Below are 72,089 nucleotides of genomic sequence, written 5' to 3'. Positions count from 1 at the left end.
TGCTCAGTTGGAATAAACTTGGGCAACATTCTCAAATGCAGAGGATCAATTTTTCAAGAACGATGGGCTGGCCTAGGTTCACCTGTGTTACTTCCAAATCTTTTGCTGGTTGTGGAGGTATCCACTAGCCCAGGGCTTTTCAACCTTTTCACCCATTGTACCACTTTTAGGATATGGCAATATCTGAGTACCACCAGTCGCCTAGCAAGGTGTCAAAAACGTGACGACCAAAAGAAAAGAAAAAGAAAAAAAGTGATGAGGTACAGGTAGTCCTCAACTTACAACAGTTCGCTTAGTGACTGTTCAAAGTTACAATGGCACTGAAAAAAGTGCCCCCACCCCGAGCCACAGCCGAGCAAGACACCTGCCTGCCTACCTAGCGGTGCTCTTCCTCCTGTTCCGAGGTTTTCATTGTTGTGAGCATTTCTGTTGAGGATTGGCAGCAAGGGTGGAGTGGGGGGGTGTTTGGTTCTTATTTGCCCCCCTCTGCTGGGTGGTTGCAGCAGGTTTTGGTCACTTCACATGACCCTGGGACACTGTGACCGTCATAAATATGAATCAGTTGCCAAGCATCTGAATGTAAATCACAAGACCCTGGAGATGCTGCAACATTCCAGCTGATCGGCGCTTCTTCTGGGCTCAGAAGCGCCAGGATCAGCACCGAGCTCCAGCTGGAGCCTGGTGCTGATCCTGGCGCTTCCACTGATCCCTGACAGCCCCGAAGAAGCGTCGATGAGCTGGAAAGCAGCACTGATCCTGGCGCTTCCGCTGAGCCCTGACAGCCTTGCAGCTCCACCCATCTCTCACTCAAGACTTGTGCGGTGCTGCCACCGGTTCAGCTCATTCCCCTCCCCTGCTACCCCTTTTCTAGGATGGTCGCGTACCACCTGCCAGGTGCCAATGTATCACAGGTGGCACCCATATCACTGGTTGAAAAGCTCTGCCCTAGACCATTTCAGACAGGTGTCTGTCCATTCTTTTCTTAAAAACTTCCATTGATGACCCACCCATAACATCCGGAGGCAACCTGTCCGCTGGTTGATTGTTCTCACCATTAGGAAGTTTCTCCTTAGTTCCAGGTTGCTTCTCTCCTTGATTAGTTTCCATCCGTTGCTTTTTGTCTTGCCTTTTGGTGCTTTGAAAAATAGGTTGGCCCTCTCTTCTTTGTGACAACTCCTAAAATACTGGCATACTGCTATCATGTCCCCCCCTAATCCTTCTTCAAAGGACCCCTGGGCATCTTAGATCGTGGCAGTAAAGATAAATAGTTGGGGTCCTTTTCACTTCTCCTTTGTAAGGTAAAGGTAAAGGTTCCCCCGCACATGCGTGCTAGTCGTTTCCGACTCTAGGGGCCGGTGCTCATCTCCGTTTCATAGCCGAAGAGCCAGCGCTTGTCCGAGGACGTCTCCGTGGTCATGTGGCCGGCATGACTAGACGCCAAAGGCGCACGGAACGCTGTTACCTTCCCACCGTTGTGGTCCCTATTTTTCTACTTTCATTTTTACGTGCTTTCGAACTGCTAGGTTGGCAGAAGCTGGGACAAGTAACAGGCGCTCACTCTGTTACGCGGCACTCGGGATTCGACCCGCCAAACTGCCGACCTTCCGATCAACAAGTTCAGCGTCCTAACCCACTGAGCCACCGCGTCCCTTCTCCTTTGTAGAAAATGGCAAAAAACAATTCCAAGAGAAAAACAACCATCTGCTAACTCACTGGTTTGCTGGAGGTATCATTTTTGAACCACAGGATGGCGTGTTTCTACATTTTTTTAGACCTCTTAACCCCCTTTTTCAACCCAACATTGACCTGATACTTTACAGGTAGTCCTTGACTTACAACCATTCATTTAGTGACCATTTGAACACTGGAAAAAAATGACCTATATCCATTTTTCCCACTTACAACTCTTGCATCATCCCCCCCGATCATGTGATCAAAATTTGAATGCTTAGCCATGGAAATTTTGTTCAAGGACTACCTACTATATATCGTTCATTTCAGATTTCCTTTCCTCCCTAAAATACAATATTAGATGAGTCTCAAAGTTCTGGATCCGTTTTGAACCTGCCCCAAACCTTGTGTCGTTACAAGTTACTCACCACTCAGAACCCTGCCCTCCGGAGGATCACCTTCGGAATGAAAGATCTGATTCAGAAGATCTCCTTTTGGGTGCAACTTCTGTTTTGTGCCTACTAGTGGTCTGTGGACATCAGCAGTGCTCCTCCAAAGGGTGTAGCTGTCTCCGTTTGATGGGCTGATGATTGGAAATGGGCAAGAGTTATTGTTTCAGGCATAAAAGTCAGCAGGAACAGAATGAAGAGTGTTTAACGATTCAAGCAATCTCTCTCTTTTTTTTGGTACCAGAGATATTATCCTCCCAGTATGATCCAGTGCTTGCTTGGTAAGAAGCCAGTTTGGTTTAGTGGTTAAGGCCACAGTTAGAAACCAAGAGAAGGTGAGTTCTAGTCCTGCCTTAGGCATGAAAAGCAGCTGGATGACTTTGGGCCAATCACCAGGAGGTGGTGAGTTCCAATTTCATTTTAGGCATGAAAGTCGGCTGGTGACTTGGGGCCAGTCAGTCCTTCTCTCAACTCACCCCATCTCACAGGGTTGTCCTTATGGTTAAAATAGGAGGAGGAAGGAGTCTTATGTTTGTTTTCTGCCTTGAATGATTTATGAAAAGAATAAAGGCAGAATAAAAACAAATGAATAAAATCCCATGCTTGCTGGCGTCAGGAGGAAGATAGGGCCATGAGCTTCAATAGATTGGAAATAAGTTTAGAAAGGAAATTACATTTACCAATAGAGGGCAGAAGATACCAGAGTATGCTACTCTTTAAAAAAACATGAAAGGGTCAAAACCTCTAGGCTGAAGGATTATTTCAATCAAAAACATCTTGTTCTAGAATTGATATAACACAGCCGTTCTCCAGTTAACTGTCCTCAGAAGATCTTACTCATCCTCTGACTGGCTCTCTGTGCTGTACCTGTTGAATATCACCTGCAGCGATGGTGAGAGTTGGAGATTCATAGTTAATTGTTATGGCATCATTTTTGTAAATCTGGACTGAACTAGTATTATCCCCCTCAGGCCCTGATGCTGGCAGAACTGTGTCCTATAAAGCTTAATATCTTTGCCTTCAAGAGTTTTACAGCCACAGAGACAAAATTATTGCCTCTAAAAGGTAAAGGTAAAGGTTCCCCCCGCACAGGCGTGCTAGTCGTTTCCGACTCTAGGGGCCGGTGCTCATCTCCGTTTCAAAGCCAAAGAGCCAGCGCTTGTCCGAGGACGTCTCCGTGGTCATGTGGCCTGAGACAAAATTATTGCCTCTACAAGCTGGCAAATTGGCCTGGGTGCCCTTTGGGCAGGGGCACTAATACATCTGTTAAGGAAGATTCCCCCCCTTCCCCTCAATTATGTCCATTTCTCATAGACTGGCTAGACAAGTCCCTTTTCCCAAAATGGTTTACCACTGTGTGCTTCCCCGGACTGAAAGATATTCTCTGCCCAAGATCCCCCAGTTTGCATCATGCCTAAAGCGGGACTGCAGCTCAGAATCTCCTGATGGGCTAACCATTAGAACAGGGATTTCCAAACTTGGCAACTTTTAGACTTCAACTCCTAGAATTCCTCAGCCAGCCGGTCAGTCTTACAGTTTGGAGACCCCTGCATTAAAACTTAAGTGGCTCTTGCTAAGGAAGTTTAAAAATCCAATAAAAATATTTAAAAGACTTCACTTGCTCACTGTCTACATTACTGATCTTCCGATCATGAATGCCACTGTTGTGTGTCTCTTGTAAAAATGAACTTAACAATTGTCGATGAAATTGATGTTTAACTTTGCATTGCTACAGCTCCTTGCTAAGGCTTGCAGATCCCACCTTTGGCCCCTCCGAGGCGAAGCAGGAAAGCTGCCCACTCAGCGCCTGGAAGGAGTGACGTAGGCTCAGATGCCAGCACAGGTGGACGGAACGCATTTTGGGGGCCGGCATAGCGGGGTTGATATAAATAAATACAAATAATTAAATAACAGGGAACAGGTGGTCCTCGACTATTTGACAATTGAACCCAAAACCTCCATTGCTAAGCCAAGGGATTAAGCGAGTTGAGCCGAATTCTACGACTTTCCTTGCTACGCTTGTTAATTGAATCGCAGCAGTTGTTAAGATTAGCAAACCGGTTGTTACGTGACCCTGGCTTTCCCATTGATTTTGCTTGTCGGGGGGGTGGCAAAAGGTGATCACGTGACCCCGGGACACTGCGACCGTCATAAATGTGAGTCAGTTGCCAAGTGTCTGAATTTTGATCACACCACCCACGGGGATGCTGCAACGGCGGTAAGCGTGAACCAATGGCCCTGTCACTTTTTTGGGTGCTGCTGCGTCTCTGAATGTTGAGAATGTTGTAAGTCGAGGGCTCGCTGCACACTACATGGCGCAATATACTTTGGAATATTTGCGGTGGTTGCTCTAGAAAAACAAAACAATGTCCTTTGGCTACGACTTTTTCCAAAGTGAACATCTGGGGCAGAAAATGCCCCACAATTCCTTTTTTATGTTCTTCCCTTAATCCCGAGGAATTCGTGAGCACCAGGTTGCTTTGATCCTGCTTTTCCGCTGAAAGCTTCCATCCTTGAAGCCTTGACCAAACGGCGCTTGTGGGTTTTTGAACAGGAAGTTCCTCGAGGCCTCCTTCCAAAACAGGCTGGAGCTGCAGAGATACCACGTAGCAGACCCCCTTCTCTCACGAGCCTCTTTCGAAGGCACAAACATGCTCTCTCTCTCTCTCTCACACACACACACACACACACGCACACACACACCCCACTCCACAGCCTTGCAAAGAATGCCAGCTTCCACCACCCCCCACCCCCACTGTTTGAAGATCTGGAGGGCTGGCGAGCAGGCCCAGCCCCAGGAAACACCAAGCAGGCTCCAAGTCCACCCCTCGACTGATAGCATCCCTTTGCCACATCAAAAGACTTCAGACCTGTTTGATATTCGCGTCTCCCCCAGAATTGGGAACATGTAAACAGAGGGCAGCCTCCAGCCTCAGGAATGGCGGGTAAAGGAAGGGTGGGAAAAGGGGGTCTCCCCTCAAGCTGCTCTCAAAGTGGGAGGCCTATCTTGACCACAGGAGATCAAACAGATGCAGACATTTGAAAATCACCAGGATAAGCATCGGGGAACTGACTGGCGTGCCATGGAGAAGCGGGTTTGTATGGGTCAGTGGGTGGGTGGGGGTATCTGGGTGCATGTCCATGCACACCTACGGAGCTCTGTGGTATGCCAAGTTGCCTTTTTCTTACTGCCAAATGTTATCCAGTCCATTGTAGCTTATGCTGAAGATTTCACTGCGCAGAATCTCCTGAGCGAAAAAGGACAAAAAATATCAAAGACGTTACGGATGCTATTAATAACCCAAAAGCCAGAATGTGCACTTTAGATGTTTGCAATAATTAGTTTTATTCTAATGAGGTGCTGAAAGAAGGGAAGTGTTTTTATTTGCTCCCCTGAATATATATTTTCAAAAGTGTTTCATTCTTGAAAAATCTCTAATTGTGGCTCTTCTTCAGATGACACCTTAATAAGGTAGTCCTTGACGTCAAACATTTGTTTCGTGATTGTCCAAAGTTACAACACTAAAAAAAGTGACTTAAGACAGTTTTTCACTCTTATGACTGTTGCAGCATCCCCCCCATGGGTCACGTGATCAAAATTCAGACGCTGGGCCATTGACTCGTATTTATGACGGTTGCACTGTCCCAGGGTCACTTGATCGCCTTTTGCAATGTTCTGAAAATCAAGGTCACGTTATCAGATTAACAACTGCAGGGATTCATTTATCAACTGTGATGAGAAACGTCATAAAATGGAACAAAACCCACTTAACAATTGTCCAGCTTAACAATGGTCATACGTTGAGGACTGCCTGAACTGCAGTGATTCACTTAAAAAGCATGGCAAAAAAAAAGTCATAAAATCAGGTACAACATAAACTAACAGCCATCTTGCTTAGCAACAGAAATTTTGGTCCGAATTGTGTTTGTAAGTCGAGGACTTACCTCTATGCCAATATTACCTTAGGAAGTAATGTGTTCAAAAAACTGCTGAGAAAACCAACTGCAGATGGTTCCCGACTTACGACAGTTCATTTAGTGACTGAAGTTACAACAGTATTGAAAAATGTGACTTACGACCGTTTTTCACACCACCTTTGCAGCATCCCCATGGTCACATGATAAAAATTCAGACGCTTGGCAACTGGCATGTATTCATGACGGTTGGTGTGTTCCGGGGTCACGTGATCCCCTTTTGTGACCTTCTGACAAGCAGATTCGATAGGGAAGCCAGATTCACTTAACAACCGTGTTACTAAGTTAACAAACTGCAGTGATCCACTTAGCAACTGTAGCAAGGAAGGTCGTAAAATGGGGCAAAACTCACTTAACAAATGTTTCACTTAGCCACAGAAATTTTGGGCTCAGTTATGATCATAAGTCGAGGATGACCTGGACAACGCTTCTAAAATAGGGTCAATGTGCCTTCTACTATTGTTATTGGTACGTTGTTTGTAGTTATGTTAAAGGGGAGTTAAAGCACATTATGAATTTGGTTAATTGTATATTATGCATAATTTTTATTTAGAATATGATTATTGTAACTATAATCCTGTATTTAGCTCTGGGAAGTGGGGGGGGGAAGTGGGTGGGTTTGGGGTGGGAGGGATTTGGGGATATATTGTAAAATTTTGTTTTTGTAAAACTCTTTAATAAAAAAAAGAAGGCCCAGCCCAAGGCAACAACCTCTTGGGCGCCATGTTGTTTTCCCTGGCACCCCATAAAACATTAAGTTGCAGAGGCTGTGATCGTCCATCAGGGGGCGCCTAAGCTCTCCACTTCTGCTCTTCTTCACCCTGGAGTTTCTGCCTGGTACTCTTAGCAGAAATATCCAGTGGGACGGGCGTCTCCAACTTGGGAACTTTAAGACTTCAAGTGGACTCCCTCTGAAGCAGATATTCAGTATATTAAATGACTTTTTTTATTAAACCAAGAGGATGGAGGCATTCCTTAAGCCCCGGGAAGCGAGATGGTAGTAAGGACAGACTTGGAATGACTCTTCCCTGTTGGGGATGCCTCCCTTTAAGAGGGAGTGGGGGAGTCTGTCTGGGGAACAGGAACATTGTTTAGAAAATGAGAATATTTGTGAGACTGCGTGAAAGTGGCACGGAGCTTTGGAGGGTGAAATCGGTGGTTATTTGGAGTTGACCTAACTGAGAGTACAGCTACTCCTTGACTTAACAAATGTTCCTTTAGTGACTGTTCAAAGTTACAACGGCACTGAAAACAGTGACCTATGACCGTCTCCCATACTTACAACCGTTGCAGCGTCCCCAGGGTCACGTGATCATAGTCCTGTTTTGCGACCTTCTGACAAGCAAAGTCAAGGGGGAAGTTACCTAAGTTAAGAACTGCCGTGATTCACTTAACAACTGTGGCAAGAAAGGATGTAAAATGAGGCAAATTCACTTAAGGACAGAAATTTGGGGCTCCATCGTGGTCATATGTTGAGGCATTTTACATTGCAGTTGTAAAACGAATGCTACAGTCATAAAGCAAACACAGTGTCACTAGGGCAGGGCTTTTCAACCAGTGGTACGGGCACCACCTGTGGTACATTGGCACCTGGCAGGTGGTACGCGACCATCCTAGAAAAGGGGTAGCGGGGGAGGGGAATGAGCTGAACCGGTGGCAGCACCGCACAAGCCTGAGCGAGAGACGGCTGGAGCTGCAGGGCTGTCGGGGCTCAGCGGAAGTGCCAGGATCAGCGCTAGGCTCCAGCTGGAGCTCAGTGCTGATCCTGGTGCTTCTGCTGAGCCCAGAAGAAGCGCCGATCAGCTGGAATGTTGCAGCATCTCCAGGGTCTTCTGATTTACATTCAGATGCTTGGCAACTGATTCATATTTATGACGGTCACAGTGTCCCAGGGTCATGTGAAGTGACCAAAACCTGCTGCAACCACCCAGCAGAGGGGGCATATTTTTCAGTGCCATTGTAACTTCGAACAGTCACTAAACGAACTGTTGTAAGTCGAGGACTACCTGTACTTCATCATTTTTTTCCTTTTTTTGTCATCACGTTTTTGACACCTTGCTAGGCGACTGGTGGTACTTGGATGTTGCCATATCCTAAAAGTGGCCCAATGGGTGAAAAGGTTGAAAAGCCCTGCACTAGGGGCCATTTTTGCCAAAACCTGGAAGTAAATGCCAAAACACTGTAAAATGGAGTCACCGGACTGCAGGACATTGCAAAAGGCCAGTAATGTAGGCTAATTGCTGAGCACCTGACATGCAGTCACGTGACCGGAGGGTGGGGGAAACAACCATAATCACATGAAGAGTTAATACCACTTTACAAAGCCTTGCTAAGGCCACACTTGCAATACTGCATCCAGTTTTGGTCACCACGATGTAAAAAAGATGTTGAGATTCTAGAAAGAGTGCAGAGAAGAGCAACAAAGATGATTGGAGGTCTGGAGGCTAAAACATATAAGGTCGCAAAAGGGGATCACATGATTCCTCTGGACACTGCAACCGTCATAAATGTGAGTCAGCCGTCAAGCATCCAAATGTAAATCGCATGACCATGAGGATGCTGCAAACGGTCATAAGTCTAAAAAATGGTCGTAATTCACTTTTTCCAGTGCCATTGTAACTTCAGACGGTGACTAAATGAACTGTTGTAAGCCAAGGACTTGCCTGTATTGCCTTCTAGACTTTGTGCCAGGAATCCAACTTCTACAATTCCTGGTCATTCCTGCCCAAAGATCACCTTGGTTGGAATACCGCAGTGCCAACATACCTGCAGAAGGAAACGGCTGCAGGAAGCAGTTATTAAAAGCCTGGTAAAGGTAAAGGTTCCCCTGCACATGCGTGCTAGTCGCTTCCAACTCTAGGGGCCGGTGCTCATCTCCGTTTCAAAGCCGAAGAGCCAGTGCTTGTCCGAGGACGTCTCTGTGGTCATGTGGCCGGCATGACTAGACGCCAAAGGCGCACGGAACGCTGTTTCCTTCCCACCATAGTGGTCCCTATTTTTCTACTTGCATTTTTACGTGCTTTTGAACTGCTAGGTTGGCAGAAGCTGGGACGAGTAACAGGCGCTCACTCTGCTACGCGGCACTCGGGATTCGACCTGCCCAACTGCTGAACTTCTGATCGACAAGCTTAGCGTCCTAACCCACTGAGCCACCGCGTCCCTTTATTAAAAGCCTACTTCTCTTTGATTGCATTACTTCTCCAAGGACTGAATTTAGCTACCCTCCCGTTTCACTAAGTCATCCTTCCTGCTTTTTTGTGTAAAACAAGAGATGGCTTTGAAGAGACGGTGAGTTCGCATTCTGAAGATGAATGTCCCAAGACTAAAACTTTCGGTATGTTTTCATTACAATCACCCCTCGTGAGGAATACCTCGTAAATTCATTTTGCTCCTCCTAGCAGTACTTTTCAAAACCACAGAGCAATTATGTTTGTCTCTGCCCTCCAGATTTGATCAAAGTTAAGAGGGAAGGCATTTAGCAGTAGACCCTTTGAAGGCTGTAATGATAGGCTTTCTACCAGATGTTTAGCAGCAGAGATGATTTCTTCCCTCAATTATACACAGGAAATAGCAGGTCTCCAGCCATAAAAGAGTAGCTACAAACTGGAATATCTTTGTGTTGAAGGAACCTTGGATCAGATATTATGTGGCAGTTCTAGTTGACAGATTTATCCACCCTCCTGGAGAGGAAATTATGTATTTAGTTAAAACAAACAAACAAACATGGTTAAAGTACTTGGTTAAAGTTATTTCAGAACAAAAAATGAACTGCACTGTAGTTTCTTTTCAAAGCAGCTGTCATTGCGATGTGGCAACACCCACAGCAAATAAAACACTTCCTATCTTCCCTTCCGACAGATTGCCTGAAACTCTGGAATTCAAAATAGTGTCCTGGGGAAGCTCTCCCAACTTTTTATCCCGGAATCTGATACAGGAAGTCCTCGACTTAACAAGTGTTCATTGAGTGACTGTTCAGTTACAACGGCACTGAACAATGTGACCTGTGACCGTTTTTCACAATGGCAACCGTTGCAGCATTCCCCCCCCGGTCACATTGTCAAAATTCAGACGCTTGACAACTGACTCACATTTATGACGGTCGCAGTGTCCCGGGGTCACAGGATCCCCTTCTGTGACCTTCTGACACCAGATTCACTTTAACAACCTGTAGTGGTTGCCTTAACAACTGTAGCTTAACAACTGTAGTGGTTGCCTTAACAACTGTGGCAAGAAAAGTCATAAAACAGGGCAAAACCCCCTTAACAGATGTCTCACTTAACAACAGAAGTTTTGGGGTCAATTATAGTCGTAAGTTGAGGACTACGTGTCTTGACGAGGTTGGGTAATCTTTGCCAAACGCCTGTAGAATGTCCTAATGTGTGTATCGTTGCAACCTACTCAGCAAGAGGCTCCTAGCTTGGCACGGACCATCATAATTAGGTAAACCTGCCGTAGATCAAGATTGCGCAACCTGAGGCTCCAGGCCTCTGACAGCACGGAGTGCAATTCCCAGAAAAAGATGCTATTAAATAGTAATTGGATGTGACAGAAGGAAATAATTATCAGATAAACGAAAACCAAGCACGTTACCTTGAATTATTACTTCGTTGATTGCAGTTTATTCACTTCTTGTCTCCTTCGTTTTAAACCAGCATTACCACTGCAAGGCCTCTCTTACGTTCCTTCTCTATTGATACCTATCAAAACGCACCTCGAGGATCAGTTAAAAGCGACCTAAGGTACAGAAGACCATATGCAGGTAGTCCTCGACTTACGACTACATTGGAGCCCAAAATTCTGGTTGCTAAGTGAGACTGTTGTTAAGGGAGGTTTGCCCCATTTTACGACCTTTCCTGCCACAGTTGTTAAATGGATCACTACAATTGTTAATAACAGGGTTGCTGGGTGAATCTGGCCTCCCCATTGACTTTGCTCGACGGAGGCTCGCAAGAGGGGATCACGTGACCCCAGGACAGTGCAACCGTCTTAAGTACATGCCAGTTGCCAAGTGGCCGAATTCTGATCACGTGACCATGGGGATGCTGCAGCAGTCATAAAGTGTCTTTTTTTCTGTGCTGTTGTAACTCTGAACAGTCACTAAACAAATGGTTGCAAGTTGAGAATTGCCCGTACATGTATCCAAAATTTTCCCATAGGGCCAGTAGCCAGCCTATTCGTGCTGCCAATCATATGAATACAGTGGGAGAAAAATTATTTGATCCCCTGCTGATTTTGTACATTTGCCCACTGACAAAGAAATGATCGGTCTATAATTTTAATAGTAGGTTTATTTTAACAGTGAGAGATAGAATAACAACAACACAAAAATTCAGAAAAACGCATTTCAAAAAAGTTATAAATTGGTTTGCATTTAAATGAGTGAAAGAAGTATTTGATCCCTTCCCAAAACACGATTTAGTACTTGGTGGCAAAGCCCTCGCTGGCAATCCCAGAGGTCAGACATTTCCTGTAGTTGGCCACCAGGTTTGCACACATCTCAGGAGGGATTCTGTCCCACTCCTCCTCTTTGCAGATCCTCTTCAAGTCATTAAGATTTCGAGGCTGGCGTTTGACAGCTCGAACCTTCAGCTCCCTCCACCAATTTTCTATGGGATTAAGGTCTGGAGACTGGCTAGGCCACTCCAGGACCTTAATGTGCTTCTTCTTGAGCCACTCCTTTGTTGCCTTGGTTGTGTGTTTTGAGTCATTGCCATTCTGGAATACCCATCCACGACCCATTTTCAATGCCCTGGCTGAGGGAAGGAGGTTCTCACCCAAGATTTGAGGGTACATAGTCCCGTCCATTGTCCCTTTGATATGGTGAGGTTGTCCTGTCCCCTTAGCAGAAAAACACCCTCAAAGCATAACGTTTCCACCTCCATGTTTGATGGTGGGGATGGTGTTCCTGGGGTCATGGGCAGCATTCCTCCTCCTCCAAACACGGGCAAGTTGAGCCGATGTCAAAGAGCTTGGTTTTGGTCTTATCTAATCACAACACTTTCAGCCAGTTCTCCTCTGAATCATCCAGATGTTCATTGGCAAACTTCAGACGGGCCTGTGCATGTGCTTTCTTGAGCAGGGGGACCTTGCGGGCGCTGCAGGATTTCAGTCCTTTATGGTGTAGTGTGTTACCAATTGTTTTCTTGGTGACTATGGTCCCAGCTGCCTTGAGACCATTGACAAGATCCTCCTGTGTAGTTCTGGGCTGCTTCCTCGCTGTTCTCAGGATCATTGAAACTCCACGAGGTGAGATCTTCCATGGAGCCCCAGACCCAGGGAGACGGAGTTATTTTGTGTTTCTTCCATTTGCGAATAATCGCACCAACTGTTGTCACCTTCTCACCGAGCTGCTTGGGGATAGTCTTATAGCCCATTCCAGCCTTGTGTAGGTCTACAATCTTGTCCCTGACATCCTTGGACAGCTCTTTCGTCTTGGCCATGGTGGAGAGTTTGGACTCTGATTGATTGATTGCTTCTGTGGACAGATTATCTTCTTTACAGGTAACAAGCTTAGATTAAGAGTACTCCCTTTATGAGAGTTCTCCTAATCTCAGTTTGGTACCTGTATAAAAGACACCTGGGAGCCAAAAATCTTGCTGATTGATAGGGGATCAAATACTTATTTCACTCATTAAAATGCAAATCCATTTGTAACTTTTTTGAAATGTGTTTTTCTGGATTTTCTTTTTGTGATTCTGTCTCTCACTGTTAAAATAAACCTACCATTAAAATTATAGAATGATCATTTCTTTGTCAGCAGGCAAACGGACAAAATCAGCAGGGGATCAAATAATTTTTCCCTCCACTGTATAATTCTTATGCATGTTTAGTACAAACATGATAGTACATTATTGCCTTAAAAAATGTACTACGTAAGCAGTAATCGCAGAGGCCCAAACAGCAGGGCCTCTGCGATTACTGCTTACGTAGTACATTTTATATAATGCAGACAAAATTTCTATTCTGTTTAAGGAGATGGTTTCCACTTGAACCCATAGCACTGAGTCAGGCTAGCCTTGACACAGTTTCATAGACAACCCTGAATGAGTAACTTGATTCATTGACAGCTGGAAAGGAATTCCTGTGTTCCTGACCACTATATTCCACCTCCGTTGCTGAGACCAAGCTTTGAAAATGGTCCTCCTCTTTTACTTGAGGGGTGGAACCTCTCCCAGAGAGAAGAAGGGGTTGAACTATTCTCCAAAGCCCCTGAGGACAGGACAAGAAGTAACAGGTGGAAGCTTATCAGAGGGAGATCCAACCTAGAACTAAGGAGAAATTTCCTGACTGTGAGAACAACATTGTTAATTGGCTAATTAGAATAGCTTGCCTCTAGAAATTGTAGTTCTCCATCATTAGAGGCTTTAAAGAAGAGACTGGACAGCCACTTGTCTGGAATGATATAGGGCACGGGTGTCAAACCCGTGATGTCACGTGACGTGTCATGACTTTTTCCCCATTGCCGGCGTTGGGCATGGGCGCAGTTTTGGCGTGATGCATCCGGCCTGTGGGCTGGCAGTTTGACACCCCTGGTAGAGGGTCTCCTGCTTGAACAGTGGGCTGGACTAGATGACCTCCAAGGTCCCTTCCAATCCTGTTATTCCATGTTCTATGTTCTACTTTGCATCCTTTGCAACACTGGGCAAGGAACGGTGGTTTCTTGATTCTCATGGAGATATTATTCTTAGAAGAGATTTTTTTTTTCATTTAGGAAAATATAAATGCCAGCATAAAGTTAATGTATAGCATTTTCATCTGTGACGGTGGGATCACAGCTACCTATCAGAAGACAGCCCAATTTATTTTCAAGTTATTATTTGACCAAAAGGTTATTAATTAATTAGACTAGTTGGGTTGGACGATAATCAAGTACTTCTAGGGAGTAGTTTAGGAGCCAGATTCAGTTCAGCCCTTCCCAAGATAAGATTATAATTGTAGTTATTATCTCTGTGGTAGAAAATAATGTGAGGTCACCAAGAAGTCCATTGGACTATTCCTTTCTTATTTAAATGAATAAACATCATTTTCTTCGAGACAAAATTGTTTGTAAGAAGAAATCAATTACCTCTCACAATCCTCTGTGCCCCATCTCAGTAAGCTAGAATAATTTGCGCTCCTGTTCATCCTTTCAAAATGTTTGCTTCTTTCCAACCAGCCAGATAAAACGAGCAGGCTTTGTTGGTCCAAAGAACACAATTCTTTATTTGAATACCTGATACAGTACGTACAAACTGAAAGTGCCTCAAAATAGCTTGCTGGCACACCTGAATGACTCAGAACGAGGTGTGGCAAAAAGCAGGAACTTTAAAACATTTGAGCAACGAGTCTGAGAAATGGATTTATATTTTATAAATAGAAAATGCTTACAAAATCCGTCTGGATTCAGCCCTTTTCAAGTTTCCACGCTGTTACAGCACACACATGCTTATTTCACATAAATATGTACCCCGTCCGTACTTAAGATTGATATTGGCCATCATACAGTGAGGAACTGAGGTAAAAATCTGCTAATGCTGTCTCCAAGTTTCCAAGTTATTAATAGTACCACAGTTAGTCCTCAACTTATAACTACAATTGAGCCCAACATTTTTGTTGCTAAGTGAAACATTAATGAATTTGCCCCATTTTATGACCTTTCTTGCCACAGTTGTTAAGTGAATCTGGTTTCCCCATCGATTTTGCTTATAAGAGGATTGCCAAAGGGGATCACATGACCCCGGGACACGGTGACTGTCATAAATGTGAGTCAGTTGTCAAGCGTCTGAATTTTGATCACATACCACGTGGATGCTGCAAAGGTTGAAAGTGTGAAAAATGGTCATAAGTCACTTTTTTCAGTGTCGTTACTAAGTGAACTGTCGTAAGACGAGGACCACCTGTACCTCATTTCTTAAGGGGCGCCTTAAGGGGCGCCTGTATTGTCCAGATAATTCATTTTATGGATTACTTAAAAATGATCCAATACTGATACTAACTAAAGATTAGACAGAAAACATATAAACACATCTGTCCCTGATTTATTTATTTTTAATCCCATTTATATCCCGCCCTTCTCCGAAGACTCAGGGCAGCTTTTCCCTGCCAGCTCTAGTTAAAATCAATCCAGGATATCCGATAATGGTGTGCATGTGACACCCTTGTATACGTGCGTACATATCTATGTGGCATGCTCCATTTGTGGCTGTGTTCCATCGGTCACGGGCTGCTATAAAGGCAGGAGATGGCACTGCTATTGTGAGCACTTGAAGTGCTGTTAACCAGTGGGGGAGCTGAGGTAAAGGTAAGCCATTTCCAAGAAACAAAGCCTGTACTTTGGACTCTCAGTTTGCCTCAGCCATGAGGCAAAATAAAAGTTTTATCCGGAAGAAAGGCTTAAGGGAGGAGGGATTTAGAACACCTCTTTTGGGGCCAGTTATTGACAACGGTGTCATAATAATAATAATAATTTACTAAACTTATATGCTGACTGACTTTCAGCAATTCTGGGTAGTTTTTGCAATTGATAAAAAAAGAACTCAGAATAAAAACCACCACACAAAAAACCCCCGTACAAAGCAAAAGCCGATGCCGTTCTAGGTTGCATCAACAGAGGGAGAGAATCAAGATCACATGAAGTGTTAACTCCACTTTAGAAGGCCTTGCTAAGACCACAGTTGGAATACTGCACCCAGTTTTGGTCCCCACGACGCAAAAAAGCTGTTGAGATTCTAGAAAGAGTGCAGAGAAGAGCAACAAAGCTGATTAGGGGACTGAGGCTAAAACATGGTTACAGGAACTGGGCATGTCTAGTCTAATGAAAAGAAGAATGAGGGGAGACATGATAGCAGTCTTCCAATATCCAAGAAGCAACGGATGGAAACTAATCAAGGAGAGAAGCAACCTAGAAATAAGGAGAAATTTCCTAACGGTGAGAACAATTAACCAGTGGAACGACTTGCCTTCAGAAGTTGTGGGTGCTCCATCATTCCAAGGCTTTTAAGAAGAGACTGGACAGCCACTTGTCTGGAATGGTACAGTGTCTTGGGACCAGAGGACCTCCAAGGTGCCTTCCATCTCTGTCATCCTGTTGTTCGAACGGCACAGAAAACAAAGCTGAAGGGGAACAAAAATGAAGACAGGGTCTCCATCATCCTCACCAAAGGTTCGGTTGTCAGTTCCCCAATTGTAATTTACAGTCAGCTTTTGTCTCAAGAGAAGGGCCAGGAGAGATGGCTTCCTCGTGGTCCCAAGTGGTCCTTCTGCAGAGGAGGGGAAGGGGTCTTTTCAGTACCAGGGAAAGTGGCACTGGTGGGCAATTCCTCTGTTTACTCTGCCTACCACCCTTTTACTCCCAGGGGATGTGAAGAGAAGAGGGAGCAAAGCAGCTGCTTGGTCACCTTTCCTTGGATTTCTGTTGGAGAACCGACTGCAGAAGATCTTGCTTTCAAACGTGGGTTGGCAAGCAGAGGTGGGTTTTTAGCACAGTGGGTGAGCCCCAACTATTTCAGCCAGAAGGTGAAAGCCCTCCAAGTCAACGGCCAAGGATTGGAATGGGGGGGGGCACGAATGTGTCTGCCGTAACATCGGGGGCCAAAAGAGCAGGGCGGATGTCCACCTGCTTCTCAGGGCTTATTCTGGCAGGTGGCATGCAAGGGGGGAGGCCTCCTTTATCAAGGGCCAGCGATGAGCACCAGACCATGTCATGATCAGCCAGAGGCCCCTCTGGGCAAGTAGAACCAGTGGGTGAGCCCTGCAACAGAGGAATCTAGAAAAATAGGTGGAATATGTTGATGGATTCCATGCGTTTTTCTAGAGGAGAGCCTCAGATATTCTCTTGATGTATCTAGTCCTATTTCTTGCATTCCTTATAATTGGGGCCTCTGTCCTTTCTTCTACTCTCCCACGTCTGCATTTGTGCAGAATGACCCTTTCCTTTAAAGATAAGTACTGGTAGTCCTTGACTGAGGACAGGGGTCTTCAAACTTGGCCCTTTTATGACTTGTGGACTTCAAGTCCCAGAATTCCTCACCCAACGTGCCTGGCTGAGGAATTCTGGGGGTTGAAGTCCACAAGTCATAAAAGGGCCAAGTTTGAAGATCCCCGACTTAGGACAACTTGGACCAGCAGTTCATTTAGTGACCGTTCAAGGTTACAACAGCAGTGAAAAAAAGTGCCTTATGACCATTTTTCACCCTTTTCCCCATTGTCACAGGATCAAAGTTCGGATGCTTGGCTCATATTTATGACGGTTCCAGTGTCCCGGGGCGACACAATCCCCTTTTGCGAACTTCTGACCAGCAAAGTCAATGGGAAAGCCAGATTCATTTAACAACCATGTTACTAACAGAAGAGAAGTGTGGCAAGAAAGGTTGCAATATGGGGCAATAATCACTTAACAACTGTCTTGCTTAGAAATATTACTGGGGTGCCTCATATGGACCCCCTCCCCCCTGCTGAAACACTTTTGTGGTAAAATTCTATAAATTCTTCTACTGCTAAAATGTTACTGTGCGTTCCTGCATATTCTGTACATCATAGCCATTTATTTCATATGTAATAGGACAAATGGGCTACCATGGAACAAGAATTAAGAGAAGGCAAACTTATTTCATAGACTTATAGGTATCCCTGTATGATATTCTGATTATTAAATGGGATCTTTTTCTGAATTTTCATAGTACATTGAATCATATCCTAACGCAACGGGTCAAAAGTCAACAAATATGGAAAGACATAGAGAGGGGTATAACGGTTGTTAGTAGGAGAACTGCTTGCCAGCCAGATAGGTGGCATATAAATAAATACAACAGTATTTCAGCTAGGAAATGGGGCCTGTGAGATGCTGAAGAGTGTGGAGTTCTTATACAACAAGTGTTTTAAAAATATTTCAGGAAAAGGAAAGAAAGAGAAGAGAGAAGGAAGAAATGGGAGAAGGAAAAGGAAAGAAAGAGGGAAGGAAGAAATAGGAGAAGGAAGGAAGGAAAAAGAATGAAAAAAGGGAATGAAAAACAGGAGAAGGAAGGAAAAGGAAAGAAAGAGAAGAGGGAAGGAAGAAATAGAAGAAAGGAAGGAAAAGAAAGAGGGGAGGAAAAACAGGAGAAGAAAGGAAAAGGAAAGGAAGGAAGGAAGGAAAAGGAAAGAAAGAGAGAAGGAAGAAATAAGAGAAGACAGGAAAAGGAAAGGAAGAGAAGAGGGAAGGAAGAAATAGGAGAAGGAAGGAAAAGGAAAGAAAGGAAGGAAGGAAAAGGAAAGAAAGAGAAGAGGGAAGGAAGAAATGGGAGAAGGAAGGAAAAGGAAAGAAAGAAAGGAGGGAAGGAAGAAATAGAAGAAAGGAAGGAAAAGAAAGAGGGAAGGAAAAACAGGAGAAGAAAGGAAAAGGAAAGGAAAGGAAGGAAGGAAGGAAAAGGAAAGAAAGAGAAGAGGGAAGAAAGAAATAGGAGAAGGAAAGAAAAAGAAAGAAAGGGAAGGAAGGAAGGAAGGAAGGAAGAAGAAAGAGAAGATGGAAAAAGGAGGGAAAGAATAAGAGAGAAGGGGGAGGGCGAGGGGGCGGGGTCACGAGGGCCCACCCCTTCCCCGCCCCGCCCCCCGGGGCCACTTCAGGCGCAGCGCAGCAGCCCCTCCCCCTCCGCTCTTTCTCCGCCCTCCGCTGCCTTCGACGCGCTCGCGGCTCGCCTCCTTTTCCCGCTGCCCGGAAAGTGGCTGGCGCTTGAGGCGGCGTCCACGTTGCCCGGGCCGGAGCGAGCGGGGCTTGCCTGGGCCGGCTGGCCGGGCGAGCAGGCGGGCGGCGGGGCGACGAGGAGGAGGAAAAGCAGCAGCCCCGCCGCGCGCCCTGAGGCGGCGCCCCTCCCCCGCCAGGTGAGCTTTCTCTTCAGGTAGCTGGACGCCCGGGGAGGGAGGGAGAGAGGGGAGAGCGCTTGCGCATGCGCTGGGCAGGGAGGCCGGCCGCCGGCCACGCCCCTTTCACAGCAGGTGGCGCCCCCTCCCATCGCAGTTTATTTGTCTTAGCCACAACTTCTTGACTATTTTAATCTTCTTTCAATTTAACTGGATCTTTCTCTTTTAAATGAGGAATGAATCCTGGGGGGAGGGGTGTCATAGAACGAGGGGGGGAGATTTAGATCAGAGCTCCCCCCCTCCCTCCCCCAGGAGACACACTGCTTTTCCTAACTTTGCCTCCCCCAAGTCTTTCGATTCCAACTCCCATCGTCCCCTGCTGGCCTGGGGAGCACTTTCTGAGGGCATCAGGTTGGACTCGGTATAATTCAGCAGGATTGGGGTCTGGGAGGTGCATAAAGGTGGAACTCTTTGGATTTAACTCCTTTTGGGGGCTTCAGGTGTACCCCAATTTTTTTTCTTCAGCAAATGGTCCCCCATTACTTTTTTTCTCCAGGATTCTTCCCCCCCCTTTTTCTTTTTATTTCCCAGGTTCGCCTTGTGGTCCCTCTTCCTACTATTAATGAGGTTCCTGTGAGAGCTGCTCCTGGTTCAGCTTAGCGAGACTTTAGTTTAGAGGTATCCCCACTGGTCAAACCATGATGGAGAGGAAGCTGGTTTATTTATTAGTCTACCAGTGAGTTTCTGTGGTTGAGAATGGAAGGAATCTGGCTCTTCCTTGCCTAGCTCCGCTGTAATAATATGCTTGGGAAAGGAGGATGCCTCAATTCCTGGCTTGATGCGAGTGCTTTTGTTTATCTTCTAAGGAGACTTGTTCATCAAGAAATTTAGACAACTGCTGATAATTGGGGGCCAGTCATTACGGGTAGTCCTCATTTAGTAACCGCAATTGGGACTGGCAATTCAGCTGTTAAGTGAAGTGGTGGCTACGTGAAATGTAACCATGTTTATGAGCTTCCTTTAGCTTTCCTTTGCTTTACAAACTTGCAAAGATAGTTAGTGTGAGGCTCGGTCACAAAGTTCCTTTTTCATCACTGTTGTAATTGCAAACAGTGGCTTTAACAAGATAGTCACTAAACAAAGAAAACCTGTAATTTTTAGCCTGGGTACTTACAGGGTTGCTGGGAGGGGAAAATTTTTCTCTGCCTTGTGGATAAAGCAAATAGCTACAAACACACAAAAATATATTCTGTACAAACTATCAGTATGTTGGACAAAAATACAAATGGGGGTTGCATTTATTACAGCTCTGCACAGGGCAAACAGTTTTTAATTTCTCAAAGTGTTTTGAGCTGCCCGCAAGCTACAGGAAGAGTGGGGATTAGAGATTTAAACTTTTAAAAACACTTTTTGCCTGCATAATCAGCATGATTAAAGAGTCCTTGAGATTTCCTCCCCCCCATTTACTTAAGTAGCAACAGCTTTTGTTACTTGGTGCATCCCTGCATTGTTGAAACTACATATATTATCCATTTCGGACCCAGTATTAACTATTTCCCCCCAATGTGAGAAACCATGTTTTTTTTTAGCCCTGTTGCACCTTTTGCCATTTCTGTTTGTGCATTCTTGACCTGTACCTGAAGGGCAGTAGCCGTGCTACTCCTGGATACTGTGTAATAAAGTTCTAATAAATGTATTTAGGAGCATAATTCAGGATTGCTTTTAATTGGAACTGCCATATGCTCCTGTTATACCTAATAGGGATGCTTTAAGAAATAGTAGCTGACTGTAGAAATGCAGTAATTGTTCCTGAGCCAATCATATTTTTTTAATAATTTTTATTAGTTTTTTTTTTAAGTTTACTGTTCATAAATGTTTATTAAACAACATGTTGTCTGGGTCTTAGTCTAATAACATAATAAAATCCTAATCTCTACCCCATTTTTCCAGCCATTGGTAAAATACATCCTATATTTGAAAATATTCTGTATCTTCTTTTTCTTTAATCTTCAACACGAGTCTATCCATTTCTGCACATTCCAGTATTTTCTTAATTATGTCATCTTCAAATGGCATTTCTTCATTTTTCCAATGCTGCGCAAAAACAATTCTTGCTGCTGTTAATACATGTACCATTAAATATGCATTTTGTTTCTCATACTTTCCTGAGATTATACCTAATAGAAAAAGTTCTGGCTTAAAATCTACATGCTTTCTTAACATTTTTCTAACCAGGTATGAATTTTTGTCCAATTTTTTTTTGCTTTGCTTTTGCTGAGCCAATCATATTAATACGCATTACCTGATATAATTGTCCATCTTGCTTTCCTCTTTCTCCTTTTTTTTTGTTGATACGTTTAACACCTGGGTTCCCATGGAAAGGCTGTATTTGGAATAACATTGTGATTCACGGTTGCCTTTTTCATTGGTTTAAATGTGGACTCTGCCCTTTTTGATTAGGTAACCACTTGTTTGTCTTCCATTTGAAAGAGAATTAACTGAATTTGCTCAGCTTTAAGGAGAGCTTTGAGATGAAGGGATAACTTGCTGTTTTGCAAGTATAGTTCGCTTTTGAATGTTAAATGTTTCACCTATGTGTAAAAACTGTGTAAAACATTCTGAAATAGCATCTTTCATTTTACAATCACTCCAGTAAGAAAGGTGCATAATGACACAGGAATGAAATAGGTATGAAAAATGTACATGCAAGGAAGAAATGTTTCTGATAATGTTTTACTTGGGTGAGGCTAATGAAACACATCCAAATAAACATTTCATACATGGCAAAATATGCAGCAATTTTAATGTAAAGTTCCATCTGGGCTGGGATAAAATAGGGCATTTCTTATATTTGAGTATGTAGTGGGGGGAAAAAATCTGCATTTGTAATTTATAATCCAGAGGTTAGAAACATGGATAGAAAATGCTGCAATGTCAACATCTGGTGATTAAAAAGAGCCCCATTGATATTCCCGTAAAAGTGTTCTTTTTAAAATTCAGATAAAGATGTTTTTGCTTCTCTAAAGAACTCGCCTTATAAAATTCCTTGTGTTGCATAGGAAATTCCTGGGTAAAGAAAGTGGAGCCTTTGCATTTAGAGGCAGCATAATAGCTATACTTCTTTACTGAAAAGAATTAGGTGGAGCCTTAGATGGTGTGCTGATATATTATATAAAAACATAAATTTGAGACTGGGAAGTATAGAATACATAACTGTTGTATCATAATTTTGGAGATGTATCTTTAGTAACAAAGGTAGCTTTATGCCATCAATAATGTTATAACTGAAGAGCATTGGGTCATTTTTAGGGGCATGATGCTGCTGGCTTTTCTTCCCATTTATGCTATTTTCATTCCCTAAGCATTCAAACAATCTTTGCAGAGAAATATTACAGTAGTATCATTACCTATTAAGAACCGATTAAGATCCAAATCATGGCACTTGGTTTGGGTATAGTTGTGAAAAGCAAATTTGCTCAAAATGAGAATGGAGGTCTGTGGTTTAACAGTTCAGAAATTACGTTTTACCAAATGTTGATTCAGTTGTCATTAGATTTGCCAATATGCTTTTCTGCTACGTATTAGCTATCTGAGTACTGTATATTTATTTTGGAATATGATACTCTGCTAATAAACATGACATGGGAAAGGCCAACTGAAGTGAGAAACATTGACTTTCCAGTAATACAACTAACCAATAGCTGATCTTATATGCCCTAAAATGCTAATTTTTATAAATTCAGTGATTTCTAATATTATCTGCTAAAGCCTATTGTGGCAATGTTGAGGTCTGATAGCTTATATAAGATGGAAATGTATATGATGGCGATCAGACAAGTCTGAATTAAAGAAACAATGTATGTCCAGAATTTTCTTTTTCTTCAATTGTACTTGATTCTCAGAGAGTGCCTGGACAAGTTCTTGCAGTTTTCTTGGTAAGGTTTTTCAGAATACCGTATATACTTGAGTATAAGCCGAATTTTCAGCCCACTTTTTGGGCTGAAAAATTCCACTTCGGCTTATACTCCAGTCAACAAAAAACTTACCGAGGACTTGTGCGCGGCCGAGGCTTTGGTGCTTCCGGGATCGCGCGCACCTCTCCCAAGCCACCGCCGTCCGGAGACCTGCCGAAGTTTGGGGAGGTTTGGGGAGGTGCGCGCGCACATCCCCAAACCTCCCCAAACGTCGGCAGGTCTCCGTTCCTCCGCGCCCTGCCTGCCTGCTTCTTTCCGCTGCGGAAAGAAGCAGGCAGGCAGGGTGTGGAGGAACGGAGACCTGCCGACGTTTGGGGAGGTTTGGGCGCCTCCCCAAACCTCCCCAAACGTCGGCAGGTCTCCGTTCCTCCGCGCCCTGCCTGCCTGCTTCTTTCCGCTGCGGAAAGAAGCAGACCTCCGCGCCCTGCCTGCCTGCTTCTTTCCGCTGCGGAAAGAAGCAGACCTCCGCGCCCTGCCTGCCTGCTTCTTTCCGCTGCGGAAAGAAGCAGACCTCCGCGCCCTGCCTGCCTGCTTCTTTCCGCTGCGGAAAGAAGCAGACCTCCGCGCCCTGCCTGCCTGCTTCTTTCCGCTGCGGAAAGAAGCAGACCTCCGTGCCCTGCCTGCCTGCTTCTTTCCGCTGCGGAAAGAAGCAGACCTCCGCGCCCTGCCTGCCTGCTTCTTTCCGCTGCGGAAAGAAGCAGACCTCCGCGCCCTGCCTGCCTGCTTCTTTCCGCTGCGGAAAGAAGCAGGCAGGCAGGGCACGGAGGTTCGGAGACCTGCCGACGTTTGGGGAGGTTTGGGGAGGTGCGCGCGCACCTCCCCAAACCTCCCCAAACTTCGGCAGGTCTCCGGACGGCGGCGGCTTGGGAGAGGTGCGCGCGATCCTGGAAGCACCGAAGCAAGTCCTCGGTAAGCTCCGGGCGGTCACTTGCTTCGCGTCTCCTGAGGGAAGGGGGGGCGACTGGAGCGGGCGTGTTTCCTCGCCTGCTGGGCGCCGCGATTTGCCCGGGGAATGCGCGGGCCCCGAATGGCAGCGTGGAGCGAGGAAGCGGACAGCCAGGGCTTCCCCGAGAGCCGCGGCCACACAGGGTATTCCTGTGTATTCAGGCTTGCAAAATGGCGGATCGAGCCTCTGCTGGCGGCAGAGGCTTGCAGAGCGCGGATCCAGCCTCCGCCGGCGGCGGAGGCTTGCAGAACGGCGGATCGGCTTATACTTGAGTCAACAACTTTTTCCAGTTTTGGGGGGTGAAATTGGGGGGGTCTCGGCTTATACTCGAGTCGGCTTATACTCAAGTATACGGTAGTTTGCCATTGCTTCCTTCGTAGGACTAAGAGAAAATGATGTGCCTAGGGCAGCGATGGCGAACCTTTTAGAGACCGAGAGCCCAAACTGCAACCCGAAACCCACTTATGTATCATCGGATGCTGGGTGGGCATGGCCCTTTGGGTGGGCATGGCCAGTTGGGTGGGCATGGCCAATTGGGTGGGTGTGGCTGCAGTGGTAACTGCACACTGGGTGGGACTAAAAAGTTCAATCAATCAATTCCAACTTTGTGAGAACTTTTTTTCCCATGAGAAGTTGATTAATGGAAACTTTTTTGTGGGGTACATGGCGGCAGAGGCCTAAAGTGAAAAGGTTTGATAAAACCCAGCTGAAGGCCTAGGACTGGGGCGATGGCATGCGTGCCCGCAGAGAGGGCTCTGCGTGCCACCTGTGGCACCCGTGCCGCAGGTTCGCCACCACGGGCCTAGGTTCATTCAGCCTGTTTTGTGCCCAAGGCAGGATTACAAGTCCCTTAAGCACTAAACCAAATTGGCACTCATGAGTCCAGAATAAATTATACTAATATGTGTATTTGGCCTATTGTTAATTTTTGGGAAATAATAGCAAAACCTCTAGGCTGGAGGACTATTTCAATTAAAAACATCTTGTTTTAGAATTGATATAACACAGCCGTTCTCCAGTTAACTGTCCTCAGAAGATCTTACTCACCATCTGTATAGGTCTTTGTGCTGTACCTGTTGAATATCACCTGCACCTTTGGTGAGAGTTGGAGATTCATTGTTAACTGTTATGGCATCGTTTTTGTAAATCTGGACTGAACTAGTATTATCCCCCTCAGGCCCTGATGCTGGCAGAACTGTGTCCTATAAAGCTTAATATCTTTGCCTTCAAGAGTTTTACTGCCACTGAGACAAAATTATTGCCTCTGCAAGCTGGCAAATTGACCTGGATGTCATTTGGGCAGGGGAACTTATATATTTGTTAAGGAAGATTTTTTTTGTGTTGTTCAATCTCAAAGACTGCCTAGACAAATCCCCACACTTTTCTTGGCAAGGTTTTTCAGAAGTGGTTTGCCATTGCTTCCTTCCTGGGGCAGAATGAGAGTGACTGGCCCAAGGTCCCCCAGCTGACATCTTGCCCAAGGCAGGACTAGATGTCACGGTCTCACAGTTTCTGGCCTGGTGCCTTAAGCATACATCAAACTGGCTCTCATAGTAATTATGCTAAATAATGTGTGTATTTGGCATATAGTTTTCAGGACTAGATGTGTTTTGGACAGCCATTGTAGGGGAAAGGAGTAATGGAAAAATGTATTATTGGCTATGACCAGGCCTTGAAGTAGTGCACAGTTACAGGGAGCAGTCATAGGGAAAGGAAGACAAATTGTATAAATAAACTGACATTTCAACTATTCAAAATTACTTCGCTTGTTTCTAAAAAAAACTTTGAAATTAGGCCATTCTTAACATATTTTGCAAAGGTAAGAAAATGGCCTTAAAAATGGTGAGATATATCAGGACGCTGACAAAAATAAAATTTTTGGGAGTCCTGTCCTGTGCTGTCACTGTAATTGTGTGAATGAAGAATGTGGTTTCACAACAGAATCATAGAATTATAAGGATGGAAGGGGTCTTTTATTCCAAACCCCAGTCTGACCTTGGAGGTCTAGAATGGTATAGGAGACCCTATACCAGGGGTAGGCCACCTTGGCTCTTTTATGACTCGTGGACTTCAACTCCCAGAATTTCTGAGCCAGCATGGCTCAGCTTGGAAACCTCTCCCTTTGCCCTCAGCATGGCTGGCTCAGGAATTCTGGGAGTTGAAGTCCACGAGCCATAAAAGAGCCAAGGTTGCCTACCCCTGCGCCTATACCATTCCAGACAAATGGTTATCCAGTCTGTTCTTAAAAGCCTCCAGTGATGGAGCACCCACAACTTCTGGAGGCAACCCGTTCCATTGATGAATGCTCTCACTGTCAGGAAATCTTCCTTTGTTCCAGAGTGATTCTCTCTTAAATCTTCCACTCTACTTCTTGCCCTGCCCTCAGGTGCTTTGGTGGATAAGTTGACCCCCTCTTCTCTGTGGTAGCTCCTCAAGTACCAGAAGACAGTTATCATCCCTAATCCTTCTCTTCATTAAGCTAGACACATCCATATCCATCAACTGTTCATACAAGCGGTACTAACACTCCATGTGATCTTGATACTACAGGTAGTCCTCAGCTTACAACAGTTCATTTAGTGATTGTACAACGGCCCTGAAAAAAGTGACTTATGACCATTTTTCACACTTGCAGCCAGGGTCATGTGATCAAAATTTGGAGGTTTGGCAACTGACTCATATTTATGACGGTCGCAGTGTCCCGGGGTCATGTGATCACCTTTTGAAACCTTCCGACAAGTCAATGGGGAAGCCGGATTCACTTAACATCCGTGTTAATAATTTAACAATTGCAGTGATTCACTTAGCAACTGTTGCAAGAAAGGTGGTAAAATGGGACAAAACTCAGTTAATGAATGTCTTAGCAACAGAAATTTTGGGCTCAGCTGTGATTGTAATTCGAGGACTACCTGTATCCTTCTATTGATGTAGCTTAGGATTTCATTGGCTTTTTTGGCTGTTGGTGGTTCATACTTAAATGGTTGTCCAATATGACTCCTAGATCCCTCTCACAGTTACTACTGTTGAGCATTTGGTTTTTCTTACATAAGTGCAAGACCTTAATTTTCTCACCTCTGAACTGCATCTAGAATTATTGTCGAATTCCAAACAGAAGCTGTTGTTTCTTATCACTGTTCTGTTTCTGGCATGAGTTGTTCGTGGTATGGTATGCTAAGGAGTGTCTGACTATCTCTTCTGAATAACATTTCCAAATTATATTAGATAAGAGGATTTATTGCTATGCCACCTTTGAGGAATGATTGGGTACGGGAAGGTGCATCACTGTTTGGCTAGACACTCTGATTAACATTTCAAAATTCTGTTGGATAAGGAGTTTTTCTTGCCAAGTAATTTTCAGGGAGTATTAATGACGAGGTAGGGCAAGGAGTGTATCTGTGATTAGTATTGTATGGACAGCTTGCCATTTCCAACCATCTCTTTCATGTCTGAGGCTGCTAAAAATGTTCTACGTGGCATGATTGGGCTAGAGTGAAAAAAAGGGCCAAACTAAAAATGTGGCTGTAGGCATTGTACTTCGCTAATACTTCTTAAGATAGAATAATTATTTAGGATTAACTCTTGTAAAAGCAACTAAATGTAATTTTCTAATAGTGATTGAATGATGCCGGTATTGAAATGGGCTTCTTAAGAAAATTGTTGGTAGACATTCAGTCTCAACCCTGTATTTGCTGTTTAGAAGCTAAACATTTTATTGCTAAATCTTTTCAGTGAATGTGCTAAATCCTTTCTCATTTTCTTTTGTTTAGGGATTTTTTGTTTTAATTGCAGCAGACGTGATTTGTTCAATCTTGGTCCTTAAAACTGCATACCAAGTTCTTTTCTCTCTTCTCTGAAATGAAAAATATAGAGTAAGGTGTGACATATTGTGTCAAGACTTCAGTGTTTAAGAGTGAAGGAATATATTTTTGAAGATAACTTAGTTTGAGAGTAGAAAATATCTATAGCTACTGAAATAATCATTTTTTTCAGAAATTTCATTTCTAGAGTAAACAAAGCTAATCAACTAAGAGGAATTAAAAATATCTGGGTATGTTATTATATGGCTATTTATTTATTTGATACAATTAGTTTTTTTGTATCCTGTTTTAGTTTGATATTTGCAAAAGGTTCTTAAAAGCAATATTCATACTAAAACCTAAGAATAATCACAGTCCCCAAACAATTAGAGCATCATGTGAACACCACTGGCATTGACAAGATCACCATCAGTCAGTTGCAAAAGGCAGCTTTGTTTAGAATAGCTTACATCCTGCAGTGATACCTTTAACACCAATGACTTCTGCTATACCAAGTCCTTGGGAAGGATAGGAGGACGAAAATGTCAAATCCAGTCTAAACATCTGTGCGACAAACCATAATTACAAATCAAGTTCAACAAGAAGAGGATATCTGAAAAAGAATGTCACAGTTCTGGAAAGAACATCACCCAGAATCAGAAAGAACAGAACAGTGGCTAGCAGATCAGTGTTGATTTGTATTATCAAATAAATGATTGGCGGAAGCAGACTTGGTAGAACTGCAAAGGTATAACTAGGGCAAAGAAATCGAAGCTTTGTCAGAAGAAGCTCAGATTGTAGAGGCAAATCAGGGGGAGTCAGCAGCAAGAGGAAGCTGGTATAATTTCTGAATTCTTTTCATCCCCAAAGCAAGCATCCTCTTCTCTGCCTTCTCAGAAAAACCAATGCCCTCTAACTAAAGAAGTAGAAGAATTGAAACACAGAATGACTGAGCACCTAGGTCAGCACAAAAATAACTGAATATAGTTGCCTGCATTGAAGCTTGTTCCAAAGAAACAGCTAGCAGAAGCTTTACAAAATGCCAATACTGTAATATCAAATATAAATACTAGTTCACTGCAAGAAAAAAGGTAAAGGTTCCCCCGCACATGCGTGCTAGTCGTTTCCGACTCTAGGGGCCGGTGCTCATCTCCGTTTCAAAGCCGAAGAGCCAGCGCTTGTCCGAGGACGTCTCCGTGGTCATGTGGCCGGCATGACTAGACGCCAAAGGCGCACGGAACGCTGTTACCTTCCCACCGTGGTGGTCCCTATTTTTCTACTTGCATTTTTACGTGCTTTCGAACTGCTAGGTTGGCAGAAGCTGGGACGAGTAACAGGCGCTCACTCTGTTATGCGGCACTCGGGATTCGACCGGCCAAACGGCCGACCTTCTGATCGACAAGCTCAGCGTCCTAACCCACTGAGCCACCGCGTCCCTTTCACTGCAAGAAACCAACTAATTTACAGCATGGCTGCAATTCTGTCTGAATATCTGTGATGCAAAATCAAGAAAAGTCAAACAGCGCATCACCAAAATGAAAGATTTGCCTGGGAAATAAGATCCGCATGCTAAGATCCAATGCAAGCCAAGCTAGAAAGAATGAAACAAAAGAAGCTGAAGTACAAGAAGACCAAAGAATGCTTGATCAATACTTAAGGAAGCTCTGGAAAGAATAAAGCAGCAAACAACAGCTATTAGCCAAAGAAGATCAGCAGATGCAAAGCTCAAATTGCCCATTACAGACAGAATCTCCAAATTCAGCCAAATCAGAAACGTTTCTACCACTTTACCATCTGTGGAGAGACTATAATGAACAAATCAACATCTGACAAGAATAATGTAGCTTGGATAAAGGAGATAGATAACAATAAAATAAAGGTGAAATGAAAGAACTTGTAATAAAAGCAGAAATGGTGGAAAAAAGGTAAGAATTATTCAGTGCCAGGTGAAGATGAACTGCATGGTTTTTGTTTGAAACATCTGACTGATCTACACCCACTCATTGCCAAGCAGTTTAACAGCATACTGCAAGCAGATGCAATTGAAGATTGGTTAACACCTGGCAAAACCTACCTGATAATGAAAGATTCAAAAACGGGGCAACACCAGGCAACTATAGACCAATTAATTGTAATTGCAATTGCACACTGAAGTCAAGAAGAAGGTTAGAAGTGACATATATCATGAGAGTGATGAGAGAGATTTTAACATCCAAACTCAGTGGAGGAAATATCCTTAAGACAATACCTAGGCAATTCCGGTCATTAGATACACAGCTGGAATAATGGACTGAAGTCAAGCAGAACTAAAAGCTCTGGATAGAAAAACCGCAAAAAATAATGTCAATGAATCATGCCCTTCATGTTGACAGACTCTACTTACCAAGGAAAATAGGTGGGCGTGGAATGTTGCAGATACATCAGGCAGTTGAAGAAGAAAAAAGGGCGCTGGGAGAATATCAGAAGGCCGTGAAGAAGATGTGCTGAAGCTAGCAGACCACGATGGCTTACTGAATACTGGTGTGGGAAGTCAGCTCCCCAGAGAAGGAAATATTAAAAGGGCAAGAAAATATATTTCCTAAAAGGATCTTAAAGAGACAGAAAAGCACCCTAAGTCTCCCTCCCCCAAGCGGAAACCAACTCTATAGAAATGCAGATGTAAACCATTCAGGGAAGTTGAAGCTAAGAAGACTAAAATCTACATACCTCTGCCCCAGGGAGGTGGGCTGGGACAGACAACCAGCAAGAATCCTAGAGTGGCACACCTAGGCTCAGGACAGAGTACATGACAAAGGAAATACAAAGCTTGAAACAGGAAATAACTCCAGACAATAGAGTCCAGGGGGTATAAAACCCCACTACCCACATGTGCTCAGCCCTTCTTTTCCTGTTGGATCCATCTTTCTGTCTGCCTTTCCTCTGCAATAAACTACAACCTTCTTCCCAAAACAGTTGCCATGTTTATTCCCCGCTTGGAGGAACCATGATGGACACTTTTCTTCCTACACTGGAGAGGCCACAATGGCCCACAAGAAAGAACAGATGAAAATAGAAAAGAGTGTGTCAAGCATTACAACAGGGGTGTCAAACTGCCGCGGGCCGGATGCGTCATTCTAAAACACTGCCCACCCCATTGCCGGCAATGGAAAAAAAGTCACGATAGGTCGCGACATGTCACATGACGTTGCAAGTTTGACACCCCTGCATTACAAAGTACTTTAAAAACAAACCTAACTGGTAAGGCAGATAACAAGAACACCTGGCAATGGCTGCGAGCAGTAAAGTTGGATAAAGAGGCAGAGGGGCTAATTCTGTCTGATTTAAATGGCTTATTAAATTAAATGCACACAAAACCAGAATTGAGAAGACAGCAACAGACAGCAAAGAACCTCTGCAAAGAAGCTGAAGAAGCAGTGGAGCACTTATTTAGCTGCCGCAAGAAGATCGCACAGACTGACTACAAACAGCGGCATGACAAAGTAGCAACAACGGTGCATTGGAAGATCTGCAAGAAATGCTATTTGTCTGCAAGCAAGAACTGTTGGGACCTCAGAGTAGAAAAAGTAATAGAAAATGAAGAAGCAAAAGTGTTCGGAGACTTTAGAATTAAAAGAGACAAGTACCAGACGTTACAATTGTTGAGGAGAAAGCCAAAAAAAAAAAATTCTGGATAGTGGATGTTGCAGTACTTGGAGACAACAGAATAAGGGAAAGAACTGAAGAAAATTAAAAAAAACAAAGACCTGCCAATAAGACTAGAGTGACTGTGGCAAAGAAAGTACAAATAGTAACAGATGCCTTGGATGAATCCGAAAACATCTGGAGCACCACTTGAATACCATCGGCATTGGCAAAATCACCATCAGTCAATTGCAAAAGGCAGCTTTAGTTGGAGCAGCTTACATCCTGCAGTGTTACCCCTAATACCATGAAACAACATCTGTAAACAACATCTGCCTATCCCAGATCCTTGGAAAAAACTCAACAGCTGGATAAAAATATCAGATTCAGTCTAAACATCTGACTGACTTTGTGACCAACCATTATACTGTAGCTAAACGGCACAAAGTAGCACAGAATACTAAAACTAGCAATTGGAGCAGTGGGCTAATGCCTCCTTAAGTAACACCAACTGCCTGCAATTAGTGCAAGGTTCGAGTCCCACCAGGCTCAAGGTTGACTCAGCCTTCCATCCTTCCGAGGTAGGTAAAATGAGGACCCAGATTGTTGGGGGCAATAACCTGACTTTGTAATAATGCTGCTTGCCCCCCCCCGAAAGCCCTAATAAGCAGGCATATACATAGAATGAAGGCTATTGCTAAGCACATTGGTTTGTGCTTAAATTGTAAGCCGCCCTGAGTCTTCGGAGAAGGGCGGGATATAAATGGGATTAAAAAAAATAAAAAATTTGAGAGCCTGTTTTGGGAAAATAAAGATTTTAACCTGGTTTTGCACATACCAGTACTAACTACTTCTCTTTATATTGTGTGTTGTGTTGTATTTCATAATTGAAGAATCACAGCAGAGGTCTGATAAATTAATAAGTGCTCTTCTCATTTCAGAAGATGAGACTATACAGAATATAACTGAGAGGAAGGAATTTAAAACTCTAGCAGGTTTCGGCACGTAGAGATAGGCCTTTCAGGGTGACCAGAGACTTAAAAGTAAAACCTGGTATTTTGAATTGTGAGCAAAAATGAAGTTTTTCAACTCTGGTTAGATGTGTCTTTGAAATCTTGTCCAAGCATAAATTTAACTGCTTTCGTGCAAGCTTAATACTTTCAAGTTGTCTTGTATGAAGTTTAAGCAATTAGAGAGTCACTTTTAGAAGACAGAATTAAAAGGTACTTGAGCTTCTTTGGGGCTAACATATTATTCACAAAACAGGTTTCCTTCATTTTATAACTATGTCCGTTTCTTCCCCCCCCCCATGTGTAATGTGAAACATCAAAACGGGGCGGCGGGGGGGGTAGGGAGTTGGAGTAAGGTGACAGATTTTGCAACCCAAATTCATTGGCAGATGTGCTCATAAATTTTCAGAGCTGTATTCTTAAAGCTCTACATTCCTCAAATGGGCTTCCTTCTTTGTCTCATGTACTATTTGGAGTATTTTATCCATCTTTTTTTCAGCTGGATTTCTAACTTGTGTAGCTGTGACAGTGGCAGAATGCATCACAGCCCTACAGATTTTATTAGCATTCTTCTTACATTGATTCACAGTAGATTCCCCAGGTCAAGAGCTCATTTTAGGGCTGAAGATCCTTTTCCAACTTTGGAACCCAAGGTGTTATATCCAACTTACTTTCTAGCGTTCTGGTGTCCCTTTATATTTTGCTAAATGTGTTGGACAAGATGTTGATGGCCCTTTTGATCTCATAATAACAATACAGTTTTTGTTCAGCGACCATTCAGAGTTAACAACAGCGCTGAATGAGGGAATGTATTACTTTTCCTCGTAGTTGTGGCCATTGCAGCATCCCCATGGTCATGCGATCATGATTTGCAACCTTCACTGCTGGCTTCCGACAAGCAAAGGCAATGGGGAAGACAGCAGGAAGTTGGCGAATCACGAATTCATGCTGAAACCACATTGGATTTGTCTAATTATGACAACTGGAGCTGCCAGAACTGCCAAAATTGCCATTGCACGTCGGCACAGTCATGCTTAGCAATGGAGTTGCTGGCTCCACAATTGGGTCCAGAATTTCTCTTGCTAAGCAAAACTGTTTCCAAGTGATTTCACAACCTTTTTTCCATGGATAAGCAAATCAGTACAGTTGTTAAGTGAATCACACGGTCATTAAGTAAATCCATCCCCCCTATTTGCTTTGCATATTGGAAGCCAGCTAGGCGGGTCACAAATGGCAGTCACAAGACCCTGTAACAGTTATAAGTGCTGTTGTGATTTTGAATGGTCACTAAGCAAATGTTATAACTTGTGGACTACCTCGATAACGGGTATAGAAGTAAGTGGGAAATGGGACACAATCTAGGAAAACACTGCACAATATGAAGGTAAATGGAGAAAGGAGTTTTGGCAAGGTGATCCCTTGGCACATTTCCATACCTCTGGCACAAATTCAGTGTGCTGGTGCAGATTCCACAGAGCAGTTTTTTCTGTTTGAATTCTTGGATGAAAATGATCAACTGCATTATAGCACATTTGCATAAAAATATTTCTGTCAAACAAGGGAAAACCCGTGCCTCCTTTTCTTTTGATTGAACATCACAATGTAAACTCTCGGTCCATAATTTATTCCAGTTTCTTGTTCAGCCCTGTCACCCCTTCAGTTAAATGTTAGCAAGGTGAAAAGACGATGGAATATTTGTGCATTGATGACCCTTCAGTTCAGGTATTCTGGTCAGCTTGTTTATCGTGTTCATACAGTTCTTAAATAGACAAAAGCTAAACTTGGTAAATAGGAAAAGTTTAAAATTCAACAAGCAGGCTAGAAATAAAACACCCACTAAGTAAGTCGTATTTCTTTGAATGTTAAGATTTTCTCCCTTCAAGAAATGCTCTCCTTTGTACATTTGTGTCTGGATCTTTTGGCATTTTGGACCATTTTGGGTGACTTAGTGCAGAGGTCCCCAACCTTTTGGGCACCAGGGACCAGTTCTGTGGGGAGAGGTTTTTCCGTGGACCAGAGAGTGCGTGGTTTGGTGTGCTGCCTGCATCTCGCGGATAGGGCTTTGCTTGTTTGGGCGGACCGGTTGCTGGCATGCTGTGGCCCGGTACTGATCCATGGACCGGAGAGGTTGGGGACCCCTGACTTAGTGTGCATTGATAGTTTATACAAAATGTATTTAAGCTTCTTTGATGTCTCCTTTGGCTTTCTGTGAACTTAAACAAGCATTACGTGGTACTCTGCCAAAAATTGGTGGCTGAGGGGAGATTCTTGTCCTGCATCTCTCACACTTGCCCTGAAAAACCTCCTGAGACCTCTAGAAGCTGAAGGCTTCAAATGTGCACAGAATGGGACAACTCGCTGTGGCCACCTGGCCATGGCCAACACTCCACGGCCAACTCACTGTGGGGCAATTCGCCATGGTGTCTCATGGTTCCGACAGATGAAACTCTTCAAAAGAAGAATCTTATTTGAGAAGCATAATGTCGACACTACATATTTTTTTTATTTTTTATTTTTTAAAATCCCATTTATATCCCGCCCTTCTCCGAAGACTCAGGGCGGCTTACAATTTAAAGCACAAATCAATGTGCTTAGCAATAATTGAAGCCAAAAAACTGAATTCCCCTCCCCTGGGCACAAAGTAGCAAAGCACAAATTCCCTCCTCCAACTAACAGTCATAAATCACATTCTCCAATTAGCTTGAAACATGCAGACTTTCTCCACCATTCTCCAGCCCGTCCCACGACTTGAAATTGTTGTTGTGACTAACTGGACTCTCATCCACATCCCCCCCTCCCAGCATCAATCAGTTCTAAAAGTGAAAGAGAAAAATGAATGCATTTCCATCTGTTGTCAAAGCAAGAACACCCGAGCATTGACACGGTCAACTTGCCGTGGGACAACTCACTGCAGGGCAATTTTAACAATTCAGTTTAATTATTTAAATATTTTAAATTTTTGTCGTTCACCTTTCATTTTGTCCCTCCTTTTGCGTCTGTTCTTTAATGATTCTATTCCACCATTTCTTTGATATTAGTGTAACTCCTGTTCCACAGTGAGTTTTCCCATAGCGAGTTGTCTAGTGACAAGTTGGCCATGGTGAGTTGGCTGTGGCAAGTTGGCCGTGGCGAATTGTCATGGACCCAAATGTGCAAACCGTACGCCATCTCCCAGAAAAAGGGCTATAATTTTGTGGTAGAGAAATTACAAGGATTCCAGTTTTGATTTTGGCCCTCTGGAGACCGAGCTAAGAAATGCTGCTCTACGAAGTATCCAAGAGCGATTTCCAGTCAGTGTGTGGAGTATTGAATTACAGATAGTCCTCAACTTACGGCTGGCCACTTTTTAATTATAACAGACCTCCAAAAGTAAGTTACAACCCAGTTTCCAAGTTCTGATGTCACACACACCCTGTGATCATGTGCCTGCATTTTTGGTGCCCGGCAACCAGCTCTCATTGACAGCCAGTTGTTGTCCTTTGTGGTTACGTGACTGTGATTTGGGACGCTTTTGCTGGAAACCAGCATTTATTTCTGGTTTCTGGCAATAGAGTACAGAGCCCTGTAGTGAACAATGGGTTCTCTTCACAACTGCCATATTCGCTTAATGACTGCCACAAAACGGGGCATAGAATTGTGTTCCGTCATGGGGCGATCTGTTTTGCAGTCATCACGACTTAAAACCGTAATTGCTGGGCTCACTTGTGGTCCTAACTTGAGGACTATCTGTAGGTCCAATGCTTTGATTTAGCGTAGAGAATTTTTCTTTGTTTCTCTATTGCTAACTATTCTCTTGCCCTACATTCTGTTATTTTTATATTCCTCCCACACTGTGTCAGTAAATACAAGCTGCTTGGTTTAAATTCTTCTTCCTCTTGAATTTTTTCTAAACTTCTGTCGCAGTTCCTTTCCTGTGTAACCTGACATACAAAATACCTATCAAGATCCTTACAGCAGATAAATTTAGGCTGAGCAGAAATGCCTAGGCTTTAAGCACTGGAAAGGGAGTTATCTACAACTTAGTGCTTGGGTTTAATTATTCAGAAAGCTAAATTGTTTATAGATTTGAGGCTAGGGAAGTTATTTTCTAGCTAAGGAGGCCATGAACGAAAAAGAATAAAGATCAGTACTCGCACTTCCTACACCTGTACACTATTTGATCATTCTGATATTTACATAACCATATCTGCATTGTACTGTTGCAATATTATTAGAATATTGTTGGCATTGTATTGTTGGTTATCTCTCTGATGCCGTTTTGCGATAATTGAAATGATGGTGAAACTTATTTGCCTCAAAAGGGCTTCGATAGGTTTGTTAGGATACAAGACATGCAGTTATATTACAAGTGCTTTAATGTGTGTGTGTGTGTAAATAAAAATTTGGATTGCTGACAGAATTAAAGGGAGACTGATATAGCTATTTCAAGCTATATTTGGGTCCATGAAGTGCTCAAGACATACGTGTGTGTGTGTGTGTGTGTGTGTGTGTGTGTGTGTGTGCTAAATTCACCTGCTAGGCTGCTTCTTGGTTGTCATTTTGGTCAGAGCTCAGTGGCAGAAAAATGGCCGTGATTCCATGCTGATATGGATGCAGAAAGTGATAGAAAGATAGATAGATAGATAGATAGATAGATAGATAGATAGATAGATAGATAGATAGATGATAGATAGATAGATAGATAGATAGATAGATAGATAGATAGATAGATAGATAGATAAACTTTATTGTCATTTTTTACTGTGGGCACAATGGCACAATGAAATTTAGTTGCTCTGCATACATAACGCACATTTAAATACACTATATAAACATATGTATAGACCTACACTCTTACATATAAGTAACATATAAATATTAATCGCTGTCCATCTTGAATACATAACAGAAGGAGGAAGCATTAGTACAATACAGGTACTCCTTGACTTACAACCATAGGCAAGGGAACAGTTTCAGGAGCGAGAGCACGGTGTTAGAAATTCCTCTCCCAGGAAATTCCAGATTTTCTTGCACCCTGCACCTTATGCCTTGCAGGTAGTCCTCAAGTTACAACCATTCATTAACGATTTATTTGAAGTTACAAAATGGCACTGACAAAAGAGACAGCGGGTCCATTCACTTATGACCCAATTGTCACCGCCTCCATCACATGAATGAATTTCAGGCACATGGCCGTCACTAGACATTGGCAACGGCTGCAGCAGCCCAGGGTCTGGTGATAGCCACTTGCAACCTTCCCAGCTGGCTTCTGAATAGATGATGAAAGTCAGATTCGCTTAACAGTTGCGTAATTCACTTAGCAACTGCAGTGATTCACTTAACAACCATGGCAAAACTTGTCAGGTGCTTCACGACCATCTTGTCTTAGCATTGGAAATTCTGGTCCCAGCTGTGGTTGTAAACAAAGGACTTAACCTGTACCCTTGTTTTAGATTGCCTGGGGTTTCCAGACCTTTAACTAGTCCTTTGAGACATAGGCAGTTGCAATAATACCGGTATATTTGTGAGACTGGAATTTATAGAAGTATTTCCACCTTACTCAGCAACATAAGCAACATATTCAGCATGTGGTCCTTAATGGAACTGCATCTACATGGAGGGAAGTGTGTAATGGGGTACCCCACGGCTCTGATCTGGGTCCAGTGCTCTTCAACATCTTCATCAATGATTTGGATGAGGGGATAGATGGGAAACTCATGAAATTTGCAGACAACACCAAGCTGGCAGGAATAGCCAACACTCCAGAAGATAGGCTTAAAATACAGGAGGATCTGGACAGACTTGAACACTGGGCACTATCTAACAAAGTGAAATTCAATGGTGAAAAAAGTAAGGTTCTACATTTAGGTAAGAAAGACCAAATGTACAGGTATAGTATAGGTGGTACCTTGCTCAATAGTAGTAACTGTGAGAGGGATCTCGGAGTCCTAGTGGACAATCACTTAAATATGAGCCAGCAGTGTGCTGCAGCTGCCAAAAAAGCCAACACAGTGCTAGGCTGCATTAACAGAGGGATAGAATCAAGATCACGTGAAGTGTTAATACCACTTTACAACGCCTTGGTAAGGCCACACTTGGAATACGGCATCCAGTCATGGTCACCGCAACGTAAAAAAGACGTTGAGACTCTAGAAAGAATGCAGAGAAAAACAACAAAGATGATCAGGGGACTGGAGGCTAAAACATATAAAGAACGGTTGCTGAAATTGGGTGTGTCCAGTTTAATAAAGAGAAGGACCAGGGGTGACATGATAGCAGTCTTCCAATATCTCAGGGGTTGCCCCAAAGAAAAGGGAGTCAAGCTATTCTCCAAAGCAACTGAAGGCAAGACAAGAAACTATGGATGGAAACTAATCAAAGATAGAAGCAACCTAGAACTAAGGAGAAACTTCCTGACAGAACAATTAACCAGTAGAACAACCTGCCTCCAGAAGTTGTGAATGCTCCAACACTGGAAGTTTTTAAAAAGGGACTGGACAACTATTTGTCTGAAATGGTGTAGGGTTTCCTGCCTGAGCAGGGGGTTGGACTAGATGACCTCCAAGGTCCCTTCCAACTTTACTACTACTACTACTACTACTACTACTACTACTACTACTACTACTACTACTATTAACCAGACTTTTCAAGATCAGATGTCATTAGTCACCAGGTGGCAATTGTATGTGTTTATGTACAGCCTTTACTGCAAGAAATGTTCCTTTGTCATCAGCTGATACTTCCTGTTTAGCTGTCATTTCTTCTTTCTGATCTTTGCCATAATTTCAGTTCCTTCTCACTGTACAGTCCAGTGCTGCAGTATTTTTCTAATGGCATCTTTTTTAGAGCTATTTTAGTTGTATTACCATATTAAATGTATCCTATTAAATGCAAATATTCAATGGGGTCAAGATATACTGTTGTGTCTTGGCTGCATCATCTTTCAATTTATTAAAATTGCATGGGAAAATGAGGCAATTTGAGTACCTTCCTATAATTAATATTTGTACTTTGAGCAGGCTGCTAACCTATTAAATGCATTTGTATCTGCATTGTGCTGAATTGCGGGTTTCCAAATGGTGCTTTATGGAACCCTGGTCAGTGATAAAGGTTAAGCTGATTGCGGCTTTCTCCCAATTATAGCCTGAAAAAAGCCAGTGTGCTCAATTTGGACATCAGCAATGAGACAGGCCCATGTATCCACCAATCAGAATAAGAAATAGATCTTCCTTTAGGGCAGTGCTTGAATTAAAAGGCTAAGAGCCAGAATTTCAAGGTCACTGCTTTTTATAAGCTAGTTTTATTACAGATACTGGAAAAGCCACATCTAGCTACTCCCAACTATAAACCTCAGGTTTTATATATATTAATAGTTCCAGGATTCAGAGCTTACATCTGTTTTTATTAAAGCACCTTAATGGAATAAAAGCAGGGGAGGAGGGGGCTTAACATGTCCGCCATTTATTATTACAGAATAAAACCTCGGGCTCTTTGCTTGGTCCTTGTAGCTCTTACGCCAACTTTTATTTATGTCCTCTTCTCCCAAGAACAGATTAGGCATCTTAAGGTCTAAAAAGAGAGATTTGTGGTAAATCAAAATTTTAACCACTGAGAACCAAAGCATGGTTTGCTGTTGTAGAAGCAATTTCCCGCTAAGCTCAAACAACGGTGAAAGTGTTTTATCAAACTTTGCGTGCAGTGGCCCAAATATTTACCTATTTTTTGTGATAATGTCACGATGCAGATGTTTTTACATCCCTTCGATAACCTGTTCTCCAGCAGACATTCCTCAGGATTGATCAATACCTGTGCTCTGGGCCACTTCTGTTTGCTCAGTCTGTGGCAGGGGTCCCCGAACCCCGGTCTGCGGTCCAGTGCTGGGCTGCAGCCTGTTTGGAACCGGGCTGTGGAAGTGATGGGCGAGCATGTGTGTGCAAAGCTGCATTTGTGAAAGTGGTGCACGCATGCATGAAACCATCCCCTCTTCCCCTACCCTGCTGTCGCCTCTGCCAGTCTGCCGAGCTGGAAAGTTTGGGCAACACTGGTCTATGGGATAGAGGCAGTCAGAGCTCCAGAGAGACCACTTACTAGTCACTAATTCCATGAGGAACTGTGGGATATGAACCAACTGGACAGCTGCATAGCATCATAGCGAAAAGCAGAAGTGGCATTGACTTGAGTTCTGGTAAGAGCTAAGTCTGAACCTGTGCACTGGTGATAACAGTGGAAAAACTTTGGTTCATGTCTGCAAATTCTGGCCTAGCAGCTATCTTCAGCAGCTTTAATCTGGATCCTGCTGTGGAAAGATGGCTGGGACGAACCTCTTGCTGGTATGCCTGATAAATCATGAGCAGAGTACCTTGTATTTATTCTGGGCTGGAATAATTAGGGCAGGGCCCCTGGGGTTGAACAAGGCAGAGTCTTGTGATGTGATCTGGATTCTTTCAAGCATGTGGAACATGAGGAAGTGGATAGGGTTCTCTGCAGTTTGAGTCAGTAGGCTTGAGCTGTGCATTTTTCTGGTTCTTTTTGGTGGTCAGACAGGGTGTAAGATAATTAACACTTCCTTGTGTGAGGAGGAGGCAATGCTACCTGCCCTAATCAGATAGTAATCCTTTGGAATCTCTCAGAGTAACTCGGTACCATCAACAGTATCTTTGTACTGTTAGTTAAAGTGATTAATGTTAGTGATGGCTGTTGGCAGCAAAACCCTCTTGCCTAAGTGAGTGATTCCAATCAGTAATTGTGTGTGCAGAGAATACAGAATAATGGTATTGGAAAGGACGTTGGAGGTCTTGTAGTCCAACCCTCTGCTCAAACAGGAGACCAGTGGTCTTCAAACGTGGCCCTTTGATGACTTGTGGACTTCAACTCCCAGAATTCCTTAGCCAGGCATGCTGGCTGAGGAATTCTGGGAGTTGAAGTCCACAAGTCATCAAAGGGCCACGTTTGAAGACCCCTGCCTTACACCATTCTGGATACATGGCTGTCCAACCTCTTTGTAAATACCTCCAGTGATAGAGCACCGTTGAAGTCCTCAAGTCTTAAAGTTGCCAAGTTTGGAGGCCCTTGTTGTTAGAGGGCAAGGAAGATGACCTACATGGAGACACTCAAGTGATGTTGCTGAGGCAAAATAGTGCAGGACATGTTTAGATCATGTTCAGAAGCTGCTGAGACAGATGCCTCCCTCAGAGGAAGGAGAAGACGCAGCATGATCAGACTTGCAAATTTCTGTTCTTATAGCCAATCTCAAAAAAAATATGGTTGTGGTGGTGTTGATTTCATGGTCTGGTCTACCTACAGCTCTTCTTTTGGCCCGAGCTCAGGGTGGACTCTTGAGTATTTGTTGGGCATACGTTGGATCTAATTTAAGACATGGAACCCTGCCCAGAATTCATTAGTTAGAAATGTTTAAGAAATAAATAAATACAGCGTTTCACTATGCAGAGAGGTAATGAATAAGAGATAATTAATTGTCTACCGGTAACCACAAAGGGCAAATTTGCCACAGCTGAAGAATGAAAGTAATTCTGGGCTCGTTGCTCTGGCTGTTACTGGGTTGTGGGTCAGGAGGATTTGAAACCCTTTTATTTTCCTCCTGTGTCCTATCTTGGATTCTCCACCAGCCCCGTGTTTTTATAGAAGTCACACATGCTTCTTTTTCTGGTTGGCTTTGTAAACTAACTCTCCTTTGGGGAATACCAGGAAGTGAGTGTAGTTTTGTCTGTTGGTTCATAGTACAATAGAGTTTTGAAAATAAAAATAAAAAACTTGGTTCTGTGTCAGGAAAATCCTGATCTAGAATAATAACGCCCATTTCTTCCTGGGTTAAGAACAAATTGAGCTCAAATGTCCAAAGTATCACTTTCTGTCTTTCCTAAAGCAAAGGAGACTTCGTTGAATTTGGACCAAACTTGAATTCCCAGTTGACCTCAATGCTCAGAGGATGACTCTGGACAAAGTCTCTCCTGTTTGGGTCACTAGATCTTTTTTAGCAGGGGTAGGCATCTATGGCAACTTTATTTTTTATTTTTATTTTTATTTTAATTCCATTTATATCCCGCCCTTCTCCAAAGACTCAGGGCGGTTTACAAGCTTAGCAGTAGCCTTCATTCTATGTATATGCCTGCTTATTAGGGCTTTCACACACCCACCCCAAGCGGCATTATTACAAAGTCAGCTTAATTGCCCCCAACAATCTGGGTCCTGTGTACCTGTGTACCAACTCTCCAAATTCCTGAATCAGCCATGCTGGCTTGGGAATTCTGGGAGTTGAAGTCCACATGTTTTAAAGTTGGGATAGTTGCCCAGCCCAGCTTATAAAATGATTATACTTTCCTTAACATACCTATTGCTTCTTTTTCCTTTCTCTCTCTTCCCTCGTGAAGAGAATACAGGGCACCCTCAGCTTACAATTTACAGGCATCAGCACCCACAAATTGGAAAGCAAAAGTTCTCTGACTCTTTGTAGGCTGTGAATGGTGTGATTTTGAGTAGGTTACAGTAGGATTAGGGACGCGATGGCTCAGTGGGTTAGGACGCAGTTAGGTCAGCAGTTTGGCGGGTCGAATCCTGAGTGCTGCGTAACAGAGTGAGCGCCTGTTACTCGTCCCAGCTTCTGCCAACCTAGCAGTTTGAAAGCACGTAAAATGCAAGTAGAAAAATAGGGACCACTCCGGTGGGAAGGTAACGGCGTTCCGTGCGCCTTTGGCGTCTAGTCATACCGGCCACATGACCACGGAGACGTCCTCGGACAAGCGCTGGCTCTTCAGCTTTGAAACGGAGATGAGCACCGGCCCCTAGAGTCGGAAACGACTAGCACGCATGTGCAGGGGAACCTTTACCTTTACCTTTACCTTACAGTAGGATTAGATTCTGACCCATATGGGACAGAAAGGCATTTCAATATTCCACGAATGGTACTGTGAAGTTGGCTGTTAGTGAACTCAGTAGGAAAGAAATGTTGGAAGGGTTTTGCAAATCCTTCTTTTGGGGAAAGATCCTTTGGTCCTGTAAACTCCTGGTTTTTCTGGTTTCCATATAGGACACTGATTTGTTGCATATGTCCGTTGTTCTTAATCTCTGGTGGAATTGTTTGGCAGTCTTGGCTGTAAAAACAGAATATATCTCAGCCAGCAGGCTTAGTTATATCTTTTTATCTACTACACACCAAAGCAGTATTGGGGGTTGCTACCCTGGTTTGTTCTGGAATGTTGTACCTCCTGCCTCATATTCCTATCTGGCAATTTGCTTTTCTTCTGCTTTTCGTCGAAATGATTACAGAATTAACTATGCGCAGGCTTGCAGAGGTATTAGGATTAGAACTAGAAAATTAAATTAGATCTAAATTCTAAATTAGAACTGGCTAGCGATATATTGAGTGGGTAACCATCTGTAGAAGCAAATTCTCAAAACTTAATTAAATACAAAAGTTAAAAAAAAGCAGACTTCCTTTGGACCATTGTGTTCCATTGTTTATTTGTCGATTGAAAATTCAATCGAAATAAAACTCAACTAAAAAGACGCCTTGCTTTGTTTCTTTCAAATGTTTCCTGAAATTACTGATTAAGTAAATACCTAGAGAAGGTTGTGTGACTCAATTAAAGGTGAAAAGCACCATGAGGCAGGCATGGTAAAAAAAACCAAGAATGAGCAACTTGCTAATATTGTAGTGAATAATTTTAACCAACCAGTAGAGCTGGGCTGGTTTTGAAGAGCAAGGTGTGATGTGGAACGTATGTAGGTGTGCGCAGAGCACCTGTCCATACCATCTCAAGCCAGACACATCGTTCTCTGTGGTCACATGGCAACTGCAAAAGGAGCTGTGCAAATTGGGCTGCTGCTTTAAGATCCTCTGGGCAGGTGTGATAGATGTGACTGCCTGGGCTCCAATCATGTTTTCTCATCCTGTTCCTTGCGTATGCAGGTAGTTCTCGGGTTATGACCCAACATTTCTGTTGCTAAGTGAGACATTTGTTATACCAAATCACCCTTGAAAGGAGGGCGTGGAGGAACCCATGGGTAGCTAGCTGCCAAAGGGAGTTGATGCATTCCCTAGTACAGGGGTAGGCAACCTTGGCTCTTTTATGACTCGTGGACTTCAGCTCCCAGAATTCCTGAGCCAGCATGAGTTAGGGTTAGGGCCGGGGCTCAGGAATTCTGGGAGTTGAAGTCCACGAGTCATAAAAGGGCCAAGGTTGCCTACCCCTGCCCTAGTTCAATAACTCTCACGCTGGATGTGACACCCAGCAGACCTTACTATGCTTCTGCAGTTTTTTGGCTTTTGGTTTTGGAGGTTGGGAAAACCTCAGCCATTGGGCTCTTACTGTTCCCTTTAAAAAAAAATCTTCAAAAATCAGAATGATGTTTTTTTGTTTCAAGGCAAGAGAATGGAGAATGAGATTTGACTAACCAGTGCATTCTGACAAGGCAGGAAGATACCGCATTGATCTAAACTTAGATCAGCATAGTATGAAAATGAATATCGCATCAATTGAAGTTTTCTCCAACTTTCCCTTTTTTCTGGAAAATGATGAAAAACAATACTCCCTCCCCCAGCCTCATGGTATCAATTTTTTCTAGAATATTTGCACCTCTAGAAGGGTTCCATTTTTATTCTCTGGAAGTTATCCAAAACTGATTTCTTTGTTCTTGAGTGTCTGCTGTGGTTTGCAGAATATTTTGGAATAGATTCAGATATGCAGGTGATAGTGACAGAAAACCTCAGGGCTTTGCAGAAGCTAAAAATGTGCTTGGTATAGATGTAGGTTGTTTGTTGCGGCTCTGTGTTGCCAATAAAAATTGGCATTTTTACTGTTGCCCTTCTAATAGAGCCATTTTTAAAAACTTCCCAGGGAACCAAGCTTTCTTAAGGCAGGCTTGAAAAAAAGGGTGGGCTAGGCCTGTAGGGGACCCCCCCTCCCTTTCTCCGTACCCAAGTAGAAAAACTGAATAAATGAAATCCACAATAATGAAACGAAATCTTCAACAAAATTAATTGAAACCCCCATTAAATACATGTTTAGCGTTGCAGACTGAAGGAGCGTTGACTGTAAGATTCTTTTTTCAGGAGACCCAATTGACCAGTTGGAGCTTGTTGTCTCCAAGAAGGCTGCTCAATTTCCCGGTTTGCAGACAGGTGTGGATTACCTTTTATCTCCAGCTTCAAGTCTGATTTCCAGGAATTTAAAGCAGCTTCGTTTGATGTGTCAAAGAGATTATTGAAGCTACATCCAGCAGTTGCTTGAATGCTAAAAAACTGAATGAATGCTCAGTGATGAAACTCTAAATCAGAGGTGGGGATCTATGGCTTCTTTATGACTTGGCTGGCTTGGCATGCTGGCTTGGGAATTCTGGGAGTTGAAGTCCACAAGTTATAAAGGGCCGTAGATCCCCACCCCTTCTCTAAAATAGATCAAGAAGAATGGTGATGTTCAGGCAGAAATTAACTGATTAATGCAGGACCAAACAATAAAAAGGCTCAGAGTGTTTCTTTTTAAATCTTAGAATTCATTCCTTCCTTCCTTCCTTCCTTCCTTCCTTCCTTCCTTCCTTCCTTCCTTCCTTCCTTCCTTCCTTCCTTCCTTCCTTCCTTCCTTCCTTCCTTCCTTCCTTCCTTCCCCTATAAATATTTCAGTTTCTCCCATGTATAGTTTGTTTTGATTTGCATACTTGACATCTTACCTACTTGTCTAGACCAGGGGTCCGCAACTCTCGGTCTGTGGACCGGCACTGGGCCACAACATGCTAGAAACCAGGCCACGCAAACAAGCAAAGCCCCATCCACGGGACGCAGGCAGTACACGATACCAGGCCCCCTCCGGTCTGCAGAAAAACCTCTCTCCACAGAACCAGTCCCTGGTGCCCCAAAAGATGGGGACCTCTGGTCTAGACTAGTTAAGACTAGATCGGATATGCGTCTAGTCGTGTATATCCTTTCAATCCAATTGCAGTTATTAGTTTTAATATACCAGAAAATATCTTTCAGTTCAATGTACAAGGTGGGTCGTAGATTGCGTTCGTCTTTCTTCCTCTTTTAATCGATGTGTTCTCCTGCTGGCTTCTAAGAAATCTTGCCGTCAATGGACAAAATTGGAAAGCTAGGGATCATTGAATTACATGTTCATGCCATTACATGTTAGTTAACTGTGCTTTAGAAAATCACATTTTTGTTTTACAAATACGGGTAATTCTTGACTTAACAACAGTTTGTTTAGTGATCGTTTGAAGTTACGACGGCACTGAAAAAAGTGACTTATGACCATTTTTCACACTTGTGACTGTTGCGGCATCCCCATGGTCGTGCAATTTACATTTGGATACTTGACAAACCGACTCACGTTTATGACGGTTGCAGTGTCCTGGAGTCATGTGATCCCCTTTTGTGTCTTTCTGACACGCAAAGTCGACGGGGAAGCCAGATTCACGTAACAACCACGTTACTAATTTAACAAATGCAGTGATTCACTTTACAAATGTGGTTTAAAAAAGCCATAAAACAGGGCAAAACTCACTTAACAAATTTCTCACTTAACAACAAAAATGTTGGGCTCGATTCAGTCAAGGACTCCTTGTGGAATAAATAAAATCCTTTTCTATTTCATGTTTACAGTAGATGTGGGGTATTTGTCAGCCATCCTTGGTAGATGAAAACAGCGGATTGCACACGAATTGTGCTTTATTGAACTAGATTAGATTAACTGAACTTTACAAATCTGGTTGTGTTTTTCCTCTCTCCCCCCACTGAGTCAGGGAGAAGCCAGCCCGAACTTCTTCCTAATACCATCTCCTTTCCCGGGCTTAAGAAATGATTCTGCCCTTCTGATTTCTGTAAAGGCTTCTGAATATTCCCTTCAAGCTCATCTCTTTGGCTTTCCAGAGTACTTCAGAGGAAACCGTGCAATGTGAAAGTCTGTTTCCCCCACCCCAGAAAAGATTGGAATTTGTTAAATAGCTGATGGATAGAATAAGAAGTATGTTAATTTAGATAAGAGACAATATGTATTAAAGGAAAAAAGAGAGGAACTATTGGCTACAACAAATTGGAGATTTGTAATAACATACATCTGTGTGAAATGGAACTGTGGTAACCCAGACACCACGTTGCTTTTCAAAGATAGATGCCATGTTTCCAATTAATGAGACAGTTCAAACAAAATTCAGGCCTTGTTTATCTAAAAAGTTTTAGTAATGAAACGAAACATCGGCACTCATAGAGGGATGCCAGAATCTGAAATCTCCTCTCCCCCCAAACCCATCCTATCATACACAATTCCCACCCTTGTTTACACGTCATTAATCACGTTGTCCAATTAGTTTTACATATGAAGTTTCACTTCCCTTTCTGTGCACGGCTATTTCTTCTCTTCTCAAAATAGCCGTTTGACATTTCCCTCCCTTCTGTGATTCAAAGCGAAGCAGCTTAAGCAAAAGGCTGCCTCTTATATCGTCAGTGCAAAAACACGTCAATGTTTGCAGCATTGGCAATATAATTGTAATATTGGGAAATTAATTTAAAAAATTGTAAAAAAAAAGAGAGAGAAAAGATTGGAATTTGACCATCCTATGGGTGATTTTACCAATCTAGCCTGATCTAAAGCGGTACAGTTCTCATTTTCTCTTTTCATTTTAGGAACTTGCTGTTCATCCACGCCAGCTGAAAAGGAAGAGCGGCTGACGTCGGCTCATTAAACGTTTGACGCCATGGCCAATCCTGCGGGAGGAGAGCCGGTCTCCAAAGCTCGGGATCTCTGCCATGAATGTGGACAAATTCACCTGTTGCCAGACAATCATCTTTACAACTTCCAAGATGAAGTAGATGATGACTTGACTTGTCACATTTGCCTTCAGCCTTTGCTCCAGCCGATGGACACGCCTTGTGGGCACACCTACTGTTTCATATGTCTTGAAAACTTCATGCAGGAGTACAACTTCTGTCCTATGGATCGGAAGAAACTGTCCTTCCAGAACTGCCGGAGGTCTAGCTTGTTGGTACGGAATCTGCTGGATAAGCTCATTGTCCTTTGTCCTTTTCAAGAAGACTGTGCACAGACGATGCAACGGTGTGAACTCGAAGCTCATTTGAAGAACAGGTGTGCCTAATTTTTCCTTGCGGCCTCAGCGGCGCTTGCAGGTTATTCTTTATCCTTGACACGGTTAGGAACTTAACCATTTTCTGTCAGCCTTGTGCTGAAGGTTGCACATAAGAATGACACATTCAGAGGGAAACGTCCTCGAGTGACTCATTTTCTGTCCACACGACTGAGCTCAAAAGTCATTAGGTGTCAGAATGACTCTAGGATGACATTCTGCTTAGTTGCCTTTTAGTTTTGGGAAGAAACTGAAGCTAATTAAAAAAGGTTGGGCGGGGAGAGGAACTTGGGTGGAAGAAGTTGAATTGAGAAATTTAGGTAGGGAGTTATTAAAGGGTGTTTTTTGAAAACAGAATAACAGAGTTGGAAGGGACTCGGGAGGTCTTCTAGTCCAGCCCCTTGGATACTAGACCCGTGGTGGTGAACCTATGGCACGGGTGTCACAGGTGGCACACAGAGCCCTCTCTGTGGGCACTCTCCCCGTTGCCTCAGTCCTAGCCTTCAGCTGGGTTTTATAAAACTTTTTCGCTTTAGGCCTCTGCCACCATGTGCAAAAAAAAAAAGGTTCAATCAATTTCAACTTCTCGCGGGGGAAAAAAAAAGATCTTGCAAAGTTGGAATTGATTGAACTTTTTAGTCCCACCCAGTCTGCCGTTAACCACCACAGCCACACCCACCCAATGGGCCACGCCCACCCGGCAACCGACGATACATAAGTGGGTTTTGGGTTGCAGTTTGGGCGCTCGGTCTCTAAAAAGTTCACCATCACTGTCTTAGACCATATATATATGGTGGACGGCCTGAGTTTGGGCTGATACAGGCAAAAACATTTGGGCCGGCAAGGTGTTCAAAATACTCAAGACATATCTTGAATATATCTATATATATCTTAAGATATATCTATATCTATATCTATATCTATATCTATATCTATATCTATATATCTATCTATATCTATCTGTCTGTCTGTCTGTCTGTCTGTCTGCCTGCCTGCCTGCCTGCCTGCCTGCCTGCCTGCCTGCCTATCTATCTATCTATCTATCTATCTATCTATCTATCTATCTATCTATCTATCTATCTATCTATCTATCTATCTATCTATCTTAAATTAAATAAGCAATCCATTGCCGCTTGGCCTATTTTTTTAATCCAGATGACTACAAAATTGTATAGAACTGGTCCTTTGCTTAAATTTAAATTTTAAAATTGACAAAGCTTAAGATACCTGTAAGTTACCTATAGCCTTGATTTTAAACACACATTTGACCTGGTGGACAGCATTGGTACTGGTTGCAAAAGGGGAATCACATGATCCTGGGACACTCTGCAACCATCATAAATAAGAGTTGTTGCCATAAGTGGGAGAAATGGTCATAAGTCACTTTTTCAGTGCCGTTGTAACTTTCAGCGGTCACTAAATGAACTGTTGTAAGCCGAGGACTGCCTGTACTTGTTGTTTGGCATTTGATACTTAAGCTAGAACTTTGTCAGTGTTGATTGCCTTGTGACTTGCTGTCCTTTCCAGCCAAAACACAGGGTCACACATTTTTCACGCTTACAACATCACATTCAGGGGTAGGCAACCTCGGCTCTTTTATGACTCGTGGACTTCAACTCCCAGAATTCCTGAGCCAGCCATGCTGAGGGGAAAGGGAGAGGTTTCCAAGCTGAGCCATGCTGGCTCAGGAATTCTGGGAGTTGAAGTCCAGGAGTCATAAAAGAACCGAGGTTGCCTACCCCTGGCTTAGACTTTCTGCTGCACTTATTAACCTGATTGCTGTTCTTAATAGAGTTTGGATGGTGGAAAACATCTGTTTCCACCCAAACTTGGACCCAAGACAGACATGGAACTCTTTTGGGAATCGGTTTTGCTGTCTAATGCAGGTGCCCTGGCTTCAAGAAATACACGGCGCGCCTGGAAAGGAAGAGGAACCCTCAGTCCAGGGCGAAGGGAGAGTCTCTTTCCAGGCTGGAAGCAAAGGTCGTCAAAGATCCCGAGGTATCAAATGGAGGGTCCTCTTCAGAGACCGGAAGCTCAGGAGCTGCTGTTCTGTCGCCAGAGACCCCAGACCCTGGAGTGGTGAACCCAGCCTTTGTTGGGAGCGAAGAAGGTAGGTGTGCATCTCTTAGGCTGCTGGAGAAGTGAAGGCTGGTGTAGGAGCACGTGTGAGCAAGTTTCCAGAATAACAGAGCAGAACGAGAGAGTTGGAAGGGGGACCATGGAGGTCTTCTAGTCCAACCCCCTGCTCAAGAAGAGGCCCTATACCAGGGGTAGGCAACCTTGGCTCTTTTATGACTCGTGGACTTCAACTCCTAGAATTCCTGAGCCAGATATGCTGGCTCAGGAATTCTGGGAGTTGAAGTCCATGAGTCATAAAAGAGCCAAGGTTGCCTACCCCTGTCCTATACCATTCCAGACAAGTGACTCTTCCAAGGCAGCGGGTCCTGGCGAGGTCATCCAGTGGTGTCAGGGGACAGCCCACCTCCAAGGTCCCTTCCAGCTCTATTCTATTCCATGTTTCTGGTTGTTTACTTCTGGTTGCCAGCAAAAAAATTGCCCCTTTAGTGAATAATGTCCTTGTTTAACAACCCGCGCAAAAAAGATAATAAAATCAGATGTGGTCACATAGTCACCTGCTGCTTAATATGTCCATCGTGACTCATGACTGAAATTTCAGGTTCAATTTGGTTGTAACTTGAGGACTGCCTTAATAAATATCCACTGATCTGATTGATGGCAAATCTGTAATTTTAATTTACAAAATTGTGTTTATCTTCTAGTTCTGTGGGTTCTCAGAATGTGATGCAATTTACCTTTCAAAGGCATTATTTCGGTTTTTTCTCCTTGGCAGCTTTAAGACTTGCGGAATTCTGGGAGTTGAGGTCCACAAGTCTTAACGTTGCCGAGTTTGTAGACCCCTGCTGTAGGGAATGAAAAAGTGAGATTCAAATTTTCAAGTTCTCCTCTTGGGGTGGTTCATGAAGTGTGCGAGTAGTGTGGCCACGTTGCAGCTCAATTTCCTTCTTCTGATTCTGAACTTAATCATTGTTTCAAAATGTCAAGGGTTGCGGCCCTCTGCTCTGAGTTGATAGTGGTTCCAAATTCAAGGAAATCCTTGGGAATAACACCATCTGCCTCCCTGAAAATTGTCACCATGAATTTTGCTTGCAAAGACTAGATTTATTATTTTTTCCCCATGGAAACTTTGTAATTATATGCTGTAAACTGACATTCATTTCCCAGGTCGGTCTACTGCAGGAGTTGAAGTCCACGAGTCATAAAAGAGCAAAGGTTGCCTACCCCTGGTCTAGCGGTTAAGGCACTAGGCCAGAAACTGGGAGACGGTGAATTCTAGTCCTGCCTTAGGCTTGAAAGCTGGTTGGGTGACCTTGGGCCATTCAATATCTCTCAAATTAACTCACCTCACAGGGTTGTTGTTGTGGGGAAAATAGTAGGAGGAAGGAGTATTAAGGATGTTTGCTGCCTTGAGTCATTTATAAAAAATAAAGGCGGGATAGAAATAAATATATGATCCCATGTTTTGCCAGCTGTCCTTCTCTTCCTTCTCATTGTTTCTTTCATTCCCATGGGAAAAATGCACGTAGCTCAGGGTAGAATTCTGGACTCCGGAATTCAACCGCTAGCACCGACGATGAGAATGAACCGCCTGCAAAAAAATACCAGCCTCAGAGAGCACCAAGGACTCCACGGCTCTTTCATTCCCATAAGATGAAAATGGTTGCAGGAATTGGGCACGGCTAGTTTAACCAAGAGAACCAATATTTTAACCAATATTTAACCAATATTTGAAGGGGCTGCCCCAAAGAAGAGGGGGTCAAGCTGTTCTCCAAAGCCCCTGAAGGCAGGACAAGAAGCCACGGATGGAAACTAACCAAGGAGAGAAGCAACTTAGAACTAAGGAGAAAATTCCTGACAGTGAGAACAATTAACCAGTGGAACTACCTGCCTCTAGAAGCTGTGGATGCTCCAACACTGGAAGTTTCTAAGAAGAGACTGGACAGCCATTTGCCTGAAATGGTAAAAGGTTTCCTGCCTGAGCAATGGGTTGGACTAGAAGACCTCCAGGGTGCCTTCCAACTCTGCTATTCTGTTATCTGTTCTCTGCTAGCAATTTTCAGCTGCGAAGCTCTCCACTCACCCACCCGCGTTTCATCTTTGCACAAGCCTTCCCATATTGAAGAACATTGGTGACATGAGCCACATGTTCCTGTGAAATGCCAAATGTCCCTTTGAGTGATACGTTGATTGTCCTTCATCAGTTTATCAGTCTTTCTCATGTGCAGAAATGCATCTGAGCATTTTTTGGCCAAGTGATGCACTGTAACCATGTCAACAAAACCAGAATTTCAATTGGAAGGACTCCTAAAAATTCAGTCACAGCGCTTAGCTTTTATGCACATTAAGGAGTACTCAGTGCAGGCTTCCATTTAACAGAATAACCGGGATGGAAGGGACCTTGGAGGTCTTCTAGTCCAACCCCCCTGTTCAAGCAGGAGTCCCTATACCATTCCAGACATGTGGCTGTTCATTATCTTCATAAACAGTAACAAGACAAGATTTTTACACAGCAAATACCCACCAACTGAACTGAAACCACACATATTGTTATCTGTTGTCAACATACTAAATTAGAGGCATTATTTTTTTATTTTAACCCTGTAATGTCTGTCTATAGGCCATTATCACGAATGGACAATGGACAATTAGTACTTGCAGATGTAACAAGGAGGCAAAATGCAAAAATATATTTGGCCTCTTTTTCCATTTTATGTTCCTTTTAAGAGTTTTAAGATATCCAGGAAAAATTCTATATCAGTTAAAAATTTTAATTGGGAGTGTAAACTAGCCAGAAGGCAGAGTGAGATTTATGGTAGATAAATCTGTATGAATTTTTTGTAGAATTGCAAAAAAAACTTTAATTAAAGTTTGTAATTCTGTTCTTCTTATGGTTATACTTGCGTTGATGGAACAGGACTGTGGGATTATGTTGTTCAAAATGAAAATTGTGTCTTGTAATTTTCATTCGTAATAACACTTCTACTTACGCATCTTGGCTCACAAATATAGTGGGTCAAAGTTTTTCCAAACTTTTCTGCTTTGAAAGCTTTTCCAAAGTAGATTTCAGAGACCTGAAGTCAAGTTATTCCGGGGTTTAGGTACTAGCTGCTAGAAACGAGGAAGGACAAACTCTAGATACAAAATTGCATCTTCAAAAAGTTGGAGATTGCAGGATTACTGGTGAGAAAGGATGGGATGGATGCAGGTTGCCGTATTTGCTGTAAATTGTTAAAAAAAAAATAATCCAGCACTTTAATCCTGACATACACTTTCTGACTTTGCTCTGTCAGATTTACCTCAGAGAGCAAGTCTTCTGGCGGAGACGAGCACAATCGAACTCCGCCGAGAGGACCCCGAGGAAGAGCTTGGCATGCGTATAGTCGGTGGCAAAGACACACCTCTCGGGAACATAGTTGTGCAGGAGATATTTCAGGATTCCGTGGCAGCCACAGATGGAAAACTCGCGCCTGGAGACCACATCCTGGAGGTGGGTTTTGCTGTCATGAAAACATCGAGGCAACATGACTTGTTGATAATTGGCTGTAGCAGATCTTAATCAGATTTTTTGGAAGGTTGTACAAGATAGTCCTTGGCTTACGATCACAATGGAGCCCAAAATTTCTAAGCAAGACAGTTGTTAAAGGATTATCACCCTGTTTTACAACCTTTCTTGCCCCGGTTATTGAATGAATCGCTATAACCGTTCAGGTAGTAACACGGTTGTTAAATGAATCTGGCTTCCCCATTGACTTGTCAGAAGGTTGCAAAAGGGGAAACGGCAGCGGTCAGAAGTAGGAACCAGTTGCCAAGTGTCTGGAGTTTGATCATGTGGCCTTGGGGATGCTGCAGTGGTCATAAGTGTGAGAAACGGTCATGTCACTTTTTTTTAGTGGCGTAACTTGGAACGGTCACAGAACGAATGTCAAGGACTAATTGTAAAGCAAGGAGGAATGGTAGGAGTGGAAGGCATAAAATAGACACGGAGGTCGGAGGTGTGTGGGAGCTGGACAGAGCTTTGCTAAGCTTTTTGAATGAACACCTGTGTACTACGTACCTTTGCAACTTTTCCGGTTTACTTTTTCTGATTTTTATGAGAGAGAAAAAATGCTGCCATTGGTCCGTTGTCTTCCTTACTTTCATAAGGGATTTTCATGACCTTCCCTGGCCATGATCTGCAGCTGTCCTCCATGAATGACCTCTGGCACAACCAGTATATTTCATATTTCAGAATAATGCGAGCCATGGTGATGCAGTGGTTAGAATGCAGAATTGCAGGCTAACTCACTGCTCGCTGCCAGCAGTTCGATCCTGACTGGCTCAAGGGTGGCTCAGCCTTCCGTCCTTCCCAGGTCGGTAAACTGAGGACTTGGATTGTTGGGAATAACATGCTGACTGTAAACTGCTTAGAGAGGGCTGTAAAGGACTATGAAGCAGTATATAAATCTAGTGCTATTAATACCTTCCCTGCCTTTCCCATTTCCTTCCTTCCTTCCTTCCTTCCTTCCTTCCTTCCTTCCTTCCTTCCTTCCTTCCTTCCTTCCTTCGCTCCCTCCCTCTTTTTCCTCCTACTGAGCTGTGATTGCACAGAGGTTAGAATGAAGTATTGCAGGCTAGCTCACTGCCCACTGCCAGCAGTTTGATCCTGACGGGGCTCAAGGTTGACTCCGCCTTCCATCCTTCCGAGGTTGATAAAATGAGGACCCGGATTGTTGGGGGCAACAGGCCGACTCTGTAAACTGCTTAGAGAGGGGCTGTAAAGCCCCGTGAAGCGGTATATAAGTTAAGTGCTCTTGCTCTCATCCTATTTTATTTGCTCTTATGGAAGCAAGTCAGGACAAACTCCTGGAGAAGTCCCCTGCTTCGTCGTAGGATTTCCTTCCTACAGCGCTTACACCCCGTTGTTTTCTTTTGCCCGTGATGCAGAAAGGAGGGAAGGGCCTTTAGGAGGCCATCTTCTGACCAGCCGCTGTTTCTGCCCTTCTCCCAGGTGAACGGTGTGAACATCAGCAGCGTGAGCCACTGCCAAGCCATCTCGCTCTTACGCCAGCCCTGCGAGGAGCTCCGCCTTCTGGTGCTTCAAGAGAAGGGCTTCACCAACCGGACAGGGCCGCCAGTCGTGAACCAGGAAGTGGTCCACGTGGTGCTCGTCAAAAGAGACCGATCTGAACCCCTGGGCATTAAACTGATCAGAAAAAACGACGAACCTGGGATCTTCATCCTGGACTTGTTAGACGGAGGATTGGCAGCCAAGAACGGGAAGCTGCGTCAGAACGACAAAGTCCTTTCTATCAACGGTCAGGATCTGCGCCAAGGGACGCCAGAAGCAGCTGCCCAGATCATCCAGGTGAGTTTGAAGGACAGCAGACAGGTAGCCCTCTACTGATAACACTTCACTTAGTGACCGTTCGAAGGAACAACAGCGCTGGAGAAAAGTGACTTGAAGTTGGAATTGTAGTCCACAAGTCGTAAAAGGGCCGGGTTTGAAGGGTCATGTTCTAAACTTGAGGACTACCTGTGCTTAGTGTTGTGATTCAGGGTCAGCCTGTGGGTTCGGGAGTTGGGTCAGACGACTCAGAGGAGGAGGAGGAGGGGGGGTGTTGAAGAGCTTGCTGATGATGGCCTTGAGGCTCCGCAGAGCCCTCAGCCAGGCCCCTCCCACCTGGTCATGACGGAGACCCAGCTGTGTGAGCCTGACAGCGTGGATGAAGATGACCCACAGCTGGCCCTGTTCAAGGACGCCCGACGCAGGAGGCAGTCAGTCAGGAGTAAACAGAGGAAGGCAATGGGGCACCTCAGAAGGAGGCAGAGAGAAGCCACGCCCTGAACTCTATATAAGGGGAATGTGTGGGAGGGCTGGTTTGCTGAAGGCAACCGCTTGGATTGTTCCTGCTTCTTAGCTCGTTTTTTATGGTTGGTGTCTTGTCTTGCTCTTGTTTTATGTTAATAAATTTGGCAGGCTTTATTCCAGCCTCTTGCCGTTTGTAAAGGGGTCGTCCCTGCTTTTGCTGCAGGGCCGGTAGCAGGCTGGTACAGAACACTTAGTAAGAAATAAGAGGGATAAATGAATCTGCAAGAAAGGTTGGGCAAAATAAGCTAAGTGTGTTGCTTTGTAAATTCATGGTGGTGATGAGTTAAACAATAAAATGAAATAATGACAGCTAGTCCTTCATTTCATTTAGTGACCGCTCAAAGTTACAATGGCACTGAAAAATGTGACTTTGGGCCGTTTTTCACACTTAAGACCGTTGCAGCGTCCCCACGGTCCTGTGATCAAAATTCAGTTGCTTGGCAGCTGACTCACATTTACGACGGTCGCAGCGTCCCGGGGGTGACGTGATCCCCTTTGGCGACCTTCTGACAAGCAGAGTCTATGGGGGAGCCAGATTCATTTAATAACGGTGTTACCAACTTAACTGCAGTGATTCACTTAACAACTGTGGCAGGAAAGGTTTGCAAAGTGAGGCAAAGTTCACCTAACAACTGTCTCACTTAGCAACAGAAATTTGGGGCTCAGTTGTGGCTGTAAATCGAGGGCTACTTCCAATCTGGAGAAGCTCAAGACCGAGCCTTGATCCACATCCTGTAGTGTTGACAAATATTTTGGATGGCTGCAGCTGTCCAGGAAATCCTGTCAAGGGTTTCTTCAGCCTTGGAGAATACAAAGTCCTCGACTTTGGACCGCGAATGGAACCAGAATTTCCATTGCCAAGCAAGACCATCGTTGTCACACCTGATTTTGTGACCTTTATGCCAGAGTTAAGCGCTTGTTAACTTTGCTGGTTGGAAGCTGTTCACAGGACCCCAGCATGCTACGAGGGCGGCCAATGCCCGCCAGTGGCCAAGTGCCCAGATTTTGATCACCTGACTGTGGGGGCGCTGCGACGATCCTAAATGTGAAGACTGGCCTTAAGTCACTTTTTTCAGCGCTGTTGCAACTTTGAATGGTCGCTGAGCAAAGGGTTGTAAGCCGAGGACCGCCTGTCGTGACTGAAGGTGGCTCGTCCTGCAGTCAGAGCGTGTTTGCCAGCGAGGATACAGGGTCTTTCCCCAAGACGAGCAACACACACACACACACACACACACACACACACACACACACACGATCAATCCGGTTAATTGCCTCGCACTGCTTCATTTTCCTGTAGGCTCAGAAACAGACACATCAAAGCAAATTGGAGTCTGGGGTTGGGTGCTTTTTTTGGTTTTTATTTTGGCAGGGAATTCCTGGAATTTGTTCTTCTTGTGCATGGTGTTTTTTTTTTCCCTAAATGCGGTTAAGCGTTTTATAAATACTTCATAAATAACAGAAACCTGAGATGATTTAAATTTTCAGCTGCAGAATTGGGAAAAGACAAATAAGTCTTTGACTTACAACCACATCTGAGGCCAGAATTTATGTTGCTAAGTGAGAAATTTGTTATGTGAGTTTTGTCCCATGATATGACTTTGCTTGCCACGGTTGTTAAGGGAATCCCTGCAGTGGTTGTGTTAGGGACATGGTGGTTAAGTGGATCTGGCTTCCCTCGTTGACTTTGCTTGTCAGAAGGTCGCAGAAGGGGATCACGTGACCCCAGGACGCTGCAACTGTCATAAGTACGAGTCAGTTTCCAAGCATCTGAATGTAAACCACATGACCCCGGGGATGCTGCAATGGTCATAAGAGTGAAAAATGATCCCAAGTTATTTTTTTTTCATTTCAAATCTGGGTGTTGAAGTCCACAAGTCGTAAAAGGGCCGGGTTTGAAGGCCCCTGTTCTAAACTTGAGGACTACCTGTGCTTAGTAAGAAATAAGAGGGATAAATGAATCTGCAGGAAAGGTTGGGGAAAATAAGCTAAGTGGGTCGCTTTGTAAATTCATGGCGGTGATGAGGAGTTAAACAATAAAATAAAATAATTACAGCTAGTCCTCGACTTACAACAGTTCATCTAGTGACCGTTCAAAGTTACAACGGCACTGAAAAAAGTGACTTAATGACCGTTTTTCACACTTACGACCGTTGCAGCGTCCCCACGGTCCTGTGATCTAAATTCAGTTGCTTGGCAGCTGACTCCCATTTACGACGGTTGCAGCGTCCTGGGGATCACTTGATCTCCTTTTGCGACCTTCTGACAAACAGAGTCAATGGGGGAAGCCAGATTCACTTAACGACCGTGTTACTAACTTAACAAGCGCAGTGATTCCCTTAACAAATGTGGGGAGAAAAGTCGAGGACACTTATCTTTACTGGTAAAAGAGGAAAGAGTTGGGCCATGCCACATTTTATGGAGTAAGGATTGCGAGCACGTGTGAAGAAACACACATACAATAGAAAGACAAATACAAGGAGTTAGAGCAAATATTTATGTAACTGAGCAATCTATTTATTTATTTACTAGATTGATACTTGTGACTCTGGGCGGTGCACACGGCTAAAAGGAAAAAAACCCCCACCATGACAATAATTAAAAAACCATTAAAAATGCAGTTAAAATGAAATTACCCGCCCAGAGTTGCTGTTGCAGTCAGATGGGTGGCATATGCATTTAATAAATAAATCGAGTTAAAGCTATAATAACAAAGATATGAGAGGATACCATGCACACCACACAACCATTTAATGGGCCCTGCACTGCCACGGGATTGTTAGAACTTGCTCTCGTGGCTTCAGTGACCTCTTAAATTAAACAAAGAAAAACACCCCTTAGGTGTATCTTTTTTATTTTTAAAATTCCAAGAAACTGAAGTTTTAAGCTAAATGTGTGATTACTACAACAGGAAGATAGTCCCCCATTTGAGGGCAAAAATTTCAGCTTAGATTGAAAAGGTATAAATGTATGTAGTGAGACAGACCCACAGACCTCAAATGCAGCATGCAGCCGCTTGCAGATATTCCTTTATTTACAACCATTCATTTAGCAACCGTTGGGAATTACCGTGGCTCTAAAAAAAAGTGACTTTCCACTGCTGTTCATGCTTACGGCTGTTATAGCATTGATTAAAATTTGGGCACTTTGCAACTGGCAAGTCAATGGGGGGGGTGTGGGGAAGCTGGATTTGCTTAATGAGTGATGTTTCACTTAACAACTGCAGTGATTCACTTAACAACCCTGGCAAAAGGGTTGTAAAATTGGGTGTGATTCATTTAGCAACTGCCCTTGCTTAGCAATGGAAATTCCTGTTTCAATTGTGGTCATAAGTCAAGGACTACGTGTATTTATAGAAGGGAATATTTGTAGCTGAGGGTTGAAGCGTGGGTTTCTTGGTGACCTCTGAGTTTGGTGGTTTCCTCGCAGACTTGTAAGCCTCCCTGAGTCTTCGGAGAAGGGTGGGATATAAATGGAATTAAAATAAAAAAATAAAATAAAAATTACCAAACTAGGTAACCCCACCAGTGCTGCTGCTTATGCTCCCTTGTTTGGTAATGAAGCATCTCCCCCAAAAAAGCCTACCAAGCTCAGAGTCCATCAAAGACCCCAGTATGTGTCGTAGTTTGGATGCTGATGATAAATAGCAGGGGAAGAAATGCTGCATTGTTCCTTAGGAATTCCATTTGGTGATTAAGATAATGGGTAACTAATCCCGTCTTTCTTTCCAACAATGCCAAGAGAAACTCTGTTGACAGCTCGGCACGCTGACTCATATTTTTATTGTGTAAACCATAATTGGTGGGGATGTGCAAACCTTAAGCTTTATACTGTGGTTTACAAACCATAATTACGGGATCGCATCGAGTAAACAACAACACTGTGCTCCAGTGTGATGTATCAACAGGCTTTGGAATAAGTGTATTAGTAAATGAGCAATTATTTTAGGCCACAGTTTAAGTATTCACTTGAGCTGGCTTAAGGGTAAATCCAAGACTTTATGACAGAATAAACTAACTGCTAACTTGCATTAACATTTCAAGGTTATGTATTGTAAGCTGCAGTTGTCCATTCTGACTGGTTTTTTTTCTTAGATGTGTATCGTAATCTTGACCCCTCCTGTTATAAGATAGGGATTTTTGGGGGGCAGGTAGAATCAGGAACTCCTTCTTGGCCTTTTCCACATTGATTTCTTGTTCTGTCCCTAAATTTTGGATTCAAGACTATGTAGCTGAAAGAGAAACTGCTGCTGTTTTGTAACATGCCTGTGTCATGCTTAATAGTTACGTAAAGCCAATTTGGTTTAATGGTGAACTGTGAGTTCTAGTCCCACCTTAGGCATGGCTGGCAGCTTAATTGCCAAGAGATGATGAGTTCATGCTTTAGGCATGACTGGTGCCTGGGGGGACTTTGGGCCAGTCCGTCTCCCTTAGCCCAACCCACCTCACAGGGTGGTGGGGAAAATAGAAGGAGCATTAGGTGTGTTTGTCACCTTGAGTTATTTATATACAAATAATAAGGTTGGGATATAATAAATAACGACATTCCACAGTTGTGTATTGATTGTGGAAATGGCTAGTTGTTCAGTCAAACACTATTATTTCACTTATTTTAGTTCCCTGTGTTTATATATACATACATACATACATACATACATACATACATCACTCTCTCTGTCTCTCTCTTTACACACACACACACACACACACACACACACATACAATTGTGTGTGTTATATATAACACATTTGTTTTCAATGTATATTTCATTTTTTAAAACTGGCTTTATGACAGCCTTAGAAACAGGAAATTCAATATATATCAAATGTGGGCATCCTATGTGGATGGATGGAGATGGATGGATAGATGGATGGAGATGGATGGATAGATAGATAGATAGATAGATAGATAGATAGATAGATAGATATGTATTGGAGGCCCACAAATACACATTGAAAACAAACCCTTAATGGAAGCATCCTCTAGCTTTCCCGGAGACCCTTGGGGGTCCTTAAAAGCCTCTGTGAGTAAGGAACTCATCAGGTGCTAAGGTGGTTTGGGTTATTTCTCTCCTAAGCTTCTCCTTTTTTATGACGTCCCCCGACAGGGCAGTGAAGCCCAGGTGACCTTTGTGGTTCTCCGCCAGTCCGGTGTGCAGCTTTCGGAAGCCGCTGAGGACAGCAGCGCCTCCAACGCCAGCAGCAGCAGCAGCAGCAGCAACGGGGGAAGCCCCCGGCACAGTCGCAGGAAGCCGGAGCAAAGTCACTTCCGGCAAAGGTCCAACTATCAGAAGGTATTGGTTGACGTGATCACTTCTCTACTTGAGCCGAGAGCGCTACGAAAATGGCGTCTGTGCAGAGAGAGTATGACATACAACCGTTTGTTTATTAACCATTTGAAGTTACTGTGGTGCTGGAAAAAGTGACTTGTGATGACCGTTTTTCACACTTGCGACCTTTGCAGCATCCCCACGGTGATCCAAGTTCAGCCACTTGGCAACTCGTTCATACTTATGACGGTCGCAGTGCCCCACCAGGGGTGATCCCCTTTGGCGGCCTTCGGACAAGCAAAGTCGAGGGTTCCTTTAACAACCGTGTTACTAACTTAACAACCGTTCATTGAAGGTTCATTTAACAACCGTGTGACTAACTTAACAACCGTGGCTAGCAAGGTCATAAAATGGGGCAAAACTCAGAACAGCGGTCTCGCTTAACAACAGGAATGTGGGGCTCAGTTGTGGTCATACGTTGAGGACTACCTGTAAATGGTTAAAGATCTTTCCACGGGAATGTTTTTAACTTGCAGGGTTAAGATGATCTCCTCTACAGAGGTCTAGATTGCTCCGGGTTGCAGACGCTACCCTTTTATTTTAATGTGGAATGTAGCCCCCACCCATTCCCTCAAAGCCTTAAGCCCCCCACCCCACCCCCGGGCCCTCAAACATGGCTCTCAGATTGTAACGTTTAAAACATGACCTGGGTGGGATTGTTAAGTACATTGTGCGAGAGTAATTATATTAACCACATTTATGTAAACGGAAGTGAAGTGAGATGGAATCTTAATTTTTCGCCTTGGCTCTGCTCTCTGCTTTTGGAATGCAGCCTTTGATCGTGGGCCCCTCTCAGCCTGGCAAGGGGGAGCGCCATTTTGTGTAATGGCTTGGGGGGCCTAATGGAGGCGCTCTGGGCTGGAGGTGGTCGGTGCCGCGACTTAGGAGGCGCCAGGCCACTTCAGTAGTGAGATGGGCAGCAAGTAAATTTAATAAATAAATAACTAGGAACTTAGAAGTTGTGCAGAATAGGAAACTGATGACAGCAGATAAGAGAAGAGCAGGCGACAGGCAGCCATTTGCAGTGATTTGATGCTCTAATTTCATTTTAAAGTGACTTCACAACATTTCTCCCCTTGCCACTTAAAAAGGGCTCGTGTGGAATCTTCTGGGTAAAAACACGAAGAATGTCGTGAAAATGGTACAAAGTGGCCAGTCATTAAAGCAGCAGAGAAAGTGAAAAGTTAAGGCAAGGCAGAATAGAATGTAGAGGGGGGAAAAGAAGAAAGGTGTGTGTGTCTGTGTGTGTGTGTCTGTGTCTGTGTATAACTAAATCTGTGTTGGTTTAGGGAGAGAAATTCAGCAGCGGAAGTGCTGTTTGTGTGAAGGCCTCTTCCAGCGTCATCATCAAGGTCTCCTGGTAGAGAAACATTTATTCCACTGGAAGGGATCAGGTGAAAACCTGATCATAGAACAGAAGGCTGGAAGGGACCTTGGAGGCCTTACAGCATCTTGGACTAATGGTTGTCTAATGTCTTCTTGAAAGCTTCCAGTGATGGAGCACCCACAACTTCCGGAGGCAACTTCCGTTCCATTGACGAATTGTTCTCATTCCTTCTTAATGCCAAGTTGGAGCTCTCTCTAATGATCTACCTATTGATTCTCATCCCGACATCAGATGCTTTGGAGAATAGGTTGACCCCCCCTCTTCTGTGTAGCGGCCCCTCAAATATTAGAACACTGCTATCGTGTCACCCCTAGTCCTTCTTTTCACTAGACTAGACATACTTAGTTCCTTCAATTGTCCCCAGACTCCTTATCATGGTTAATTAAAGCATAATTAAAGGAGCCGTGGTGGCACAGAGGTTAGAATTCTGCCAGCTGCCAGCAGTTTAATCCTGACCGGCTCATGGTTGACTCCACCTTCCATCCTTCTCAGGTCAGTAAAATGAGGACCCAGATTATTGGGGGCAAGAGGCCGACTCTCTTTACAGCTTGGAGAGGGCTGTAAAGCGCTGTGAAGCGGTATATAAGTCTAAGTGCTAGTGCTATGAGGTTCCACGGGAGAAAAAGACGGGAGAGAGAGAATAGGCAACAATTGTAAGGGTGTCTGAACGTGTTTTGAATACATCGTTCTAGCCTTCTCTTAGCCTACTACCTAGGAATTCAAACCTAAAAAATAGGTTTTCAACTCTGAAAGTTGTCCCAGACAAAATACCTCTGGGTGTCATTTAAAAATAACTCTTTTTTTTCCCTTTCTCCAAACCAAACTTTTTAGAATTTCTCATGAGAAATGTCTATGGAGATTCTCAGTCATCCCGGTCATGGTTGTCTCAAAGATGCTTTTTCAAAAGGCAACTGGACTTTTTTTTTCTTTTCCCCTTGAAGACGTTTCACTTCTCATCCAAGAAGCTTCTTCAGTTCTGACTCAATGGTGGAGAATGGAAGGATTTATATTCCTTGCACTATTCAGGTGATCTTGAGGGCAGATAAACCTCCAAGTGGCCTCAACGACTCTCAGAGAGAGTGCTAATGACCAGAGGACTGCAAGGAATATAAATCCATCCATTCTTCACCATTCAGCCAGAACTGAAGAAGCTTCTTGGATGAGAAGTGAAACGTCTTCAAGGAAAAACAAAGTCCAGTTGCCTTTTGAAAAAGCACCTCTGGGATTCTCATGAGAAATCTCTTCTAATGTTTTTAATCACGGTGTAGCTCCTTTGGCTGTTGCCATGGTATCCTCCATCCTTTGCAAAATCTCCCTTGGGAATGAAAAAAAAAGAAAAAATAGAGCTGTTTCAGTCTGGCGTAATGGGGAGTCCGCTGGCTTGGGATTTACATCTCTTCAACGTAATTAACATTAATTATTCTACATTTAATATACGGGTTGTTTTCTTAATTCCCTGTTCTCCTCTGAACTTTTAGATACTCCCTCAAGGATACTTCAGCCAGGAAAAGGTGGTTACCATAAAAAAGGACCCCAAAGAGTCTTTGGGAATAACTATAGGGGGAGGAAGAGATAGCAAAGCGAAACTCCCCATTTATGTAACCAGTGTCCAGCCCGTTGGATGTCTCTTCCGGGATAGGAGAATTAAGAAAGGTAGGATATCTCCTTTTTTTAAAAAAAAACATTTGTTGATTAAGCTATCCCTGACACAGAGAATGTTGCTTCCATGAATTTGTAAAGCGTGAACCAAACTAGGAAGGTACCGTATTTTTTTTACCCAAATCTTGGTTCTAATCTGTCTCCTTTGGATTTCTGTAACAGGAGATGTACTTTTGAGCATCAACAATGTCGATTTGACTCATCTGAATTACAACGAAGCCGTCTCTGCTCTGAAATCAAACGCGGCCTTACAGACGGTGGTGCTGAAAGCGCTGGAGGTTGTCATCCCAGAGAAGGCATCGGAAGGGGCCGAGAGCCTGGACAGCCGGGAAAACGGGCACCGCTGGGCCAGCTGGTCTCCTGTCTGGATCACCTGGCTCGGGTTGCCAAGGTCAGCCTGGTGCTGGCAGTGATAAGAGGTTCTTGCTTACTTTAGCCTGATCAAAAAAACCGTAGGCGTTTTTCTTGACTTAGCCTTTCAAAAATCGTGCTTGAGAGTGTTCTTAGAATGCCACCAGAATTAAAATCCAGAGCGCAGAATAATAGAGGTGGAAGGGATTCTGGAGTCTTCTAGTCCAGTGATGGTGAACCTTTTAGAGACCGAGTGCCCAAACTGCAACCCAAAGCCCACTTATGTATCGTTGGGTGTCGGGTGGGCATGGCCCATTGGGTGGGTGTGGCCCATTGGGTGGGTGTGGCCCATCGGGTGGGCATGGCTGCGGTGGTAACAGCAGACTGAGTGGGACTAAACATTTCAACCAATCAATTCCAACTTTGCAAGATCTTTTTTTTCCCCGCGAGAAGTTGAAATTGATTGATTGATTGAACCTTTTTTCTTTTTTTGCACACGGCGGCCTAAAGCAAAAAGGACTTATAAAACCAAGCTGAAGGCCTAGGACTGGGGCAATGGCGCGTGTGCCCACAGAGAGGGCTAAGCGTGCCACCTGTGGCACCTGTGCAGTAGGTTCTCCGCCACGGTTCTAGTCCAACCCCCTGCTTGAATGGGAGACCAAGTACCATTTTGGACAAAGGGATGCCCAGTCTCTTCTTGATGAGTGATGGAGCACCCACAACTTCTGAAGGCAACGTGGCAGATCCTGCTTTGAGGAAAGAGATGATGGACCTTGGCGTGATTGAGTGAAGCAAGTAAAGCAGGGTGGACTAGAATAACTTGAAGCTGGGTCAGTTACGGTGGGATGGACGCTTGTGTGTTCATGACTGTGGCTGATGAAACTCAGGGGAACGGGAATATAAATTACAGAAGCCCACTTTGACATCCCCACTTTGACAGGTCCATTTCCTGGACACTGCAGGGAATGTTACCTGAGATGCCTGCAGGGTTGCCTTGTGTCAGAGTTCTGCCACCTGGTGCGCTTCCCCACCTCTACATTACGGGAAGTTCAAATCCACAGGTCGTAAAGTGTACTTTTGGCAAACCAAGTCTTTTCTTTTCTAAATGGTCGAGTTGGAACGGCTGACAGTTGCCATAGTTACCCACTCCTGCCGTGGTGCTTCTTTCATCTCCCTACCAAAGGTAAGCGATAACGCCGAGGGGCTGTTCTACCCAGAAAAGCAAGCCGTGTTTGTTTGTTTGTTTGTTCCTTTCAGCCACCTCCACTGCTGTCAAGATGTCGTCTTGCGCAAGAGCAACTCGGACAGCTGGGGATTCAGCATCGTGGGCGGATTCGAAGAGAGCAAAGGAAACCAGCCCTTCTTCATCAAAACCATTGTGCCTGCCACTCCTGCCTTCTGGGACAGCCGGCTGAAGTGCGTGCGTTCTTGCTCCTACGGTTTGGGTTTTCTGCTTGAGAGGCAGTCTGGTGTAGGGGTTAGAGGCCCCAGGGCGGAAGCTGAGAGATCCTGAGTTCCAGCCCTGCCCTAGGCACAAACCAGCAGGCTGACCCTGGACCACCCTGTCTCTCCCACTCGTAGGAAAGAGAGGTCAAGACCAAGCTGAAAAATGTTGTCTAGAAAACTGCAGGGCTAGTCTGGGCAGGCGCCAGAAGACAAGATTGACTTAGGGAGGAAAAAGTCAACATTTAAGATTTCCCCAGAGCATGCGAAAATTGCATCTGCCTTTATGCAATTCAGCTAGCTTTTCATGACCCTACAGCAAACAGCACTAGCGATAGACTTATATGCCCCTTCACAGTGCTTTACAGTCCTCTGTAAGCGGTTTACATCGGAGGCACCCAACCCTTTGGACACCAGGGACTGTTTACATGGCAAGAGTTTTTTCCGCGGACCGGAGGGGGCCTGGTTTTGTGTGCTGCCTGCATCCCGCAGATGGAGTTTTGCTTGTTTGTGTGGCCAGGTTGCTGGCATGCCGTGGTCCAGTACCGGTCCACGGACCGGAGGTTGGGGACCCCTGGTTTACAGAGTCAGCATATTACCCCCAACAATTTGGGTCCTAATTTTACTGACCATGGAAGGATGGAAGGCTGAGTCAACCTTGAGCCAGTGAGAATCGGAACTGCTGGCAGTTGGCAGAATTAGCCTGCAATTCTGCATTCTAACCACTGCGCCACCACTGCTCAGTGTTTGGGAAGGAAGCATAGTCCCCCCCCTTTTCCCCCCTGAAAAACGGAGTGTGCAGCATGTAAGAAGCAAGGCTGCAATTGATTGGGAGAGTCAGCAAATGTCACCTTTGTAAGCTGTGTTACATACCCGTCCTATAGTGGTACCTGAGTACTCATTGTTAATTGGTTTTGGGAGTTGCAGTGAGTACCAAAAGTGATGAGTACCAAACAGATTATTCCCCTAAGGCAGGGGTAGGCAACCGTGGCTCTTTTACGACTCGTGGACTTCAACTCCCAGAATTCCTGAGCCAGCCATGCTGAGGGGAAAGGCAGAGGTTTCCAAGCTGAGCCATGCTGGCTCAGGAATTCTGGGAGTTGAAGTCCATAAGTCATAAAAGAGCCAAGGTTGCCTACCCCTGCCCTAAGGAATAATGTAGTGAGTCACAAGGCAGTTGACACCGACATGTTTTAGCTTATGTGTTGAGTACCAAGCAAATGATGGGTACCGGAGCAAAATTTTTCCATCAAAATGTCTTGAGAACCAAATTCAATGAGTTTCCAAGCAGTTGAAACATATTTTACAGGAACCGCTGTAAACTCATTTGCAATGGGGAGTTACTGTGCGAGTTGGCTTGAAAACCTTTTGGGCTGATTGTTTGTCCTTGTTTGTGTGTTTGATCACATGGTATTTAAATACTTTATTAATATTTTTTATAAAACAGGAAGATTAGAAGCTAACAAAAACAAATGGCTAGAGAAAGAAAGAAATAGAAAAAAGAAGTGCAAAAACGTAAACACGATAGGAAGAAACAAAAATGGACAAGAAACATGGCTTGTGTGTGTTTAAAAGTGTTGTAGGGCAGAGGTCCTCAACCTTGGCGACTTTTTAAGACTTATTTTTTATTTATTTATTTATTATTTATTAAATTTTTATACCGCCCTTCTCCCGAAGGACTCAGGGCAGTGTACAGGGCAATAAATATTTAAAAACAAAGTACAAAAGTTAAAAACAATTAAATATTATGCCCGATATATACAATAATTAAAACCATGTTAAAAACCCCAACCCCAAACCCATCAGACCAGGCCGGCTTGCTCAAATAAATAGGATTTTAGATCCCGCCGGAAGGAGCGAAGGTCGGGGGCCATCCGGAGCTCAACCGGCAAGCGGTTCCACAGGTCCTGGCGCGCGCCCACAGAGAACGCCAGCTGGCTGAGGAATTCTGGAAGCTGAAGTCCACAAGTCTTAAAGTTGCCCAGGTTGAGGACCCCTGTTGTAGGGGATTTAGCACGATGCACGTTTTAGTTGCTGTTTGACTCACAGTGGAGGACGCCTCGAGAATGTTGTTGTAACAGTGCTGGTTCGTTTTCCCCCACTAGGTGCGGGGACGAAATTGTGGCTGTCAACGGAGTGTCTGCGGTGGGAATGAGCAACAGTCAGCTCATTCCAATGCTGAAGGAACAACGGAATAAAGTGACTCTAACTGTGGTCTCCTGGCCTGGCAGCCTCATCTAAGGGGCCGATCGTAATAATAGGATGCTTAATCGGAAACGCCTCTGGGGGAGCTTTTCACTGGAGTGAACCAATCAACCAACCGATGAATGGCTGAGCTGGTCTCAGATAGGCTTCCTCCAAGGTGCAGATTTTTCTACGGAAAAGACCCCAAAAACATAGCTTCTTGTTGTTGTGTGTGGTTTTAGATCCATCCACTCAGTAAGTGGAAAGCTGTCCTGCGATCAGCAGTTGGAGGTGCATCGTGGCAGGGTTATTTTTTTTTGTTGAACAGGGAAACTCTGAGCCACTGCCTGCTTCTCCCGAATTCTTCTCTTCAACCTGCTGAACTGAAGGACAGCAAGCCAAAAGGTAATCTTGGCTCCTACTGAACTGAAGTAGCAACCTTGAAGATCCTGACTGATCATTGCAACGGGTGAATCATTTAGATCTGCCGCACTGTGCCTTGCAAAGTAGGAGGCCTGGGAAGGCTCAGCCATTGTTGAGGTCTGCTTATGCCTCTTGCTCAATCCGACTGTTCTGCCTTGAGCCAATCTCCCAGTTATGTAACGTGTCACAGCCTTGTTTGACTTCAGGAGTTGCTTTCAAGAAGATCTGGAAGCCCAACAGAAGGGTGTCCCCACTCAGCTGATCCCCTTTCCAGGCTTTCTCTCCTGTCACTTTATTTCCCACGTTAGAGGGGGTGTGAACGACCTCGGGAAGAGCTGTTCATTCCGGAGGAATGCCACTAAAAGGCAGACTTTGGCCATTGGATATACATTAAATAGAGGCCTGCTGTGACTCTGCAGACAATGGGGGCTTTCCGAACAGGGCCAGCTGCCCAATTTCCCCCCCCCCCCTCCTCCGTGTCTTGAAGAAAAATTCTCTTCCGGTTCATTCCCATCCCGGCTCATCAGGACCCCAATCCTGGTTAACTTCTGATCACAGCAGCTTATTAAGACGGCCAAAGGCAACACTTAGGAAGAAATAAAGCCATCTACCCACACTGTCCTTTTAAGCGTGTTCTCCCTCTGCAGAGATAAATTTGCAGACCTTCAAGCGGTCTTTTCTCTCTGCGGTTTACTAGAAAAAGGAGGAGATGACCAGGTGTTCAGCATATCAACCTTGCCCGCTTGGGGAAAAAAAAAGCAATCAAAAGCCAACTGACTCCCTGTGTTGTTTTCCTTTCGATCTGATCCCTGCAGTGTTTGCTTGTTTTTTTGTTTTTTTAAGATCGGTCATATCCTTTAACTAATGGAGCATCCTTGTGACTGCTTAACAAGTATGCTGAACAATCTTAGCAGGATTGCTTAACAAGTATGTCCTTTTGTCCGTGGCAGAGACTTTGTCCTGTGAACAGTTGCACACCGAATTAAAAAAAGGAACAAGCAGCCCGCCCTACAGAAAGGTAGTAAGAACTGGGCCTAAGGAAGGCGTTTGCAATGTTTTCTTGCACATGCTGACACTTGAACATAGAAATTTTATTTTTGTAAAAGTAATCTCTTTTTTTCCTTAAATAGCCTTAACAACAATTATTTTTCTAAGCATAGGATACACTACATTTGTTTCACCAGTTTGAGGACCTGCTTTCTGTTGTCCGTGATCTACGACGTTTCATGATTTACAAAGCGATTCCACCAGCCCGTTTGCAAATATTTTGTGGTTGTGGAATAAGTTAAGAGAATTTATTAGTTTGTCGTAATCAGGAAATTAAATAGGGCCTGCTACCTCCAGTTAAAAGGGATTTCTCAGACCTTGATTTGCACAGAAATTTTAAGTTGCTGACGGCAAACGGTCTACTACGGAGGTCTCCAACCGTGGCAACTTTTAAGACTTACGGACTTCAACTTCCAGAATTCCCCAGCCAGCATGGCTAGATGAGGAATTCTGGGAGTTGAAATCCACAAGTCTTAAAGTTGCCAAGGTTGGAGGCCCTTGCTTCTCTCACTTGCTGACAAGATGGGTGGGTGGGAGGTACACACATCTCAGGAAACAACTTGCAAGGGCATTCTGCTTCCCTCAGGAACATGGGACCTCCACCTCCTGGAAGGTCAGGTGTGTCTTTCAGTTTATTTCAACTGAACAGCAAGTCAGGCTGATGGAAACACAGGGCTTAATATTCACATGGGCTGCGTGAAATAGCAAATATAAAAGATCTTATGGTCTATGTTTAAATCTGATTCACGCTTGGACTCCGTTGCCTCATTTGAATCTGGCAAGTAGGTACTAGTGCTCCATTTAAGGAGGTTGATTCACTTAAAAATGTATTTGTCGAAGTATATTTCTGAAAGTCAGCATCTGCATTCAGATCTGCTTTCAAAGGATATTGGTCTGCCTAATTGATAAGAATATTGACTTCCGTCTTTGAGTCGTGTGTGACCACTGTACTGTGTGACTCTTGCAATGGCTATAACAAGGACGTCAAGCCTTTTTTGTTTTTGTTTCCAAATGAAGGGGGTGCGCATTTTCATTTCATTGTATTGTCTGATTTCAATGTGCCTTCAACAATCAGCAGGAAATCTAGTAGCTACTGTATTATTTTGCACCAAAGAATTTGTTGAAATGTACAGAATGTTTGTCACTGCTCTGATACATTGATAAATTATTCTGAAGTTACTGAAGATGTTTAGGTTTTCTGTTTGGGCCAGATCAACTTCCACAGACTTCTTTCGTTTCTCCTTGTGACGAGTTGCAAGCTATTTTCCTATTACGCAGAGAGTTCTGAGCTGCTGCAAACATGAGGTATATTCTTACCTTAGCTGTGGTGTGTGGAAGGTCGTATCCCTTCCTAGTTCTTAAGCATCTGAAATATTCCATGAATGTAAAACACCACGGCCTACCCTCCTCAAGGCTTGTTTATCAAGATGTTTTAAATTGCTATTCAGTTTGGAAGGAGACGGCAGAGTTAGGCCAGCCCTTCTCTTTCAAAGTGATGAGTTTTTAATCTTGCAAAACATTCGAAGGGACAAAGATAGATTGGGTCCTTAACAACATCCCTATTGAAACATTAGGGTAGCTTTTATCAGCCATAAAGGTAAAAGACTTAAGAACCATACACTTTATAAGTAGTCACCTTTGAAGGCGGCAAAGCCGTTGAGACAACCAAGTTGCTGGAGGTTTTCTTCTTTTTTTTAACAAAATGCTCTTTAAAAAAAGACCTAACCTTACCTGTGTTCTGTTTTGGCTATTCTGCAGTATCCTTTCCGTGACTATACAGCATGTCTAGAACAGTGTTTCTCAATCTCAGCAACTTAAAAGAGACGCAGATTTCAACTCTCCAGAATTCCCCAGCTAGCATGGCCACACGTAAACAATACTCTGGAACAATGTTTCTCGACCTCAGTGACTGGATGATGTGAGAACCAACTTCCAGAACTGCCCCCCCTCCCCATGATAACAGTATTCCAGTATTCAAGGGGCCGCCACAAAGAGGAGGGGGGGGTCAACCTATTT

General features: G+C 43.9%; 1 protein-coding gene across 2 annotated transcripts; it reads left to right on the top strand.

The window, feature by feature from the left end:
* Nucleotides 1–18,340: 18,340 nt before the first annotated feature.
* Nucleotides 18,341–71,252, top strand: LOC308673121 (ligand of Numb protein X 2-like). 2 transcript variants are annotated; one of them, XM_081336554.1, is made up of 10 exons: nt 18,341–18,929; nt 47,867–48,326; nt 50,211–50,437; nt 53,697–53,893; nt 55,394–55,750; nt 61,358–61,543; nt 64,445–64,619; nt 64,788–65,016; nt 66,234–66,392; nt 68,525–71,252. In XM_081336554.1, exons 2-10 carry the CDS (start codon nt 47,938–47,940, stop codon nt 68,658–68,660), a joined length of 2,055 nt encoding a protein of 684 aa, XP_081192680.1. In that variant the 5' UTR covers nt 18,341–18,929; nt 47,867–47,937; the 3' UTR covers nt 68,661–71,252. The 2 variants fall into 2 exon arrangements, with proteins under 2 accessions (XP_081192680.1, XP_081192679.1); XM_081336553.1 differs by having other exon boundaries at nt 61,328–61,543.
* Nucleotides 71,253–72,089: the final 837 nt, after the last annotated feature.

The sequence above is a fragment of the Vipera berus genome (genome assembly GCF_964194415.1).
Source record: "Vipera berus genome assembly, chromosome: 11".
Taxonomy (NCBI): domain Eukaryota; kingdom Metazoa; phylum Chordata; class Lepidosauria; order Squamata; family Viperidae; genus Vipera; species Vipera berus.
Note: the sequence above shows the minus strand (reverse complement) of the source record. Positions and strands in the feature narration are given on the sequence as shown.

Coding starts and splice junctions, on each gene's coding strand:
- LOC308673121 (XM_081336553.1), top strand. CDS start 47,938: ATGGCCAATCCTGCGGGAGGAGAGCCGGTCTCCAAAGCTCGGGATCTC. Junction 55,751..61,327: donor CAGCTGCCCAGATCATCCAG/GTGAGTTTGAAG, acceptor TTCTCTCCTAAG/CTTCTCCTTTTTTATGACGT. Junction 66,393..68,524: donor TTCTGGGACAGCCGGCTGAA/GTGCGTGCGTTC, acceptor TTCCCCCACTAG/GTGCGGGGACGAAATTGTGG.